This window comes from Camellia sinensis, chromosome 15, assembly GCF_055761805.1.
Source record: "Camellia sinensis isolate YWXY chromosome 15, ASM5576180v1, whole genome shotgun sequence".
Taxonomy (NCBI): domain Eukaryota; kingdom Viridiplantae; phylum Streptophyta; class Magnoliopsida; order Ericales; family Theaceae; genus Camellia; species Camellia sinensis.
Genome location: NC_138975.1, coordinates 71,233,436 through 71,305,524, shown reverse-complemented (window position 1 = coordinate 71,305,524; position 72,089 = coordinate 71,233,436). Strand labels below are relative to the sequence as shown.

Sequence of the window (72,089 nt, the reverse complement as noted above, 5' to 3'; positions counted from 1 at the left end):
CTATAAGAAAGCGAGGCATTTTGAAGGAGGGCTTCGAAGCGACATTTTAGAAAGGGTGAATGTCTTGAAGCTGGAAACCTATATTGGGGTGCTAGACCGGGCCATAATATCAGAAGCTAACATAGCTAGACAGGCTAAATCAATAACATACTGGAAAGATAATAAGAGACAAGGCTTCTTTTCGAAGAAGAAATTTTTGAAGAAGCAGAATACGGGCTCCTCGAGTACTTCAAATTCTTCCCGAGATACATCCCTAATGTGTAATATTTGTAGTAAAAGGCATCGTGGGATTTGTTACCGTGTGTCAGGGGCCTGTTTTAAATGTGGTAAACAAGGACATATGGCCAGAGATTGTAATCAGAACAGTAGGAAGCTAGCTGCTAGCTCAACTGCATCGATCCCAAAACCGGGAAATACTATGAGATCTACTACCACCGGAGATACCATGAGGCAAGGAAGAGTTTTTGCGCTTGTTCTGGGCGATACACAGAATGCTAACGCAGTTGTCTTAGGTACTATCTCTATATGTGATCAGGATGCTTTTGTGTTAATTGACTCCAGATCAACACACTCTTTCGTAACATGTGCATTTGTATCTAGACTGAGTAGACCTCTAGAATTATTGCCATATCTGCTATGTGTATCTGCTCCATCTGAGGAATCTGTATTGTGTGAATCTATATACCGATTTTGTGACATGCGTATTGAGGATGCTATCCTATATGTAGATTTGTTGCCCTTGAACTTTAGACATTTCGATGTAATTTTGGGCATGGATTGATTAACCAAATATTGTGCCACTATTGATTGTGTGACAAAACGGGTTATATTTAAACCACTAGAACATAAAGAAATTGTGTTTGTGGGTAATGGGGTAGTGCCTCCACCTTACTTAATATCTGCAATGAAGACATGCAAATTAATCAGGAAAGGGTGCCAGGGTCATTTGTGTTATGTGCTATCTAAATAATCTGTGAATATTGAATTGAACAGTATCCCTATTGTTAGAGAATTCCCAGATGTGTTTCCAAATGAATTACCATGGGAATTGGTGGACAGGGAGATAGAGTTTACTATTGAAATTATGCCAGGCACCCAGCCCATCTCTAAAACTCTCTATAGAATGGCTACTACTGAAATGAAAGAATTGAAAGAATAGTTACAGGATCTGCTTGACAAAGGGTTTATTCGACCTAGCACTTCACCATGGGGTGCCCCGGTGTTATTTGTGAAAAAGAAAGATGGAACTTTATGCTTGTGTATTGACTACCGAGAACTGAACAAGGTAACAATAAAGAATAAATATCCCTTACCCCGTATTGATGACCTGTTTGACTAGTTGCAGGGATCACAAGTGTTTTCCAAAATTGATTTGAGATCCGAGTATCATCAGTTAAAAGTGAAAGCAAAAGATGTTGAGAAAATCGCGTTTCGAACAAGGTATGGCCATTATGAATTTCTTGTTATGCCATTTGGGGTAACTAATGCTCCGGCAGTGTTTATGGACTTAATGAACCAAATTTTTAAAACCTACCTTGATGAGTTTGTTGTGGTTTTTATTGATGACGTTTTGATATACTCCAAGAATAGACTTGAACATGAACATCATTTGAGGACTGTCCTGCAAGCACTTAGAGAAAAGAAATTATTTGCCAAACTAAAGAAATATGAATTTTGGTTGGATGAAGTTATCTTTTTAGGGCATGTTATCAACAAGGAGGGAATTTCAGTGGACCCACAGAAAATAGAGGCAATTGTGAATTGGTCTACACCGACTAACGTGATAGAAGTCCACAGTTTCATGGGCTTCACCGGGTACTACAGGAGATTTATGAAGGATTTCTCAAAAATAGTTATACCTCTTACCCAACTGACACGCAAAGGGCAACAGTTTGAATGGGATAACGAAAGGGAAACTGCCTTTCATGAACTGAAAACAAGATTGACCACTGCACCAGTTTTGACACTACCATCAGGTACGGAAAATTTTGTGATTTTCAGTGATGCATCTTATAAAGGTTTGGGTTATGTGTTAATGCAGAATGGGGAAGTAATTGCTTATGCCTCCCGACAATTGAGGCCACATGAGAAAAACTACCCAACATATGACTTAGAATTGGCCGCAGTTGTGTTTGCTCTAAAAATTTGGCGGTATTACTTGTATGGGCAAAATGTGAAGTCTACACAGATCACAAAAGTCTGAAATACTTCTTTACGCAGAAGGAGTTGAACATGTGACAAAGGAGATGGCTTTAATTGATAAAGGATTATGATCTCGAAATCCAGTATCACCCTGGGAAAGCCAATACAGTTGCTGATGCCTTGAGCAGAAAATCAATGGGGAGTGTAGTTTGTTTGCTTATTGAACGGAAAGAGATCTTACAAGATTTTGAGAAGTCTGAAATTGAAGTGGTATGGTGTGAACAAAGCGGATTGATAGCCGTTATTTTAGTTGAACTGGCAATCATTGTTGAGGCAAGTTCGAAAGCAGAATTCAATATTGAAAGCGAAGTGTTGAGGTTTCGAAACCGAATGTGTGTCCTAGATATTCCGGAGCTTAAGAAAAAAGTTCTGGATGAAGCTCACAAGTCAGTATTTGCTATGCATCCAGGCAATAACAAAATGTATCGGGATTTGAAACAAAGCTATTGGTGGCCCAAAATAAAGAAAGAAATTGCGGAATATGTGTCCAAATGCCTTTAGTGTCAGCAAGTAAAAGCTGAACATCAGAAACCAAGTGGTCTACTTCAACTCCTCCCTATTCCTGAATAAAAGTTGTCATGTATCGAACCCGCCCTCGTGGGTTAAGGACATAACCGGCCAGTAATCCTGAGATTACCTACGGCCTCAAACCAAAACAAACATAACTCATCAGAGTAAAGGGGCCAAACGGAAGAAAAATTTAAAACTTTGTCCATAGAGATGTGCTTACATGGCGCATCAAAATAAACCATACATAAGTACATTAATAACTCACAACAGAAAGCAGTACCATAAGGTTCTGTATAGACAGGATCATCCAAAACTAAGTCAACCCATGAAAACTATATACAGACATGTTCAAAGACTTCGCCAACATGACAACATAAGACAAAACGACAAAAAGGCGAAGACAAGTCTCGTGCATGAGACGTACGGGCTGACTCCCCAAAACTTGGGTTGTTCCACACAGGCTTCACTGAGGCTGGGACTGGACCTCTCTTGGCTCACCTACAAATACATGAATAAGCGTGAGCGATAGCCCAGTGAATAATATCAAATGCAGAAGTTATACAAATGTTATGTAGAACAATAAGCTTCAAACGGCCTTGGGCCCAATTCATATTTTATTTACCATATATACACATTTTAAGTTATGTGACTACGATTCCTACAAACTGGCCTTTGGCCCAATCAAACTTTCATTCGTTCATGTTGAAACGGCCTTCGGCCCATTCATTTATGTCAAAACGGCCTTCGACCCATTCACTCATGTCAAAACAGCCTTCGGCCCATTTATTTATGTCAAAACGGCCTTCGGCCCATTCATTCATGTCAAAATAGCCTTCGGCCCATTCATTCATGTCAAAACGGCTTTCGGCCCATTCATTCGTGTCAAAACGGCCTTCGGCCCGTTCATTCAAATCAAAACGGCCTTCAGCCCATTCATTCATTCATATCAAACATTTGTCCGTAATTCAAACTAGCAAACTTGTAAGGCTTATAAGGAAATAAGTAATTGGACAAATGACAAGCTCTAAATATTGATATTACTCACAGTGATCGGTTGGTTGGATTACCCTTGAGCTCGACCCTACATATTCCACAAACACAAAAGGGTCACAAACAATTCGATCCGTTCTAAATTCACATTTTCCTCTTTAGGCTTCATTCTTATCTTTTTAACTCATTTATAATGCTCAATGTATGCCTAAGAGTGCTTAGAAGTGAAAGAGAACAGAAAACGAAACACAAAATGTCTTTTCAAAATTTCAAAAAACAGGGTCCTCGCTCGAGCGTGGACTTCCCCGCTCGAGCGGACCCTCGAGGCCTGAAAAAGTACTGGTTAGGTCGAATTTACGCTCAATCGTGCACTTCGGCGCTCGAGCAGAAGGCCTTTCTACATGACTCCCCGCTCGAGCGTGAACTTTCCCGCTCGAGCGGACATCATGTTTGCAAAAAGTGTTGAATGCATCATTTTTACGCTCGAGCGTGAACTCGAACACTCGAGTGGAAGTTCATCCTACTAAGCTCCCTGCTCGAGCGGACACCATGCCTGCAAGAAAATACTAGGAGCTTTAAATCCCCGCTCGAGCGGCGGTTCCCCCGCTCGAGTGGACATAAAAAATTCTGGGTTTTCCAGAATGGTTCTTGAGCTTGAATTCAACACTCTAACCAACATTTCTTACATGCCATGGCTCAAATTTCACATATACATGTTCTAACATGATACCAACACCAAATTACAACATTTTGAAGCTCAATATCATAAATCAAACACATGCATGTCCCAATTGACACCAAACTCATTACCAACATACCAAATTCATGCATTCCAAGCTCCTTTTCTTATAAATTGTACATGCATGTGATATATTACCCTCATTTTAGCTTACATGGTGCAATTGGTGATTACAAACATGAGCTTCAACTAAAATTCCTACATGGATCATGTATTTTAAACTCAAACATGCAAATCCAAGCAATTACATACATGCATGCTCATATGGGTCTTCAATACAACAAAATCAACTCAGTTTCCTCATAATCAAACCAATCCATGATCTTGACCATCATTCAACTTGAATTCACAAGATGATAACTAAAAATATATGAATTACTCACCAAGGAGCTTTAATCTTCACAACTATGGTTAACTCTTGAATTTAACTTCAAGACTTCCAAGCTTCAAGACCAACACATAGATTTTCTCCCCTCTATCTCCCTAATAGTCGGCCTTCTCTCTTTCTAGAGAGTTGATTAGCCCAAATGAAGATAAAAGAAGGAAATTGAGTGTATGGTGCCTTTTTACATAAATTCCCACTAGCCACAATTTAATAATAAGAAATAGTTGGGCACTAATTCGCCATTTTAATCAACTTAATTTGGTCCAAATCAATTTTTCAATTAAACTTCACCGCAGACCCTAAAAATTATGCCAATCACAATGGCGTAATCAATTTCGGGTTCTGTGGCCGATAAGGCCTTCAATTTAATTTTCAAAGCAAATAATCAAACAGATATTCCTACGGTGAACATATAGAAATTCAAAACCACATATTTTCACATAATGGTGTACAAAATCATATTAAACACATAATCATACTCATCTTAAGGACCAATTAACATATTACGGAACAGGGGTGAAGGCCGTTTTGACACGAATGAATGGGCCGAAGGCCGTTTTGACACGAATGAATGGGCCGAAGGCCGTTTTGGCATGAATGAATGGGCCGAAGGCCATTTTGACACAAATGAATGGGCCGAAGGCCGTTTTGACATGAATGATCTTCCCATGCAAGCACAGCTCTATGGACAAAAGTTTGAAATTGCTTCCGTTGGCCCCTTAACTCTGTTAAAACATGTCTGATTTGGTTAAAGGCCGTAGGTAATCTCGTGATTACTGGCCGATTATGTCCCTAACCCATGGGGGCGGGTTCGGGTCATGACACTTTAGGCCAAAAATATGACAAATATTTAGTTTCCAAGATAACAAATCATAAGCATTTAAAAAAAAAAAATTCGAAATCATCCATCGATAATCGCATATAGAACATAAAGTATGTTTTTTCTATAACCATGTATAAAAAGTGCCAAAATGCTATTGGAGTGAATCTAACTCATATTAAAATGTCCAATACACCCTTCTTGTGTCAAAATACAATATCAGTTGAACCAAGGCACTGAGTGAAGAAATTCCTAGAACCCAAAACTCTACTCTTCGAGGAAAAAGCTCGAACCTGGCCAAGCGATCTAATTTGTCTATTTCCCTAACTGTAGCACTGAGGGCCACTATTACATTAGACATTATTAGAAACTCCCAAATAACACTACTTGGTAAGACATTATTACAAACCTTTTGTTTTGTTTTGTTTATACATTAGATGATTACATATCATAGTTTCCAATTTCTTTGTTTGTAGATGTTGGTATTCGAATTGTATATTTGTGTGTTATTTTGTATTTGTCAATATGTATACCTTGCACACAATGTGTTTGACAATATATCCATAAGAGAAAACTTGTCTTGTTCGTGTGCTTCTCACTTTTATTGGCATTAAAATTGGCTTTATTTTATTTTATTTTTTTCATATCAAAACATCCTAGACAAATTAAGTTGCTTGTTCTTGTCATACCACATGTAGGGCAGGGACCAAACCAAAAAAAAAAAGGAATCCAAAATTTCTAAAGTTACAACAAAACCTTTAAAATAAACTCGTGAAAGTCAATTGTATACCAACAATTTTCTATATTATAAATTTCCATTCAAGCAACATTAACTGATCTTATTTGTCAAATATCAAAATGCACAATTGAGCCAACATAACACAATTTTAATTTGCAACACAATTCCAATAGTACAACCATGACAACACAAAATAAAATCCAATCAAACAATAACAACACAAAACCAGGAAAAGAATCAAAAAACATAGAAACTCAAAAGTTTTACAAGATAAAGTTTCCGAGAGCAATAAGATGCAAATAAAGCTGTTAAGTATGATTTTTCAAATATGATTATATGGGTTATCTTGATTTCATCACTTGGTTTCTATGTTTCTTTTACTCTACTCCAAGTATCTATCTCAATATGATGGATTATGGAGTTCAATCAATGATTTTAGAGATAAATGAGTGAAACCAGAGAAAAAGAGAGAAAGAAGAGACAGAATGAGTGTGTGAAAAGTGAGGAGAGAGTGTGTGTAAGTCTATCTATAGTATGAGGGCAAAAATTAGGTTTTGGGCCCACAAATCTGTTTAAAAGGGAAATTTTCATGGGCTTAATTTAAACAGACCGCTAGAGTGACAAAACCTGCGTAGAGTGGTGAATTAGGGCTTACAGTACATATGGCTATAACTAAATTCCTCATAAAGAGAACTAATGTCAACATCACCATTTTACTTGTGGGTTGATGAAAGCATATTTCAAATTAGCAAACTGACAAATAATATAAAAATTGAAATCTGATAGTGAACTAATAAACACTTCAAAATAAGGAAACGAAAACATTGTAGCCTCTGATTGGAGGGATTCGAAACCAATTTTTACTAACATGCTTCATATCTATCTATTTGAGGGCATACTTTCTCCCTCTAGGTAACTCACACCAACAAGCCTTTCTTTACTGGCAGCACCCAGCCCCCCTTAAACTGCTTCTATCATCTTCCTAGCTTTTCCACCTACTTTCTCTGCCAAGAACAATCTCACTTCTACTATCCCTTTATCTCTCTCTTTCTCTCTTCACAACTACTTACACCATGGGATGTAATCAGTTTGGTACAGTTGGTATTTATGTAAAAAATTACACCGAACCGATAATGTCAGTTTTATTATTGTGAACACCGATACAGACCACTTCTCCCATCAAATCGCACCTAACCAAACCGATTGAAACGGTTCGGTTTGGTGCGGTTTAATCGATCTAGGATTTTTCAAACTTGAGCCACTTTTAAATATAATCATTAATCTATATAAAAACATTAAATTAGTTATTTGTCTACCATTTCAAACATATCCAATCCATCCATTTAATACACTTTTTAATTCCTAAATTAACAAAAATAAAAAGAAAAGAAATTAAAAATACTAAGGTTTCAAGAATAATGAGTTAGAGTTAAGATTATATATAATAAGAGTTTACAAACTTAGGTTATAAAGATGATAAGTGTAAACACCTCATTTTTGACCGACCTTAAGACTCAGACGTCATCGTCTGTGCACTCGGTGATTGTGCATGTTTGTGCTCGTTTTGAGTTTCCGAAGCCTTCGACTGAGCGCCTTGTCTTGGGACCTCTTAACTTCCTCCTCTTGACCTGGTTTTTGGACCATGCCTTGCTGCCTTTTGCCTAGAGGGAAACAGAGGCCTGTAGACCACTTTTTGTAGCCGTGGGCTACCTTTCCCTCTCTTAGGCCACTTGTAGTGGCCCGTAGACTAGTTTTCGGAGCTTCCGGCTGAGTGCCTCGCCTTGCGGATTCTTGTCTTGCTTCCTTTTTGGTTTGTTTTTGAACCAAACCTAGTTATCCTTTGCCTGGAGAGTGGAACAAGGGTGTAGACCAGTTTCTCCCCCTGTAGATCACTTTTTGTCCCTGTAGACCACTTTTTATGGTCGGCCAGCTAGGATTGGTGGTCTGTGGACCACCTAAGGTGGTCGGCAACTTGCCACCACCTTCTACTCTCTGTGTAGACCCTTTTTCTCCCCTGCCAGCCAGTTTTCTTCCCTGTAGACCACTTTTGGTGGTCGGTCGACCAGCCTAAGTGGTCTACAGCCTGCCACCACCTTCTACTCTCTGTGTAGACCCTTTTTCTCCCCTACCAGCCAGTTTTCTTCCCTGTAGACCACTTTTGGTGGTCGGTCGACTAGGGGGAGTGGTTAGTTGACCACTTTAAGTGGTCTACGGCCTTTTTTTTACTTTTGCAGATATTTTTGGTGCCAGCTGTACTAGCTGGTGGCCACTGAATACATCTTCCATACACGTGTATGACGGGATGGAGGCCATTTCAAGCTTGTCGACCAAGCTTTGCATTGCATTGCTCTATATAAGGGGAGGTTCCTCCCCCTTTACAAAGGTTGAGCATTTTTCAGAGTTAAAGAGATCCCTCTCTCACTAAAATTCTCCCTCTCTCTCTATATTTGTGCTATATTGCCGCAAAAGTGTAGTTTCTTGATACTTTTGCACACAAACACCCAGTAAAACACCACCATCATTGAGCTGAGGTTCTTAGGAGTGTTATTTGAGTTTTGAAAGCTGGTTTTAGGCTGAAGAATTGGCTGTTCTTGTTGTTCTTCAAGGGTGAGTCCTATTCACCCTTTTAAAGCTTTGTTTTGATTGCATACTTAGCCACCTTTGCATGCTTCTTTTGGCTTAACTTTCAACTGCAAAAACCTTTGTTTTAAAGTGTTTTAAATGGTGGTTTAAGGCCTAGTTTGAGTTAGGGGTGGTTTACCCCCTTTGGTGGCTTGTTTTACCTTGCTTTGTGCCATCTTTTGAGGCCATTGAGACCATCTCTTTTTGGCCTTCTCACCACTGAAACTCAGAGGAATTTCAGCGGTAGAAAAGTGGTTTTGAGGTCCTAAATGGGTAGGGGTGGCCCCCTTCCTCTTCTCTTGTCTGTATGTGTTGATAGCCCTCCAAAAGAGCATGCGTTTCTACTTCTTAGAGGCTTTGTTTAGGCGCATTTTTATGACTTTTAAGACCTGCCATAACTCTTTTTTTGGTTGTCTTGGGCACCTCTTGCATGCTTATTGTACTTGTAGTATAATCCTACTTGTAGCCTTGCAAAGTAGCATGTATTGGCTCCATTTCAGCATGTTTTTAGCCATTATTTGACATTTCATGACTTTTTTTTTGGGTTGGTTTGGTTGCCTCTTGCATGCTTCTTGCACTTATAGCGCAATTTTGTTCACTAGCCTAGCTTGCTTGGTGTTTTGGCCTTTTATTCTAGCATGTGTTGGCTATGTTCAATCATGTTTCTAGCATTGTTTTGACCTTCCTTGGGACTGTTTTGAATCATCTTGACCCTTTGGGGCTTCCTTGATATGGCCATGGTACAAGTGCCTTTGCTAGCCCTAAACTTTGAGCCTCCTAGCATGCCTCATTTGTGATATGTGCATGTTTTGGCTCATTTGGCATGTTATTTCAGAGCATATAGTGTTGCCACACTTCCATGTTTTTCACTCTTGAGAGTTGCACCTTAATGCCTTATTCATGGGCCAATGCATGAGCATGCATTTTCTTGCTTTCAATGTTAGCATTTCAGAGCATCTCACCCACTGTTTTGGCATGCATGGGGTCTATTTGGTGTTGGTTTAGTCCATCGAGCATTGCTTTGCATGATTCTAGTGTTCTGTCGTTCGCTAGCTTTTAATGCTCAAGTATTCTAGCATGTTGTGCATGAGTGTTTACATGTTAGAGTCTTGTGCATACCATCTTAACATGTCAAGTTTAGCATGTTGTTGCATCACATGTTGTTTGCATGTTGTTGCATTGCATGTTGTTTGCATGTTGTTGCCTTGCATTTTGTTACATTGCATCTCGTTTGCATGTTGTTGCATTGCATTGTGTTTGCATGATTGTTGCATTTCATTGTGTTGGGAGTGTTGTTGTATTGCATTGTGTTTCGATCGGATGTTGATCCAAACACGAGAAATGAGGGGCGTTTCATACTTGAAGTGATGAAACGCGCCTCATTTCTCAGTCGCCGACCCTCTTGATCAAGCATGATAGAGGCAAAGGCTCTTATGTGTTATTTGTGCATTCATTGACATTGAATTATGCAAACTTGGCTTCTCGGCCATCGTGCATTGCGATGCTCGGTTGGTGGCCCAAGAGTCGAGTACCATACTCTCTTGAGCTTGAGAAATTATAGGGAGGGTGGTTGTGCACACATACCTTGCAAATACACTGCCATGCCCCTTTTTGTTCTCTGTTGCAGCAAAACTGGAGTCTGGCAGAATTTCTGGTTGGCAGACCAGTAAAGGTGGTCGACCGACCACTTTTCTGGTCTACAACAAACTTTTCTGGTCTACAGGTGGTCTACACCACCCTTTTCTGGTCGACAACCCACCAGGAGGTCCCTATGTTGGAGTAGAAACATTCTGGAGGTTTGTGCACCTTTCAGAAACCAAATGCAAACAGAGGCAATTGGGAGCATGGTAATGGATTTCTGAGCGAAGCCAACCGAGCATGCATCATTCATTATTTTGAGGCAAAGTTGTGGCAGCCTAATTTAGATGTTTTTCATACTTAGTTGGTTTTGTAACTTAATTGATTTGATTAATTAAGTCAAAGTTTTGTAATAATTAATTAGCTTAGCATAGTTAATTAGTTGTTTTGTAATTGTTAGCTTAATTAGCGTAGCTAGTTAGCTCTTTTTTATTCGGACCCTCCGTCGAGAGGGCAAATTTTGTAATAAGTGTGCGTGTGTGTGATGCATGTCTTCCAACCCCATTTCTTTCTCTTTTTTACTTATCAGTTTTCGATGGTTAGTTTAGGGCATATTTCGATTATCATACCTTATGCTTCCATGCGTGCATCCATTCATCTGTCTTGCATGCACCAGGCTCGGCACATCATACAAACTGCATTGTATTTCAATACCAATTTGAATACATGTTATCTAGTTGCATTCACATGACATCTTAGAATAGTCGAGCCTATTTTAGTTGCATTTTTGCATGTGTTGCATTAAGCATCTTAACATAGTTAGGATCATGCATGATTACTAACTAGCTTCTGTTTTGGCTCGGAGTACTCGGTGAGTGTTTATGCTTTAGCATCCTTGCATGTGTGTAAGTGACTGCCATGATAGCATGCTTTCCATGAGGCTAACTGCTTAAGTGTTTAAATGCATGAATGCCTGTGGATGAAGGTTTGATTGCCTGAATTGGAACAACTCGATGATTGTGAGTTTTAAGCTCACTTGAAGTGGCAAAATCATGTTTTTCTAAGCCCACTTGACGGTGGCAAATCTGCGTCTTAGCCTACTTGCGAGTAACATCTTCAAACTATTTTCGAAAAACAAACATGAGTTGTTTTGTTCCAATCCGCGTGATTGTGTCTATACTTGTTTGCTGTGCGCATCACGTAGTAAAGGTTAGCTAATAAATCGGAATAAGAACACATGTGTTTTCCAAAACAACATATCATGTTAGTAGAGGCCGATCCTTTGATCGAGTGAGCGGGGGTGCTCATTTCATGACCTTCCCCCCTCGTACCCGAGTTCCCGAGTCGAAGCAACTTTGGTGATGACGGACATGTGGCCTTAGGCACGAGTCAGGGTTTCCTAAATTTTCAAAAACAAAATATTTAGGTGGCGATTCTGAAATCTAGCAAAGCAGTCCATGTTTGGCACTTTTTGATTCAAAATCAATTTTCTAAAACGATTTGCCGGATTTGGACTCTTTGGTGATTTATTAGTCTCACATTGCACTTTGTGAGATTAGATTCAGAACCGTCACAAGAGTCCGAACTGTAGTAGCTATGAACCCAATTCGCGCCCTCGCGCGTGGAGCAGAGTTTGGGCGGTCTACAATAAGGTTAATTAATTAAGGTTAATAATTTATTATAATTATTAATATCATTATATTATTAGATTATATATATATTATAAATACAATACATATTGAAGCAATCCGTTTCAGTTTAGATTGGTACACAAGGTGCTTAAACCGATACCAAACCAAAAACTGAACAAAATCAAATTTAAAAATAGCACAGACCGATTCTTATTAAAAAACATGCCAAATATAGCCGGTTTGGTCCGGTTCAATTAGTTTTTTCGATTTTTCTTACATCCCTAGTCACACCTATAAATGATTTGAAACTAACCCACCACACTTTAGGGCATTTCAATCAACTCTCTCTCTTTTGTCTCTAAAATATCATAAATGTAGATATAGTTACAGAGTATCACAACTCTCAATCCACATTCTACTATTAGAGAGTAAATCTTCAACACAAGCTGTCAATTGATGGCAAATATAAATCATTTCCTTCCCAATTGCTTTGGTTTTGTAAAGAAATGATAAAAAAATAAAAATAAACTTGAAAAATGACTGAGTTTTACAAACTTGTAAAGTTGCAAAAGTATACAAGAAGGCTGATTTAGTTAGTTCAAAGACAGCTTGGGAGGCAAAATTGATTTGGGACTCTTTTGTATAATGATTCTGACATGTTTTATATACATTTCTTACAAGTTGTACTTTTCTCCATCAGTGTAACCCACATCCACCAGCCCTTCTCCACCCACCAGTTACACCCAGTCCCTTAAATTATTTCTATCTTCTCCACCATCTCAATCCACCAAGCACAATTGCATCTCTCTCTCCTTCTCAAATTTTTCCACCACAAATCACACTTATTAATAATCTAAAACTAACCAAAATTCAAAAAAGAAATTTTGCACCCAAAATAAGTTGAAAAGCATGTCTAAAAATGAACACCATGACCTAGGAGAAATCAATTATCACTATTCAACTTCTATTCACATCAAGTACAAAAAATTATCTGCTTGGAAACAATCAAATATATATACTGAAGTTACGACTTTACCTATTATTTTGATTGGCTAAATGCCCATTGATTACTATATATTCTTACATATTTTTGGGTAAATTACATTGACCTCTCATGCTATAAAGAAAGTATTAATTAGTTGTATTTCATGAAACATGTATAGAAAGATTGAGTACTATGGTCATATCTACTATAAAGGTGCCATCTTTAGCGAAATGAAGTTGGAATTTTTTTCAACATTTGTCAATACATCATCCCTAGACATGCAAATAATAGGTTGGACCAACGGCAAGACTATTGCCGATTTTATTGGTAAGACTAATGTATTTGTTTCATTCTTGTATTATTTTTTTTTTTTTTTCCTTCTTTTAATTTTTAATATGAAAATCTTTGTACAAGTAATTTATAATTTCCTGCCACCTTTCTTGGCTTGCCAATTGTTTCACAGCCTTATAGTGATATTGTCAATGCCAGAATATCAAAAACCGATGTCAACTATGCCTATGTAGGTTGTGGTATGCTACCGCAAACTAGCCCTGTTTGCCCGCTAATATATATGTATATATAAATGTTTTTATTTTTTATTTTCTCACTTGATTTATTTTTATTTGTTCATGTTTATCCAAAATATTACTTCCAAGTTCCATTTTCAAATATATATAATTATATTTTTAATTTCTTTAAAAAGGTTGGACTTTCAGAGATCAGATTAACAAATTCACTTCAACCACGCAAGATACCTTGACCAAAATATTCAGCCAACAAGATCTTGTAGAATATTTGAAAAACTCAATCTTCATATTTTCTTTGGGAATAAATGACTATTCCCGCATTTATCTTCCCTCTAACAATGGTAGTCCTAGTAAATTTATGCTCGACGCCTTTGCAGAAAATCCTTCTCAATGAACTATCTATAGGTCTAACGATAAAATGCATCATGTTCACATCACCACCTTGAGTGATTATAAGTTGTTTTATTGCTTTATGAATTCTTGTATGCAAATCATGATCTATAAATTATATTAACAATTCAACTATATTATTTATTTTATGAACCCTATTTGTTTAAAAATTAAAACTTGTAGATATAACTGTTTATTAAATATATTTTTCAGCAATTATTTTATAAGTACCACCACGGAAGTCCCATGCTTTGGGGGACTTAAATAACCATTGGCTCTCTGATTAGTCACTTTGTAACCCTTTGCCTATTATGGATCCATTGACCTTCTGTTCTATACCGTGGTTATAATTATTTTACTTATATGATTTTTGCATTATGTTTCTATTAGTTAAAATGATTTATTTATTCGAACCAAACTATTTATTGTTTAGCCTAAATAATTAACCATGGTGATTTGTATACCCTTATGCTCTTAGTATAATATTTCTTACTCTGCCATGTGCTTATAACTATTAAACCCTTTCAGGTAAAGAAACTTAAGAAGGAATTGTTTTACCCCATTAATTAGGACCCAGACTTGAGATAATTGTGTTTTTTTTTTTTTTGGGTTATTTGTAATTATTGTCTGACTCATGTTAAATAAATTAATGTTCCAAAGTATGCTTTAAATATTTATGTGTACCTTTTATTTTATCCTGCTACATTATTTAATTTGTTTAATCTAGAATTAATCCTTGGTAACTTTAGAAATCAACTAGTTGTGACATCCAGCCCTAAGCACCAAGGTTAGGTCATGACACTCAGATTGTCTGCCGGTTTGAGGATGATAGGCGACACTAAAAGTCAATTGGGTATCCATAACACTCTGCAAATTCTGCCACAACCGTGCGGTAAAATGAGGGTCCCTATCCGAGACAATACTTGCTGAAACCTCGTGAAGCCGAACGATCTCTCCAATATAAAGCGCAGCTAAGAAATCAACCGAATCCCCCCACATATGTAGGAAGGAAATGAGCTGACTTAGTCAATCCACAACCATCCAAACCCCCTATGTGTTCTAGGATGGCTAGAAACAAAGTCCATAGTGATGTGTTCCCACTTCCACTCTGCTATAGGTAAGGGTTGTTGGCAAGTTAGACACTTAGACACAAACAACGCTACATCTCATTTCATACTCCACTAAAATTGACGGCTAAGATTATGGTACATTTTTTACCTCTCGGATGCAACGCAAGGCGTAAATGATGGAATTCCCGAAGAACTTCATCTGTACAGAATTCTGGTACAAAAAGACATTCTAAAAATGGAACACTTGAATCAAAATGTACCCCCAAGCCCTTCTCTTCCTTGCCTTGGGAGGTCTTCCCTTGGATTACCTCCACTTCTGAATCACCCTATTGAGCTTCTATAACTCGTGTGACGAGTGTAAGTTGTGCAAGAACTATAAACAAATTGGCGTGCTTAGGAGACTCGCCAAATGCAAGTCAAATTCACCTAGATCACCCAACATTTCCCACTCTATAATAGCAAGAATAGTAATGGTACTCACGGATTTTCTACTCAAGGCATCTACCACCACATTGGTCTTTCCCGAAAGATAATGCAATATAAAGTCGTAATCTTCCATAAATTCCATCCACCTCCTCTAATGTAGGTTCAATCTTTTTGAGAGAATAGATACTTAAGGCATTTATGGTCTGAGAATACATCAAACTTCTTTGTACAGATAGTGCCTCCACGGTTTTAAGGCAAAGATAACTGTTGTTAACTCTAGGTCGTGAGTTGGGTAGTTTCTATCATGAGTCTTCAACTGACACAAACCATACACCACAACCTTACCCTCTTGCATTAAGACACACCCCAAACCTTCCCTAGAAGCATCGCAGTAAATGGTGTAGTCCAACCCTCTCTCCAGAATAATCAAAATAGGTGGAGTAGTCTACCTAGACTTCAACTCTAGGAAAGATTTCTCACATGACTCACTCCAAACGAACTTGACACATTTTCTGGTTAGTGTAGTCAGTGGAGAAGTTAGGGTAGAAAAGTCTTTCACAAACTGCTTATAATAACTAGCTAGACCTAAAAGGCTACGAATCTCAAAGGCATTCTTTGGTCGCTCCCAATTTTGCATAGCCTCTATTTTTGAAGAATCCACTATGACCGCATTCCCAAAAACTACATGACCGAAGAGCTTCACCTTGAAAAGCCAAAATTCACATTTCTCATACTTAGCATATAACCAATGTTCCCTAAGAAATTATAAAACAATACAAAGGTGTCCCTCATGCTCTTCCTCAGAAGTTGAATAAATAAGGATGTCATCCACGAAAACAACTACAAATTTATCGAGATATACTTGGAAGACTCGATTCATTAAGTCCATAAAAGTGGCAGGGGCATTGGTTAAGCCAAAAGGCATTACAAGAAATTCATAGTGGCCATATCGAGTACGAAAAGCCGTTTTCGAAATAGCCTCCTGCTTCACTCGCAACTGATGATAACCTAACCTTTGGTCTATCTTTAAAAAACACTTGGAACCTTTAAATTGGTCAAAAAGATCATCTATTCTAGGCAACGCATATTTGTTCTTAATAGTGATCCTATTCAACTTGTGATAATCAATGCATAACCACAATGAACCATCATTCTTCTTGGCAAAGAGAGCCGGTACTCGCCATGGAGAAGTATTGGGGCGTATAAAGCCCTTGTCGAATAACTCTTGTAGCTACTCCTTCAAAACGAACAATTCTGTCAGCATGAATCTATAGGGTGACATGGAGATGGGTGTCGTGCCAGGCACTAAGTCTATAGAAAACTCAACCTCATGATGAAATGGTAAATCGGTAAGGTCCTTAGAAAAGACATTAGAATATTCGCAAACCACTCTAGGGAATACACCTCGAATCCTATTATTCTCATCATTGAATAAGGTTGCAAGAAGAGAGCTAAGTTCACCTCGACCATGTGGATCATACAATGGCTGTAACAATTTATCGGTTCTATTCCCTAGAAAAGAGAAACAATCACCACCCGGTGTGCACACAGTGACTCTCCTATGATAACAGTTTATAACGGCACGGTAGGAGGACAACCAATTCATGCCAAGGATGACATCAAAACCCAACATATCTAATAACACAAAACTAAAAAGGAGTCGGTGATCAGCGACTTCAATCACACACCCGTAATATCCCTGATTCAAGACAACTTTACCCCCAGCAGGTGACTCTACCATGAGCTGAGATTCTAGTTGTTCACTTTCTAACCCCAAAATGGATGCGAATGCAGATGCTATGAATTAGTGTGATGCTCTACTGTTTATCAACACATTGGCCCAAGTATTGAAAATAAGGTATGTACCTCTCACTGCCAACAGCCTAGATGATTGCTCGGCAATGGCATGAACTCGCCCTTCTGGTCCCTGCTTGCTCCGATCTCCCCTCTGGATGTAGGCCGGTTGGACTGATTGTGTGGAAGTGGCCCTTTGTACCGCCCTAGATGCCTATCCAAACTGAACTGGCTGATGAGTTTGCCTTTGACTCTACTTGATTGAAAACCTCACACTAGTCGAAACCCTAAAGCACTAGTCGTCTTAGCTATCTGTGGACCACACCCCTTTGTATGACCAAACTAGCCACACTAATAGCAGATGCATGATTGACCTCTACCTAGTGTTTGGCTCTAAGAACAAGTCGAAGTTTGGCGTTGTTGACTACCCCTTTGGGGACGTGCAATGGACTTATGGCCTTGCTCACCACACTGATAACAAGTAACTCCACTTTGCCCCGTACTATCCGTACTCTTCCCTAGCCTAGGAATCGATGACACGACCTGTAGAGGTGGTGACTGAAAAGACGACAAACCCCTTGACTTTTTGGATGATTTAGTATCCCCCCAAGACTTTGAAAACCCTTGCCTCTCATGCCATCACCTCATTTCTTCAGCCTTCAACATTACTTCCACATATGCTATAGACTCTACCAACCTATCATAATCATGAATCATATTTCACATTACTTTCATCAAGATCCCTGGCCTCAATCTTTTCTCAAACTTTAGGCATTGGCGCTCCTTCATTGTAACTAGGTCAGGTGCAAAACGAGATGGACTAGTAAAGGTAGCATCAAACTCTGCTACAGCAGATTCAAATTGTTCAAGCTCCTCAAATTCCCTCTTTAGATGATCATTCACAGTAGGAGAAAGGTATTTCTCATAGAAGGCATGTTCAAATGCCTCCCAAGTATGCTCAATTCAACTCTTGGTATACTTCCACCATTGGCTTGCGTTCCCCTTCAACTGGTAGGTGGCAAGCGTTACTCGAAGTTCACCCTCACGAATATCCAAAATCTTGAAAGACTTGGTGATTTGATGTAGCCATTCGTCGGCCTTCAATGGTTCAGTGCCGCCGTAAAATTTGGTAGGGTTAGAGTGGAAAAACTCCTTTAAAAATGAAGTCCTAGACTCTCTTTTAATAATCCTAGCCACTTTCTTGGCTCTAAGAATATCCATGGACTCTCTAAGAGCCCCGACCATCTCTCGAGCTAACACCCCCATAGCGTCTTGGGATGATGGAGTGACCATATTAGTTTGACCCACTTATTCTTCCAGATGAGGGATTTCCAATTGGGATGGAATGTCCCGACTGCCTCAGCGACGTCTACCACGACCTCTGCCACGACCTTTGCCACATCCAGACATCCTATGTAAGATTAGATGTAAAATAGAATTAATTCATAGTTCACATACTAACACAGCACCTCAGACATTACTTCCAATTAAGTCTTGATTTCACTCTAGACACATGGGCACACAAATAATTAGAGCACATTCAAGTCATCCTCCTAAGATATCAACTCGTTCCATGACACTCAAAGATTTCCAAGTGGAAGAGGTATTGATCAAGTGCCTTTCCAAAGGGACTTTGATGGTTGTAATGGACACCAGTTATATCCTAGAAACTTGACCCCATACCCAAATAGCACATAAGCACGTAAATAGCCAAACATGTAAGGCAAATAACATCCCATCCTAACATGATAAACCCATTATGGCATGAGCCACATCCCACGAGCTTCAGGTATTCAAACTCGGTTCGCTCTGATACCAATTTGTAATGCCCCCAAATCTGAAACTATAAATTATCCAACACAGCCGAGATGTACATATAATATTCAACTCAAATTCACAATAAATCCCAAATTTTCTCTTTCTCAATGAACTATAATTCCAAGGTTACAAAATACATATTCAAGCTTTCACGGTTCAAGAAGATAGAGAAAAGTTAAACAAATGCCCCACTACGGCTTACAATATTAAATACATGGCCTTTAATGAACAAAAGAGGCCTTTGATCTCAAAACTATATAAAAGTTCGACAATTACATTACAAATTCAAAATATCATTGACTTTTAAACAAAAGAGTTGGTCAACTTCTTTTTCAATGGGGTAGTTGTCGTTCAACAAGTCCTGAAATTTGTTAGATAGGAATGAGCAATTTCCTAGTAGAGAATATATTTAACCACGTATATAAACATTTGATTTAAATTATGCATAACAATGTTCCTTTACTTATGGACATTAATTTCCTAACCTCATAACCTAATACACATTATTCCATTTAACTCCACATTTCTTGGTCCTCACACGGATGGCCAGTAGGCACCTCAAATATTCCACATTTATCATCCTCACACAATCAGGCATGTGGACACCTCAACATTTCCATATTTGTCGCCCTCACACGACCGGGCAAGTGGGCACCTCAATGCCCCACGTAGGTAAAACCATATCACACAACACGAAACAATCTAAAAACTCAAATTTCATCTCAACATAAGGGATCTAAACACATATCCAATTTACCCATTAATTCCTCTCTTATTACTCACCAAAATCCATGAACAACAATTAGGGTTTCTCAAGAAATTTAGGGTTTTTCTTTCCATTCCTTAGTTTTCCAAAATTATTGATATATACATTATTTTTTCCTAAGAAATAACCAAATCTCCCACAAATCTTAGGACAAAACTTGTTATCACCATTAGAGTATATATATATATATATATATCACCCATTCCAAATCACATCTTCGTATCATGAGATTAACACATATTCAAACCAAAGCATAGATATACATGGGTATAAATATTCCTACCTCAAAGGTTGTGAGAGATGAGATGAAGACCCAAGGAGTGAGCTTGCTAAATAACACGATCCAATCGGTTCAATGTGTAACTTATGGTGAGATTAACAACTTTGATAAAAGGACAATGATGGATTCTTGCTAAAAATGAGTGAAATATATTGCTTTGATGCTAGGGCTTCCAGAAATAGGTGTTTGCAAGATCGAAAATCCGATATACTCGTAATCATCTCTTATGCCACAAATGACAATTATCCAAAATTTAATTTAATTTATGCGCAAAATATTAGTTTTCGAGAGTAAATTTACAAAGATTTCTCTCAAATGAACAACATTCCACTAACTATGGCGGGTCTAAAGCTTAATATATATTAATTCCACATAACAGCATCACAATGTGAATTCATATAAAAAAAAAGCTAGATTAATTTAATAATGAAAAAAATTCACTAATATAAATAAATCATGCTATTTAAAATAACAACATACTACAAGTTCTAAATATTTAACATGCTGTATACAGTATTTAAATAATGACATAATAGATTTCTATAATTTTTGGAATTTTCTAAAAAATTACAAGTAATTAATAATCACGCAAAAAATTAGAAATAAATATTATAGCATCTGAAACAGTACAAAAATCATACCGACAAATTGATGTACATCACAGTAGTCTACTACAAAAATTTCAAGTTCAGAATCCCAATCACGCTCCCCCAAGAGCAATTTAACATAAAAATATTGAATTATTCATTAATGAAAAATATTTTATTTTTCAAAAAAATATGAACCTTTAACATATTTAGTCTAACGGTATAAGCTATGCTTCAATTAGAATTATAACGAATAATATAGAAGCAACAAATATAGTTTTCAAATTAAAAACAACCAAACAAAGCCTTAACTGTCCTAACGCCTGCATCTACAAATGATGTCATTGTAGACAACCTATTTTGTGCTAGCCTTGAGACTTCTGTGCTCTTTTTTGAGTTCCCGATGATGAAGACGAGATGTGTTAATCTTACAAGTTCTACAGCAAGAAGCCTAAGGGTCAAACTTTAAACATTCAAATGTTTGTTTTGGACAAAGTGTTTTTCGACCAAAATGGAAACCTTATTTCAAAATGAGTTTAGTGGTGCAATTCCGAACATTACCATAGTGTTCTGAGGCTCTTATTTTCAAAATCAAAGCATTGTATTCTTTCAAATAAATTGAACAAAAGAATATAGTAAGAATGAATGGAAGCAATTAAATCCTTTGAATTACCTATTTCTTCTTTCAATTCAAGCTAAACTTCTCTTGTTGGTCTGACGATGTGCTTTCTAACTAGTCGGACACCATATGTTGGCTGGTCAAAAACACACACCAAGAAGAACAATCGGCTAAATGTTCCAGGTACAAAGCATCAGAAATTTCAGCTTGTTCAACACATTTTCCACAAATATCTTAGATATTTACACCCTAAGCTCTATAAATAGAGCTCGGCAACTCATTTTAAAGGGTTGAAAGTTTGGCCCAAAGCTCATAAGAGCCTCTTGACCCTTCTCTCTTGACTGCATCTCCTACATACCACCATTTAGCTTTGGACATCCAAGCCCCATTAAAGCCTGATCCTAAGCACCTTGCTAAGATTCTTGGACATTAAACAATACAGCTAAAGTGGCTTGGGGGAATTAAAATGGAGTTTGTGAATCAAAAGGACTTATCCTTTTAAAGGTGATTTTCTTACACTTTTAATCATTTTTCTCTCTTTCTTTCTTCATTTCAAGCTTTGTTTTCACTATGTAACTATTGTAGGGATGGAACAAGTCAGCATGGATGTGGAGGGAGTAGATTTAGCCACTCATCCATTGAGTTGATAGCTTTTTATTTATTTTTTTTCTTTTCTTGGCTTTAACTCTTAGTTCTTATGCACCTTGGACCCTTGTAGATGTGTTTGGGAGTAGTTATTAGCCATCCATTCACAAGTTCAATAAGTAGAGTAGTTTTTCTAGTTGTTGCACTTCTCTCCTTCACTTATCCTATCTCTCAATACATCAATTCATGTGTTTCAACTCCTTACTCAATGTCAATGAGTGCTAGGGGTTTGTCTCATAGGATTGCTTGGGTGATCCATGGAATTTGATGTTGGAAAAGTTGTCTCATGCCCTTTTCCTTGAGCATTTTGGAAGTAAAACAAGATATTTTGGGTCAAAGGAAGTTCGAAATCCTTTCTCAATCATTTGTTAACATAGAAAAGGGTGTAACAATCCTTGTTAACTGACTAGATAAGAAGTTTTCAATAAATTTGATGAATCCCTTATTTTTTTGGGCTTGAATTGGTTCTTGATTTTGATTCATTTAATTGTTAATTTGTTGCAAAATATCTATTGTATATATTTATTCATATTATTGTTAAGGGTTATAGCTCATCCACCTCTCCCCCAAATGATCCCTGTTAGTAGAGGAGGTAGAAATGATGAGTAACCCCCCTCCAGAAAGTGTCTTTTTCCTGCTGTCCTGGAATTCTGCACTGACCTAAATCCTAGCCGAAAGAAGAATTCCCGACCAATTCCCCATTTGGTCGGCCCATTTTGTGTCTGGCCAAACATCTCTTTCCAAAGACAGAGCAAACGGTTTCTAGAAAGTGCTATCCTAGATGGTTCTAGAACTACTGGATGATTTATTTAATATGATTTGTTAGATTCAATAGTAATTTGGCTGAATCGATTCATTATTGTAATAATTTATTCACCCCCCTGTTTCTCTTATTATTTGTTCGATGTTGTAATAATCTCTCTCCCTTTCTCTTTCTCTATCCTCCTTTCTCATTCAAATTGTTGTAATAATCTTTTAACCCCACATCTTCCTAACTTTTTTATTTACATGCTTTTAGTAATGCAACATGTTTCATTGATCATACCTGTATATTGTATCCATTTTTCATGTATTCGAATCTGGTTCATCCACATTTGTGGAATTTATTAGTTTCAAAAGCTGAATACGTGTGTTGTTCCATGTCTTGAGATGATATTCATGTCATATCTTAGTATCTGGTCTTCTAGGTTCATTTCGTGTATGTATTCCATTAGTCGGTTGTATATAAGTTCATCCATATAAGTGTATATATCTAAACATTTCTTGGGACCCACCTCAGAGTACTAGATGAGGAATTTTGGCTTTAGCATGCTGCATGTGCATGTTCCTTCTCATATTTGTTGCTACATCATGAGGCTAAGTGCTTAAATGAGATATCTGTTTAATACTAGTGGATGAAGGTTGTGTTGTTCATATTGGAATGTAGTTGATTCTTAGGCTCTTGAGTTTGTACAAAAATACTTTTCAAAAATGCATGAAATCAAAGCATAACCAAAATTAATGGCATAATCTATACTTGCATGCCTTAGATAGTAATGGTAGTATTATTAATAACCGGAGTACAAATATATATTGATTATTAAAACCACATCATGACATAGGAGAGGCCAATCTTCCGATCGGGTGGAGGGGTGCTAAATTAATGACCTTTCTCTCTTATACTTAAGTCCCTGAGCCGAAACACTTTCGTTACGATGGACAGTAACCTTTAGCACGAGTCACAGATTTCCTAATTTTCCTAAAAGATTAGATGGCGACTCTGACTGATGATGTAGTCCATTCCTGGCAAACATTTTGCAATCAAATGGATTTTCTCTAAAAATTAATAGATTTGGATTCTGTAGATGCGCCTGTGGGCCTCACGCTACAGTTCGAACTCCAATTGTCACGGTTTTGAATCTAGTCTTTCAAAATGCAATACAAGACTGATAAATCACCAAAGAGTCCAAATCTGGCAAATCGTTTTGGAAAGCAGATTTTTGTAAAGAAGTGCCAAGCATGGACTGCTTTGCCAGATACAACGTCGCCACCTAAATATTTTGTTTTGGGAGAATTTAGGAAACCCTAACTCGTTGCCTAAGGCCACGTGTCCGCCATCACCAAAGTTGCCTCGGCTCGGGAACTTGGGTACGATTGGGGAAGGTCATCTATGAGCACCCCCGTTCGCCCGATCCGAAGATCGGTCTCTACTAACCATGATATCTCATTTTGAAAACATTATGTGTCCCTATTCCAGGTTATTAGCTAGTCTTTAACTACATGATGCGCACAGCAAAACAAGTATAGACTAGATCGCCTAATTTGGAACAATGCATCGCATATCCGTTTGTTTGGAAAATGGTTTGAGGTTTGCTACTCGCAAGTAGACTAAAACACAGATTTCAATGAATTTGATCCAATTCAAGCAACCCAACCTTCACCTACAGGCATTCAGGCAGTTATAGCACATAAGCAATTAGCCTCATGGCAAGCATGCCGTCATGTTAACACTCACATACATGCAAGATGCTAAACCATAAACACTTACAGTGTACTCCGAGCCAAAACAAGGAACATGTTAGTAATCAAATGCATGATCCAAGTCCATGTCAAAATGGCTAATGCAACGCATACAAAATGCAGCTAGAATAGGCTCGGCTAATCTACAATGGCATATGAAATGCAACAATTCAACACGTATTCAAGTTGGAATTGAAATACTTATGCAATTAGTATGATGCGCTGAGCCCGGTGCATGCAATATAGATGAATGATGCAAACATGCATAGCGTAAGGTTGCTGATTGAAGCATGCCCTAGAACTAACCATTGAAAGCAGGTAAGTAAAAGGGAGAAAAAAGTGGGGGTTGGATGACATGCATCACACACACGCACGCTTATTACAAAAGTTCGCCCTCTCGTGGAGGGACCGAAAGAATAGTACAAACCAAATAAATAATTAACTACTCCAGCTAATTAATTATTACAGACCACTTAACTAGTTAAGCAAATTAACTAAGCTAATAAAGCGGTAAAACAGCCTCGGGAAGAGGAATGAATGCGTGCACGCTCGGCTCCGCTCGAAAATCCACCACCATACTCTTGCTGCCTCTGCTTGCACTCTTTTTCTTCTCTGGAGATTGCACACAAGTCCCAAGGATGCTTCTGAAATACTCCCTGAGGGTTGTGGGATGCCACCGACCAAGAGGAATGGTCATCGGCCATGGAAAAATGGTCATCGACCATTAATGTAGCTCTCGGCCAGAGATTTGTGGTCGGCCAGCACTCAATGTGGTCGGTCAGCCATCTATGCCTGCAGAAACCTGTTTTTGCAGCAGCAAAGGGCAAACAAGACATGGCAATGCATTTCAAAGCAAATGTCTGCACAACCAACCTCCCTATCATGTCATGAACTCAAGGGAGTTTGGCTCTCGACCTTCGGGCCAACAATCCTGCATTTCAATGCATGATGGTCCAAGGTGTTAAGTTGTGCATTTGATGTCAAATGAAATGCATACAAACACACAAGGGACCCAACCTCTATCATGCTCGATCAAGAGGCAAGGCATGCATGCTCAATGCAATGCAACCTAGGCATGGAAGCTAAGTATGCACCATGAAAATGTGAACAAGCATGCAAACATGCAAGCACGTGACAACATACAAACATGTAACAACATGTTATGTGACTAAAAGAGAGAATGCATGCCAAATGCATTACAACCTAAGCATGCAACAACATGTCATGGATTAAGTACACAACGGGGCACAATTGAACTAGCATGCTACAACATGTAATTCACTAAACATGCAACAAGTATGTGACAACATACTAGGCAAGCATGCAACAACATGCAGGGATGGTCTTAAACTAATATGGGCAGCTCTCAAATAAACCCAAAATCAGTGGCCAAAATGCTATGGAAATAAGGTCCAAAACACATACAAACATGCATATGTGAAGGCCTAAAGACTAAGGCATAAGAGGGAAACTTTTAAGCACACTTAAAAGGGACAAACATGGACATATGGCAAGCATTTATAAACTCTGAAATCATGTTAAGAATGGTGCCAAACCAACCAAACCATGCAAATAAGGCATGCAACAAGGTCCAAAACTCAAGGCTAGCCAAGGGGCTCAAGCCATGACCATGTCAACCAAGCCTCAAAGGGCCAAAGGGACTCAAAATAGTCCCGAGGCAGACCAAAATAAGGCCAAAGACACACTTAGATGGCATCTAAATGGTCTAAGCATGGAAGCATACACAAAGGTCCAAACATGGAGCATAAAACACAAACTATCCAAAGCACGGAATAGGTGATAAATGCAAGTATTTGAGCATGCTATATGGACTGAAATATCATTATAAGTGATGCCAAACCACTGAAACGATGCAAATAGAGCATGCCAGGGAATCCAATACTCAAAGCCTACAAGCTAGATTGCATGGTACCTATGTAAAGCAAGTCATGGATGACCCAAACAACCAAAATCAGACCTCAAGCACACCAAAACATGCATAAAAGCTTCACAAAGCTAGGCCAAAATCATGTTAAAAACACATGTTGCAACATGATGCATGTTAAGGCCAAAACATGGGATTACAAGACAAGTGTATGGAGCATACAAGGCATGTCTAAACCAACTTAAAACAGTGCTATATCATGGCAAGACAAAGCCTAATATGCATTGAAATGGAGCTAAAACAAGCTCGGTAAACATGCTACAACACAAGCCATTCATGCAAGCATTAAAGACAACATGGAGAGGGGATGACCCTCTCCCATTTAGGGCCTCAAAACCACCTCTCCACCACTGAAAATACTCTAGATTTTAGTGGTAGAGAGGTCATGCAAAGCTAAGAACAATGGCCAAAATGGATGGCCTAAAACAAGGCCTAACAAGGCCTTGGAGGGGGGAAACAACCCCAAACCTCAAAGAGACCTTAAACAAAGATCAAAAGCAAGTAAAAATAGAACTTTTCTTAGTTTATAGTCAAGCTCAAAACAATAAGCAAATAGGTCTAAAACCTTAAGCAAAAATGGGGAAACTAAAGCAAGAACACTCACCCTTGTAGACCTTCTTCAAGAACAATGGTCCAACAGGTTTTTTGAGTTCAAAGCAACCCAAGAACACCAAAATCAACCTCCAAGGATCTCAACTCCAAGAGGATGGTGTAATGCTAGGTGTTTTTGTGCAAAAGTATGAACAAAACAACCTTATACACACACAAATATGTAAAGAGAGGGGGATATAGAGATAGATAGATATAAACTTCTAACCCTAATTTTCAGACCTCTGGAACTTTTTTGGAACCTTTGAGGAGGGAGGAGAAGCCCTCCCTTTATAGGAATTCCAATCTTGCAAAACTTACAAAACAAGCTAAGCAAGAGGGAAATCCTTCCATACACGTGTATGGAGGGGGTGCATTGTGGATGCCAGCTATCACAGCTGGCATAAAATATCTGCCAAAAGCAGATGAACAGTGGTCGGCCAGCCAAAAATGACAAATTGACCAAAACAATGGTCGACCAACCATAAAGAGTGCCGACCGACCATCACCAATGGCCGGTAGCAACAAAACAGGGCCGGTGGCCTTAAGCCATGGCCAGTGAGGTGTAGGGATGGCCAACAAGCCATTCCCTGCCCTCAGAAGCAAAATAACAAGTGTTTGGTGCAAAACCAAACACAAAACAAGCAAGTCGAGAGATCCTAAGGCAAGGCGCGTAGCCGAGACCTCCGAGAACTCAAAACGAACACGAACATGGATGATCACCGAGTGTTCAAATAGTGACGTCTAAGTCTTGAGGACGGTCAAAAATGGGGTGTCTACAGATTCCTACTCTCTGTTTCACATTACACTAGTGACATCAGATCAGAAATCGGGAGTCTGAACTGTTGGGCGCACTTGGTAACCCCGAAGGCATCCTACAGTTTCTGGCAACTCTGCTGGCGACACTAAGAGAGCTTGACTCAAAGCTCATGATATGGATTTTTATTTTCATGTATATTCATTGCATTTCATACATGGTGTGCTAAGTCAATGTATTTTCCATCTAACACCTTGGATGGCTTGTCGAACGTGGGCTTTGTTATGGTAGGAATACAAGCCTCAAATTTGGATCACCAATGTACTATTTGATCCTCCCTTCACTTATAGATGTTGGAAAGGGTAGGTATATTAGGTGTCTTAATGAGGTACCCTCTTTGACCAGATTGACCTAGTTTATATATTCAGCTTTAGAAACTTCCATAATTGTGACAAAAATGCTTTCCTGTTTCTAAGATGCGGTGGTACCACTTGTTTGAATAGTGAAGCCCTAGTTCATCTCCAAAACTATAACAGGGTATCCTAAACCCCCATAGAGGTGTTTTGATTGCCTTACTTGCTATATGTTATGTGTGAGTTCAATGTAAGGGCGCGTTGTTCATATCAGTAGTTCAGATACATCAATGGTTGGATTGAGAATAGTTCAATGGGATATACAGTGGTCAGTGGTACAGATATAATGATTGAGCTAAAATGTTACCGGATTGATGTCTGATATATGTGTTTTGAGCCGAATTGCTACCAGATTTGTGTTTGATGTGTGTTTTGTTTTCTTTGTTTGTCTTTTTTTTGCTAGGTAGTTGGTTCATCATAGCTTCGAAAAGTTTTGACACCCCTAAAACCCTATGGACTCGTGTTGGTAGGCTCTACAAAACTACAGATTAGGTTTAAGGTCAGCCAATGTTAGTGTCACTTTCATCAATATCCAAAAAAAAAGTCAGACAAATACAATTGATTCAGAGTCTGCGTCAGTCACCTCTTAGATCTCCTTCACAGGTTTTAAATCAGTCACCCCTTAGATTTCCTCTGTTTAGTACCGCGATAAACGATTCTCTAATCTCTACAATGGCTTAGAATCTGCCAAACATAGTGGAAACGATTACTAATCTTCAGCGGTCCATGGATGTTATTAATTGTATAGTAGCCATTCAAGGCGATGCCATCCCTGGGATGCAACAATCAGTCAAGGCAATTGCTGCCCATCCACTGCCAGTCAATCATCTAGATCTAGACCTACCTCTGCCAATTAAGAATTTCCCAAGTTTTGGCTAACCAGAAGAACTAGCCTAATCTTCTGATGCTAGAGCCCTGATACATCCATTGAAAGACTATTTTCCTTCGATATCGCCGAGTTTGATCCAACTATGTTAAAGATAGTTAAGTTAGAGAAATTGTTCAAGAAATCCCAGGGGATCAATTTCATTCTTGATATTGAGGACGGGTATACAGAAGTAGCTATTAAATTACCAAAAAGATTCAAGATGCCACATACTAACCGATTTGATGGACTAAAGGACCCTATGGTACATATTCACCTGTTCTCAGATATTTTAAAACCCATGGGTCTGACCCGTCCTCAGAAATTGTCTTTGTTTGAAAGGACTTTATCAAGAATTGCTGCTACTTGGTATGTTAAATTGGAGGATAAAGTGAAGCAAAGTTTGGAGGAATTGGCTGAGATATTCATCGCTCAGTACTCCTATAACACACAAATCGAAGTAACCACTCGGGATTTGGAAGCAACTAGAACCAAATGGAAACTTTGTTGAATTCATAACAATGTAGAGGGCCAAGGCTGCCATGATGACTAATAGACCCTCAAAAACGGATCAAATCTAGATAGTGGTATGAAACCTTCACAACAACATGTTACAAAAGATGATAGTTCTCCCGCTCTTTACCTTGAAAGATTTACATGAGATAGGAGTCCAAATTGAAGATGCTATGAAACAGGGGATTATTGTAGATGAGAAAGAACCCATAAGAAAGACTTTTGTTCCCAGTTCCAATGTTACTAGCAGTAGTAACACAGTTGCGAAGCCATAAGAAATTAGTATTGCCACCACATCAGCTAAAACAGCCAACCCCATTACTGATGCCATCCCACAGCCCTACAATCGAAACTGATTCCTGAACCATGACTTCTATCCACTTTATACGTTGGTGAAAAAGGCCAACTCAAACTTCCTGATCCTCGATGTCTTCCTGACCCACTTCCACCCAAGCATGATACATCCAAGTACTGTGCTTTCCACCAGTAACAAGGCCATGAAACTAACTGATGCATTTGTCTCCGTCACGAAATTTAGGATCTCATAGACCATAAAATCAAGCTCCACCTCAAAAGCCAAATGTCACCACCAACCCATTGCCTACCATGATCAAGTTCTGCCACCTCCATGTCTTAACCTTATCCATACACTATATCCGCCTTTAACCCCCAGCATATACATTACTCCTTTCCACTTACCCAAACTTGAGGTTCACGTTCTTGAGGACATTGATCTGTACATGGTAGATGCACCCCAATCTTAGTTGGAACCCAAATACTCTATTATGGCAGTATCTAAAATATGGGAGACAGTGATAGAGAAAGAAGAGGAGAAGGGCATAAAAGAAGGGACAAAACCTGAGTGATAAAGGTACCTGTGATTGAAATGGAGATATTACCGGATGAAGGATATAATCCCAATAGATGTATTGTGTCAACTGACCGCCCAAAGCCAAAGGTTATCTTACCTGATACATTCTCCATTGATGTCATCAGGGAAGATGTACATGAGCAGGGTTGGACGATTTGGCTGATTTGGGAGAAGACTTGGATAATCTCCATTTCTCCGAAGAGCAAAGCCTGAAGGATGTACAAATAGAGTGGTGGAGCCTGAATAATATGGCTAGTGTTCATGGATGGACAAGCAGTGATAGGGATTTAGAAATAAAGGAGGATTGACTAGGAAATAAGAAGGAAAGCGCAAGCCAATAGAAAAACAAAGAGAAAGGGAAAGATAGACGAAAGTAGTAAAATCGGGAAAAGCAGTAGGTCAGAAAAATCCAAAACGGAAGAAATTGAGAAGGAAATGACAAAAGGGATTGAGAAAGATGAAATTGAAGTGGAAACACTAGAACAAAAAATGTCACGACCCAAACCCGACCCTGTAGGTTTAGTGCCATGACCGGCCTGTAATCTTAGATTTCCTACAGTCTCTATTAACAAAATCAATCTTAGTATAATTTACGGGGCTTAGCAGAAGCAATTTATGACATAAAGATGATCCATTGAGCTGTGCTTATATGAAAACATCCTCATAGCATAATTATACGTCCATTCTTTGCATATGAGCATTCATTCATCACAATAGACTTTTAACATTTAATACACATTCCAAATATCCAAAGCTTTAAAATTTAAAAAACGCCCAGTAGCAAAAACAAAAGTAGATCATAAACAAAAGTGGTTTTGACTTGCTTGGCTCTGCTTAAGCCGCAGATTGCTTCATTCTGGAAGCTCAACAAAAGGCTGACAAAAGGGTTGACTCACGGCTTTCTCTCTAACCTTGATGTGCAATTCGCTCACCTACATACATATATAAATAGTGAGCTAGGGCTCAATGAGTAATAACATAATAAAGAGCTTATATGAATGAAGTTCGGTAACATATCAAATATCAATTCCAATTCTATTTGAATCTCGATATCAATAGCCATTTCAATAAATTTACATGGTACATCCATTAGAGTAACAATGCATCAATGACAATGGGACCACAAGAGTCAATCAATGGGACCACGATGCGTCATTCGATATTCCATATTCAATGTGACCACGTGGGTCTAACATCAGAGATCTCTTTGTTTCAATTACTCAATGAGCCATGGTATTACATCCCCAGGCAAGGGCTTATTAACAATGGGCCATGATATTGTTTCTTCTATGCATAGGCCTCACTAAAAGATGTCACGATTACAATTTCAAAATAGAACTACATTCATTATAAGAAAATAATGTTTCAATAAACCATTCAATCAATCATATATCAATTTTGAGAACAATAACAATTTCGAAAATAAAGATAATTTGAACATATCTTTATAAGTTACTACTCACAATGGGTTAAATCGTCACTAGGCCTTGGGCGTCCACCTATACAAAATGCATAACAAAAACACATTGAGGTTCCATTTCGATTTAACGTGTAATCTCAATTCAATTCTCATCTTGAATGTCTCTACATCAATTCCTTATTATTGATGTCTTAATCAATGTCTAAGAATGCTTTAGTAAGCATGAGGATGTAATGATGCACTTATGAAAGCTTTTTGAAAGTTGCTGAAAACAGGGTGTTCGCTTGAGCGCACACTTGTCGCTCGAGCGATCCATCAAAATGTAAAGGGTTCGCTCGAGCGCACACTCATTCGCTCGATCCGTGTGTAAAGACTGCAAATGTACTAGATGCTCGATTTTCACACTCAACGGTCGCTCGATAGTCGCTCGAGCCAAGTACTGAGTAAAAATGGGTTTGCTCGTGTGCACAATCGGTCACTCAAGTCATCATGCAATTGTTTGAAAAACTACTGGGAGCTTGACATGTACACTCGAGCAACACTTCCATCGTTCGAGCAAATTGCTCGAATTTTGGAATTTCCAAAATTGTGTTTAAAGCTCAAAACTCATCTTTTAGGTGTGAGACTTGCGTGGCTTGTTCCAAAAACATAGAAAAGCATTGTAAAACATGAAAACAAAATTAATTTTTAACCAATTGTCCAAAATCATGGTCCATTTCTTAAATTTGAACTCAAACTTTAAGTTATAAACCATGCATGTCTTAACTTGAGTTCTCTTCCTTCCAAAACATAACAAGATGGCATGAAATCTATAAAACCGTGACAAACCCACAAGTTCTTGTCTTCTAGACCTCATGCATGTATGAAATTCAAGAAATCTTAACTCAAAAATGAAGAATCATGCATGCATGTATATAATTGAACTCAACTCTTCCATGGTAATTCTAGCCTCCATTGTAAACTTACACGCATATGAACATAAGAACTGGATGAAATCAACTTCTATATGTTTTATCTACAAAGATTAAGGGAGGATTTCATACCTAGAGTGTGAATTCAAGAGTCGATTAGCTCAATTCTCCAAGTCTTTCACCAATGCCCTTCAATTTCTCTTTTCTCTCTCTAGAGGTGTTGAGTTCTTCCTCTCCCTTCTCAAAATCTCAGCCAAGTTATGTTTATGAGTTCATTTGAGCTTATGTAGCTCATATATATATGGGTAATTAGCTTAAGTTAATTAAGCTTACTTAGGACTAATTAATCACACTTAATTCTAATTAATTCCCATCAATTATTCTAATTATTTTGATTTGAATCAAATTTTGATTAAAGTTGCCATAAAATTCTAAATATTCTAATTAGCCTATAGGGCTAGTCAATTTCAATTTTTAAAGCCGTTAAGGCTCTGAATTTCTAATTCTAGGTCAGTTTTCAACAGATATTTTATGCATTAACAGATATACACACTTAAACATATAATTACGTAATTGAACTCACACAAATAAATATATAAAAATAATGTACGCGTTGGGAATCGTCACATCTCTCTCCTTTAGAAAGTTTGGTCCTCCAAACTTAAGCTACCTCTATCGGAAAACAATTCTAGGTAGCGTTGTTTCATTTCCTCTTCTTTCTCTCACGTGGTTTCTTTTTCGTAATGCTCTTTCCACTCGACTTTTACCATAGGAATAGTTTTGTTCCTTAATCGCTTAACTTGCCTATCAATAATCTGAATTGGCTTCTCTTTATATATCATATCTTCATCTAAAGCAATCTGATGATAATCAATCACATGAAATGGATCTCTAAGATGAACTCGAAGCATAGACATATGAAATATGTTGTGCATCAGTTCCATTTTTGGTGGTAAGGCAATTTGGCAAGCCACGGGACCCATTCTCTCAAGGATCTGAAACGGTCCAATGTAGCGAGGAGTCAATTTTCCCTTTTTACTAAATCTCTATTGCCCTTTCATCGATGTCACTTTATTAAATACATGATCCCCTACTTCATACTTTGAGTCTCTCCTCCGTTGATCAGCATAATTTTTCTGTCAGCTCTGAGTAGTCTTGAGTCGTTGCTGAATAATCTTTATCTTCTCAGTTGTCTGCAGCACAAGTTTGGTTCCATATATAGCTCTGTCACCAACCTCTATCCAACAAATTACAGATCTACACTTCCTACTATATAGTGCCTCATATGGCGCCATACCAATACTAGCGTGGAAACTGTTATTATAAACAAATTCAACCAATGGCAAATATGTTTCCCAGCTGCCTTGGAATCCCAACACACACATACGAAGCATGTCCTCAAGAGTCTGAATAGTTCTCTCTGTTTGTCCGTCAGTTTATGGATAAAAAGTTGTGCTAAACCTTAACTCTGTTCCCATTGCATTCTGTAGATTATGCCAAAATCTAAAAACAAATTTAGGATCCCTATCTAATATAATAGACACTGGAACCCTATGCAATCGAATAATCTCATCAATGTAGATAGTAGCAAGTCCATAAGCATTAAATGAGGTTTTCACAGCAAGAAAATGAGCAGACTTTGTCAATCTATCAACTATAACCCAAATAGCATTCATACCTTTAGATGTTCAAGGTAAACCGACAATGAAGTCCATGGTTATGTGCTCTCATTTCTAATCTGGAATAGGAAAGGACTGGAGCAAGCCTGGCAGTTTCTAACACTCTGCTTTCACTTGTTGACATTGTAGGCATTTAGAGTTGAATTCAGCATTCTCTCTTTTCATGTTGGGCCACCAATAAACTAACTTCAAATATTAATACATTTTGGTATTCCCCGGGTGCATAGAAAACATCAACTTGTGAGCTTCTTCTAGAATTCTTCATTGGGAATACAAAGTCTCCATTTAAATTTCAATACTGAGTCTTTAATTGTGAATCCCAGTTTAGGTTTAGCTTCAAACTCATCACAAATCTTCATTAGAAATTCATCATTCATTTTCTTTTGTTTGATCTCTTCGATAATTGTCGTTTTTGCGGACATTGCAACTATCTATCCATTTTGTTCAAAAGGTACCACTTCTATTTCAAGCTTTTCAAATTCTTTTAAAAGCTCTTTCTGATCTGTAAGTAAACAGGCTAAACCTCCCACGTTCTTTCTGCTAAGTGCATCTACTACGGTATTGGCCTTGCTCAGGTGGTAATGAATCTGTAGATCACAGTCCTTGATCAATTCAAGTCATCACCTCTGTTGCATGTTTAATTCTTTCTGTGTGAAAAAGTACTTCAAGATTCTTTCTGTGTAGATCATACTCATTGGGTTTACCATCGTGGTCACCCTTTTTAGTCCTAGTTGTATCAAATGCAACTAGTTGAGGCTCTAACTCCCTCACACTTCTTCAAGTGATCAACGCTTGCACCTATTTATGGTGCTTTCCATTCCCACCCGACCCCTCTGCCCCATATTGACCCTTAGGGTTAGCCACAGTCTGACTCGGTAATTTTCCCTCCTCCCTCCTATTCATGTTGTTAGTCGTTTGACCTAATTGAGCCTCTAGCTTGGTAATGGAGTGAGTATGGGAGTGAACTATGGTGCTAACCCCTTAAGCTCTGAGAGAACTTCCAACACCTAAGTCTCAAAGGCTGACTTTCCTTGAGGAACAGGCGGGACTTGTGGTTTCCGGTAAGGTTGTGGTGGTCAGTAGGAAGATTGGTTGGCAAAATTATTAAAATTCTGCCTTGGTGGTAGAGGATTGTAAGAAGTGCCTTGTGAAGGAGGTCTCCATGAAAAATTAGGGTGATTTCTCCATCCCGAACTGTATGTGTTAGAATATGGGTCATTACTCGGGTTGGAAAATCCTTAAGCCGCATTCATATGTTATTGGACTAATTCTGGAAATTGTGACGCCGAAGGGCACTCATTCAAGTCATGAGCAGGGCCCGCACAAATAGCACACGTCTCATGAAATTGAGGTTGATCTTGCTGTGTAGGGGCATGTCCCGAAGCTAATAATTGGTTCATTTTGTAGGACAATGCCTCTACTTATTAAGCTAACTCTAGGTTTTGCCCTACCTCATAAATGCCCCCTCTTTTCGGGGGCTCCAACTACTAGTTGCCGGACTTGTCGAGCTACGGAGGCGTGGTGAAGGGAATTATCACTTAGGTTCTCAAATAATTGCCATGCCTCAACGTCATTTTTGGACATGAATGTCCCACCACAAGAAGAATCCACCATTTGGCGGTGAGGCTCAATTAAGCCATAGTAAAAGGTTTGAACAAGTTGCTAATCAAGCACTTGGTGGTGGGTCACTGTTGGAGAAGATCATGAAGTCTTTCCCATGTTTCACGAAATTTCTCTCCATCAATTTGAGCAAAATTGGTGATGACTTGCCTGAGTTGGTTGGTCTTACCAATGGGAAAGTACTTCTCCAAAAACTTCTGTTGTAAATAGTCCCATGTTGTGATAGAATTAGCAAGTAAGGAGTTTAGCCAATATTTGGCTTTGTCCTTTAGTGAAAATGGGAACAATCGCAATATTAAGGCCTTATTGGTGAAATTTTAGATCCACACTATAGAGCAAATTTCCAAAAATTCATGCAAATGTTTGCAAGGGTCATCATGAGCTAGTCCATGAAACGATGGGAACATTTGGATAGCGCTGGACTTAATCTCATAATGAGCAGCAGTAGAGCCTGGTAACTGAATGTATGATGGTGATGTATATGCAATGGGTGTGAAGTAATCCTTAAGAGTCTGGTTGGGCCCATTTAGGCCATTCGGGTTCGCCATCTCTATTGGTTCGAAGTATGAATATGGATATTCAAGCCTAGGAACACAAGAAAAGGCTCTAAGTTTCCTAAGAATCCTTTCTAGTTCAAGGTCCAAACTCCATAATTCAGGGCGACAAGAATGACGCCCGTGCATACACCCCTCACACACACAGCGGTTTAATGAAAACGCTTTACTTGTCTTGCAGGTACTTGACGTGTAGACCGTTGTCTCCAACCCCCACTTGAGCTCTTTCTTTCTTTTTAGTACTTTGGAGCTTTGCTTATGAGTATATGCTTTTTTCTTCTTCTTTTGTTAAATCACTTTAGTGCTGCGGTTTGTTTTTAAAGCTCGATTGCGATCTGCTTGTACTTCGGTGATAGCTCTACTTGCAAAGACTCTGCACACTTAGCAACACTAAAATTTAAAATCCTAAACTAAAAATTAAAATAAGAATGTAACTTTAAATTAATTAATTTCGCCAAAAGTCCCCAGCAACGGCGCCAAAATTTGATGGGTCGTTTCACACACCAAAAATAAACACTAAACTATACCAAATTCCTTAAAATAACGGTAAGTCCAAGTATCGATCCACAGTGTCAAACGGGAAATTATACTAATTTAATTGTTAAATTCCTAAATTAATTTTGATAAAAATGATTAAAAGTAGGGTTTGAGATACTGATTTTTGGAAAAATCTTAGGGCAAAGAATTCACCACTAATCACATAAATAAGACTTAATATCGGCCATCAATTGCAATCCGGTTTGAACTACCCAATATTTCACAACTTCAAGTTTGAAACATTGAACAAGAGGATTGTCGCATTCAACGTACAGGCACGAATCATCCCAAGTAGCACGAGTCGTTTGCTCTAAACTATAGTAGCAACGTGACCCGTCTCTCGTGGCATGACTCGTCTCATATTTTGAACACAAACACTAAGAAAACTAATGTATGGAAAGCATTAAACAATCACAGAGAATAAAATACTTGAAGAGATTAAAAGAAAAATTATTATAAACTTCTAAAACATCCATACATTTATTCAAACCATTTCACAATCAAAGCCTAAGAAAATCTCTTTACATGGCTAGGTTCATCAAAACCCTAAAAATAGTAGCCTAGCCACTCATGGAAGAGTGGGAAGAGGTGGAAGAAAAAGAAGCCACCATGAGAGCCATTCTTCAAACTTAAAGTTCTTTTTCTTCCAAACCCTACCCTCTCTCTCCATTTTCTCTGAAATATTTTTGAACCTGATTATAGCCTCTTTTTTCTCCTTTTTATTCCCAGCAGAAAAGCCTTAAATTTTCACGCACCCTAGGTGGGCCGCTCGAATGGTGGTGGGCCGCACGTGCGGTGAGGTGGCAGGTTGGGACTTTTGACTACTCGCACCAAGAATCTACTTTTACGCCATTTTTTGCTTGAATTTGCGTATTGACTGTCAAATCTGTACAAGTGCACAAAACATGTCATCTCCACCAAATAAATAAAATTCAAAGACTATAAATGTAACATAAGCGGCCTCAATGTCATACCTCTCAGCCTACATCAATACCCTAACCCCAAATCCAAAATCCAAACCCTAACCTTAACCTTAACCCTAATTCCATCCTCACCACCTCTGACAGTTACCACTACCTTCGACTGTCACCTCCAACAGTCATCTTCTTATTCTTGTTCTTGTTCTTCTTCTTCCGACAACTCCTAAACCAACCACCATTGTTACATCCTTCTCTCTGCCGCCCTCTTCCTAGCCCAATTGATGAATCCATCGTGTGACCACCGTCATGGTTTCCCACTACTGGTGGACGTTCTCCCACCACTCAAATCTCCCATCTTTGTCACTAGTCTGTCATAGCGCTTACTCGCAACCCTCACAGATTGCGAGAGACAAAGAGACAGAGAGCGAGTGAGTAGGTAGGGATAGGCTGAGAAGTGGCTAAGAAGTGGAAGATGACGAGGCTGTGGAAATGGCAGTAGGGCAACGGAGATGACAGGGAGAGTCGCTATGGCAATGCAACGACAACAGCTCAAACCAGGTTCGATCTCAGTCGGTTTACCCATAAAAACAACTACATCGAAATTGTTTTCCGGTACCAACTCAGCTGGAGATCGGCAGAGAGCGCAAGTGGAGTAGAAGTGGTGGTTGTTGCGGTAAGAGGTGGTCGGAGATGGTGGTAACTACTAGAGATGATAACAGTTAGAGTTAGGGTTTGAAAAATTAAGGTTAGAAGGTTAGGAATTAGAGTAAAAGTGGAATTGTAGGTTGGCACAATTTTGGAATTACAAAAAAATTTTTAAAAAAATAGATGAGGTGGCAGTTTTAAGAAGAAAGGTAAGAATTAATAGCAATACTCTAAAAGAAAAGATAAAATAAAACATTTTCACATTTTTGCATACTCTCTCAACTGCTCTTTTGCTTAGACCTCTTTATTTACTTTTTGCTTCTTTCCCTCTTACGATGGGCAATTTTAATAATTTCTATTTACACACCATGTAAATTTTTAGTACACACCACATATAGTGTTTAGATATAAATTTTTAAATGAGAGTCAAATATTCGGATATAAATTTATGAACATAAAGCAGTTGTTCCAATATAAATAATTGAACGGAATATATATTTGAACAATGTACTTTTGTTAATAATTTTAAATCCGAACATTTGACATTTGTTCAAAAAAATTTATATCTAAACATCATTTATAGTGTGTGCGGAGATTTCTTATGTTATGCAAATAGAATTTCCCTTTGATAATTGATTCAGATTGATAAGTTTAACTGCAAACCAAGACCAATATATTATCTGTGGTTCTATTAAATTTGAAACCAAACCAATTTATGAAAATCTTAGAGTCAATCCGAACCAAACCTCTAAACTATGGTTCAATTTGGTTTAGAACCGCAAATTTTAAAAATATTATAAGTATTCATAATATAAATCACAAAATATTATTCACAACTTAAAAATTACTTATATGATTGTTTAAAAGTAATTCTATCACCATACAAAACTATACTTATAATAGTAAAAAGTTATATATATATATATATATATATTTGATACTAATAAATATTTTAATATTTATATTCAATAACAAATTATATATATAATTTAAACAGTCCAATTCGGTTCCAATTAAATTCATAACTATAAAATCACGAACCAAACCGTAAAATCTGGTTAGCCTATTTAAAAGGCCGAAACCAAACTATGAATTGAAAAAACCAAACCAAACCGTGCAATTTAATTTAGATCAAACACGTTTTATATTTTTTTTTTAATTTTTCTGCTCAGCCGTAATAATTTGTACAAAAATTGCATAGTAATAACAATAATAATAATATAAAATAATTTTAGTGAGAATAGATGAAAGCAATATCTCATTAACGGCTCTGCTGCAAAGTAATCATTTGGTTTCAAAAAAATTGAATTTTTTATTTTTTATTTTTAATAAAAAAAATTTAATATTTTAAGAAAAAATTAATTTTTTAAATACACCTAACCTAACTACACTTAAAAATATAACATCTATGAAAAAATATTTAAATATTTTAAAATTCAATACATTTTCATATTTTTTTTTTTTTGCATATATTGAATTTTTAAATATTTTTTTACAAATATTTTACTTTTTAAATATATTTAGATTATGTACATTTAGAAAGTAAAAAATTTATGGTTCAAAATAAAAAGTAAAAAATTTACTTAAAATATTAAAAAATAAAATATCACTAAAAATAAAAATAAAAATTTTAATTTTAAAAAAATCAATCAAAACCTGAATAATATTCTATCCATGAAGGTTTGTTGAAAGAATGCTTAACTATTCTCATTTTTATTATTATTCGCAACCAACTAAGAATTATCTAAAATATACAGAACTCTGTATTTCACCCTGTAAGATGAGCTACTGGAAAAGCACGTATATCAATATGCAACTACTGAAAATAAAAATAAAATAAAAAAATAAAAAAACTGTTACACAACAAAAAACACCTACAATAGAATAAAAATTGAGCGAAAAAAATAAAAAATGGTATTTCTATGTTACTATGCCCACTTGCTGGCCGCTGCCAAAATGCCTTCTTTCCCCCATTGCGCAAGGTAAACAGCAGCCAAATGCATCCTTGGTGGTGGTATGCTGAAAGCCAAAAACTAGAAACTAATTGTATTTTGACTGTCTGTTGGGGCAACGCACTGCCACAAGGAACGGTATGCAGGAATTTTTGCCGCTTCAACCCCTAGCGCAGAGAGGTTGCGCCCATATTCCTGTTCAATAAAACGAATAGCCAAAATATAAATCACAAGAGTCTTGAAAATAAATAAAAAAAAATTAAAAAAAAAAAAGCAGAAAATAAAATCACAACTGTGAAAAATCTTCCAATCAACCACCCATTGATGACTCCAAGACTTGAACACAAAAACACAAACAGGAATGTGCATCCACACACAGCCACACACTAAGATTTGTACGAGGATGAGGCTAACCTGAATATCAAGAAATAATTGCATACAGATCTTATCAGTATTGGACACATTATTTTCAGAGACATCAGAGCTTGCTCCACCTCGCCTTTGTGCACCCTGACGAATTCTCTGAAGTGAAGAGTCCGTTTTCTTTGCCTGGTCAACATGTTTGAAAGCTTTTAAATCAAGATTGTCTAAGACAAAAGATTGCTGACAAAAAAAAGTAGAAATCTCAGAAGAGTAGATATTGTGATCTTCATACTAACCAAACTAACAAGATCCGCAACTGATTCATGATAATGACCAGTTATCTCAAAAGCAGCACCATGTAAGAGTTCATCCCTAATATCCCTCATCAAATACGTGTTAGCTCGCTCTCCGTCCAAAAACGCCTGGAAACAGGGAGTGTTTCAACACATGTTTCAATATCTCAAAGTAATCAAGTTGATAAATATGGCCACACAAGTGCACACTATATAGAGGGTTAAGATATCCGCAAACGGAATAAAAATTTCTTTTCTATAGCAAAAAGTTTCCAAACAGGGGCTGAACATGCAAAAATTAATTAAAAGGAAGATCATGAGCATGCGAATAAGGGTGCACACACTGCGAGGGCTATAAAAAAAAATTACTACAGAACTTTTCATATGTTAATGAAAGGAAATCAATTGTTCAAAGAAGGGTGTCACGTCTGCAATGGGAACCCTTTTTGAAGAGTTTGTTTGTTAAAAACCAGACATGCGTAGTTTGGAAAACAACTTCAACTTAACTTCAATCAGATTTTTTCGGCAACCACAGATTACTTATCCTAAAAAAAATTGGGGCAAACTACACTGACCTCTACTGAAAATTGTCCAAATTACAGTTAACCTTAGTATGAAGAAACGAGACTCAGCTCACCAAATGGGTCTTAAACGTTCTCTATTAACGGGTGACATGAAATGGCAAAAATGTCCTTGGCCCTACGAACCCCACTGCCAACTCCTTTCTCACTCTCCCTCTTCAATCTCTCAGACATCGCTCTGTCTCTCTTTCTCTCCATTAAAATCGCAAACTCATAGATCCTCGATTTTAAAATCACAATCTCTTTCACCAATCAGCTTTCTGCTACCACTATGACCGTGACTACTATATATAGGCACCCCCATAGATCCTTAATTTTCAATGTGTTTCAAAGAAATGACACTGACCATCATTTGAAACCTAAACAAAATCCCCAAAATTCTAGCAATTTGGTGACTTGAATGATCTGCATTGGTTTGCACTTTCACAACATCAATGGATACAAGACTAGACGTTAATCGCAACAAGAGTATGAGCATCGATGGCGTAGGTGTTGATCCGGTAGTGGCAGGTTTGTATGTGATGGTGGCCATGTCGGTGGGTGGGTGAGATATGATAGAGGTGGAGAAGAAAGAGAGGGACGGGGGTAGTTGTAATACCACGAGTATTAGATTCTAGTTTAACACACAAACACGGGTTCATCGACACAGTTCAAGATCATTGATGCATTAAACTATGTCTTGTTATTGTTATTACTGTTGTAGAAATTGGGGACGTTTTACTCTAAAATGGATTTTGATTGTTGATGGTTGAATCCCGGGACACAAACTTGAGGCATCGAAACCTCCACAATTTTCTGAATCTAACAGGTGCCACTGCACATGCAGTGGGTATTCCCGCACGTGCAGATCCATGCAATGAAGGTGGAGAATTCTGGGAGAATTTCCACAGGTGCGACCTTGGGCCCCACATGTGCGGTAGGCACATTCCGCATGTGCGGCTTTGGGTCCCGCACATGCGGCAAAATGTGTTTTCAACTTTGAAAATTGACCCATTTTCATCAAATTTGACCCCAAAACTCCTTTCTCTCTCATTTCTTTTAACTCGCCTCTCTGCACCAAATCTTCTCTTCCTTTCTACACTCCCCCAAAACTTCTATCCAAGGTTAGATTTCATCTAGTTAGGGCAAGATTTTGAGCATAGTTCTTGAGGCAAATTGAAGAACAAATCAAGGGCTTCCTAGCTACCAAAGAAATCTTGATTTTGGGCAACCTAGCGCTCTAGGGCTTTCTTCTCTTCTCAAGATAGAGGTAGGTTTCTAGCTTTGGTTCAATATGTGTTTATTTGTTGATGTGTGGTAAGAATTTGTGTTAAAATGTCAAAGGTTTTTCTCATATGCATGAGGGAGGGTTTTCTTGAAAACAAAATTGTGTCCTATCTCTATAATTCTTGTAGAAATTTAATGTATAAAGAGAAATAGAGAATTGTATTATTGATTGATATATGTTGTTGTATATTACAAATGGTGAGTGGCTCATTATATAGGAGAGGGTGAGTGTAGTAGGTGAGGAGTAGGTGGTGGTAGGTGATGGTAAATTGGTGGTAGGTGATGGTAAATTTTAACAGCCCCCCGCAAACTCAAGGAGGATAGAAACTAACCAACTTGAGTTTGGAGAGAGTAACAAAACAAGAAAATACATAAAAATAAAAAAGGATAGGAGACACTGTATGGTGGTGTCATAACGGTGTAGAGGACACTGGATGGCGGTGTCAGACCGATGTAGAAGACAGTTTATGGGGTCATGTCGGACCGTTGTAGCAGACAATGTTGTGACAGTTGTGGTGACAGTTTACGGAGTCTTGCTGGACCCTTGTAGAAACTAACCGGAATCAATGTCGGGACAGTTTACAGAGTCTTGTCGGACCCATAAAGGAGCTAACCGGAATCAATGTCGGGACAGTTTACAGAGTCTTGTCGGACCCTTAAAAAGTCGCACCCTCAAAAGGTGTGCCCAATCTTTCAAAAGGCGTGCCATCAAAAGGCGTGCCATCAAAAGGCGTGCCCAATCCATAAAAAGGTGTGCCATCAAAAGGCGTGCCCATGTTTTCAAAAGGCGTGCCATCAAAAGGTGCGCCAGACACGCGGCGATGCACGTGATCGACAGAACGCGTGTCGGCCTCTTTGTCATGGTCTTTATAAACCGAAGCGGAGGCTGAGGCTTGGAAGCAGAGACAAAAACCTGCTAGAAAAACTCTGAAAAAAACTCTTCGTTTTCTGAGAGAGATTTCTGAGAGAGATACTCGGTAACACTCTGTTTTCTGAGAGAGATTTCTGAGAGAGAGACTCTGTAACACTCTGTTGTCCAGAAAATGGCTTCGTCTTCCCGTGGTCTGCTCACTCTCTTTCCAGACCTTAACGAGTCAACAAGAGAGATAACTGGTGCGGGGGCCAGTGAACCTCAACCAAGCGCCCCAGGGTTTGCTCCGTTGAACTTTCCTATGCGGTCTGTGGAGCAAAAAATGGCAGTGCAAACTGACATTGAAGCCAATCAGTATACTTTGAAGTCCTGTGTGGAGACGATGACGGCAGTCACAAACTTGTCGCACCGGCTGCAGAGTAGGACAAATGAGGTGCAACAGTTAAACTCCCAGCTGGCTCTGCTCCAACGCATGTATAAGGATGCGCGAGCAGAGATAAGTGTGCTAAAGACAGAAAACAAGGAGCTGAAGCGGAAGGCCACCGTGATGTTCCGATTTGGAGGTCCACCATATGCTGTAGTGGAGGAGCAGGGAGGAGGAAACTTGCTTGGTGGTCTAGGAAGCACGGAGGCAACACCGTCAAGGGCCGTCCAGGACGGAGGCAAGAAGAAGAGACCGGCGGAATAGGCGAAGAAGTGAGGTCGGTGGGTGGCCGGCTGCAGAAAAGAAAACAAAGCTTGTGGTGTTTTTTTTTTTTTTTTTTTTGTGTAAAATTGTGATCGGGGTTGATCCCTGAGATGAATAAAATATGGTGTTGTGTGCAAAGCTATATGGTAGGAATGGAATGGGAAAAAGATTAAAAATAATGTGAAAGAAAAATAAGGAAAGAAATAATAAAAATATATTTGAAATCAAAAATGAAAGATGGGGGAAATAAGGAAAGTGGTTTGGAGAAAATAAATAAAAATAATGGAGGTTGAAATCAAACGGAGGAGAGATGATGATTTTTTTTTTTTTTTTTTTTTATAATATAATAAAAAGATATATATATATATATATAAAATAAAGAAAATTGGGTAGTGGAGACATGATGATCAAAATAGGATAAGGGGGTTAAAATAAAATAAAATAAAATGATGATGGGTGTGCAAACTTTCGTTTGCTTTGCAAAAAAGATGGATTAAAATAAATAGAAAAAAAAAGAAAAGCAAAGAAAGTAGAGTGGGGAACAGGAGTGCATTGATTATTTGATATAATAATAATAGTAATAAAAAAAAATAAAAAGTTAGACCACTTGAGGTTCACTTTACCGAGGATAAGATTACAAATGGATGTTGTGACCTTGCTCCACTGGAAAACATCACCATCATCAAACTCCAAGGTTAGAGTTCCAACAGGGTCAAGCTGAATTGATGTCCCCCAAAATTTGGTTCTTCATTGTTCTCTGGAGGCTCCACAAACTTGAATACAGTTGCTATGATAGTCTCACCAGGAGCAAGAATAGCCCCTGGAGGACGCATGAAACAGCTTCTTCTTTGATGTCCCCTGGGAAGAAGAGATCTTTCCGCAGACGAGACCAAGCTCGAGCTTGAGCTTGAAGTGTTGCTGTGTGGATTCGATCCTTCGACCTGTGAACTCTGATGATGAGCAATGTGAGACGAAGACGAAGACGACGTCGTAGAATGCGAATTCACCGATTGCCGAACAAGGCGAGGCTGATTATTAGGGATTGGAAGTGAATCTGATTATTACAGATTACTGTATGCCTGGAATGACAGGCTATGATTTGCTCAAGAAAATTAAGGAATCTTCATCTCTGAGAAATATAACAGTAGTGATTATGTCATCTGAGAATTTTCCTCATATGATGAAAACCAAACATTTGAATCAGCAACAACAAGAAGATCAAGATCAAGAAGAATAATTGGTGACAGCGGAGTGAAGGTATGTATAGAGGTCCGGCGGGCGGCCAAGGCGATTCTGCCGCCCGCCGGTGAAGCAGAATTATTAGCTTCTTAACTTGGCTCTGATACCATGTAGAAATTTAATGTATAAAGAGAAATAGAGAATTGTATTATTGATTGATATATGTTGTTGTATATTACAAATGGTGAGTGGCTCATTATATAGGAGAGGGTGAGTGTAGTAGGTGAGGAGTAGGTGAGGAGTAGGTGGTGGTAGGTGATGGTAAATTTTAACAATTCTTCAATAAATATTTGAGTGGTAAAGTAATAATGAAGTTGACAAGGGGGAAAGAAAAGCCCCAAATTTTCTAGGAAAAAAAACCCTATGTCTTTCTCATATTGGTTTCAAAAGGTGAAAAACTTAGAACTCTTAATTGTTTGTAAGTATGGGGTTAGATTTGATCTTATTATTCTCTAAATATTGAAATGATTGTAAAAATGTTGGTATTGAAGATTTTCTTTAGTTAAGAAAATCATATAACTTTGATTTGGATGCCTTGTCGTTAAATTGTGAGACTGCTATTGAATGTTAAAAAAAAAAAATTAAGTTGAATGTTTGTGCAACAAGTTATTCTTGGGATTTATGGAGAAATTCATCTTGTTATTTATCTATTGATGATATTGAATTGGGGAATTATCTTTGGTTTGAATAATGAATCCGGGTAGTATGAATTTGAGAATTAAGGTGGCGAGAGTGTCCATGTGAAAGACTAAAAACCCGCGCAAGAATAGGTACTACGTGCCTCTGGCTAGCAACCGGTTAAATGGGGGAGTTTTGGTGGTTACTAGTTGAGTACCACTGGCAGAGACTAGCCTAGGATTCATTATGTATATGTTGATGGTTTAATTCAATGAAGATAATTGATTGTGTTGAATTTCGAGAATGTTGTGTATGTTCAATTATGTTGTGTGTGCTAAACTCTCATTGAAACTATTATATGTATGACTTGCATCATGATCATGTTCAATATTTATGCATATTGCTCTAGTATAAAAATCTCTACTAGACTTTGGTTCACCCTTTGTAGACAAACTTTTCAGATTCAGATGGCATGCCACTATCTCGTTCATGACTTGAAGAGTCGTTGAGCTAGTGTAACCCTTGTTTTTGTGATTTTTGTGCAATTGGCTCAGGCCCTTTTGATGTAATTAATTTAGTATATACTTTCGAACACTTAATTGATGGAGGGAATACCCTCTTATTTTGTGTAAAGCCTTAGGGCAGTTGACTTCTTTTGATGGTGTAGTTGATGTAGGATACATGTTCCATATTCATGTTATGTAGGAACATGAATATGGTGGCATGTGTACCTTTTCGTATCCTTTTATTGTGGGTGTGATAATGTATGAATTTGGAGCGCGAAACTCTTAGACTTCCATCGTGTAATTATCGACTTATCCTTCTTTCTTCCATTTCAATTTATGTTCTTATTTCTTGTATGCTTAAATGTCCAATCTTTGTCTATAATTTCAGGGTGTGACAGTGGGTTTGGCACTGGTGGTGCCATGGAGATAGCTATCGAGGTGGTGGAGCTGTTGAATGGTTGGCTATGAAGCACGGGTACTCCAAAAATAGTGCCGTACACGCACCGGGTACTTACCGGGTGCGGGTACGCGTACCGGTACGGCTGCACGCGTACCGGGTACGGCAAAAAGTAGCTCGGTACGTCTGCCTCTGTCGGGTACGCCATGGGTACGGCTCGGGTACGGCATGGGTACGCCTTTGGTGCGTTTTGGGTACGGCGGGGCAAAAATCGAATTTTCTGGAGAATTGAGGGGCACCGGAGCAATATTAAGAAAAATTAAAAAAAATATATATATATTTACGAAATTACGAATGAATTTCTTTTGCCCTAATGTCATCACTCTTGCCCTAATCTGTCATTAGTCGAGCAAAGAGGCGAGGCGACACAGCACGAAGAGGCGACGGCGACCCACCATTCCCTTCCGGCGACGGCGACGCAAGAGTTCCGGTGAGTCTTCTTCTTCTTCGTCTTCATCTTCTTCTTCGCCTTCTTCTCAGCCTTCTTCTTCTCTGTTTAATCTTCCTTCCACCCTCATCTTCTGTCATCTTCTTCGTTTCTTCTTCTTCATCTCTTTTTTTTTTTTTTTTTTTATACAGAGATCACTGATCAGCAAGCATCTATTTTCAATTCGTCCCCTGCACTGCATATCAGCCACCTAGCAACCAAGCAACTGGTCAGAATCTCTTCATCTCTATTTTTTTTGATTTTTTTTCTTGTTTCTTGTTTCTTCTTCAGAGGTATAATCTGAATCTGATGTAGAACGAAAAAAAAAATTAGAGAGGTATTGAACCCAATCATATTTAGAAAAAAAAAAAAAAAAAAAAAAAAGATAAAAAATGTTAATAAATAATTAATCTGCTGCAAGTGTTAATAATTATAATCTGATATTAAAAAAAAATTAGATCACAAATAATTATAATCTGATGTTAAAAATTATAATCTGATGTTAAAAAAAAATTAGATCACAAATAATTATAATCTGATGTTAATAATTATAATCTGATGTTAAAAAAAATTAGATCACAAATAATTATAATCTGATGTTAAAAAAAAATTAGATCACAAATAATTATAATATGATGTTAAAAAAAAATTAGATCACAAACATTGTTAATAATTAATCACAAATATTATTTTTAATCATCAAAAATATTATTTTTTATGCTTATAGGAAAATGAGTTCATCAAGCAGTTTAGGTTCATCTGCTGCAAGTGCTTCTGCTCCTTCCATTGATCAATCTGGAGATGAAAATGCTCCTCTTTGGGGCTATGTTACAAAATTAGTTAGAAGGGGAGAAGGAGGAAGTGGTAATACAAAATTTAAGTGTAATTTTTGTAACATTGAGTACCAAGGGTCATATTCTAGAGTTAGAGCCCATTTGTTACTACTTACTGGCCATGGAATTAGAGTGTGTGCAATTGTGAAGAACAAGAGTGATCTTCTTTCTGAAATTCGAAAGGCAGATCAAGAAGCTGAGAACCGGAAAAAAATGGCAAAGCCAAAAAATGTTCCTTTACCACCACCATCTTCTCAAATTAGTGCTAGCCACGGCAGTGTAGAAGATGTTGGAACATTTAGAATGGAAGGTTATGCACCAAGAAAGAGAAAGGCAATTGGGAGTAGTCCTTTAGATAAGGCATTCAATCAAAGTGTTAGAGAGCACTTACATTCTTTAATTGCTCGTATGTTCTATTCAGTCGGTTTGCCTTTCCATTTGGCTAGGAATCCATACTTTGTGGATGCTTTTCAATATGCTGCTGAGAATCAAATTGTTGGGTATGTCCCTCCTGGATATAATTTGTTGAGGACTACCTTACTCCAAAAAGAAAGGGCAAATATTGAAAGGTTATTAGAACCAACTAAAAAATCATGGGATGAGAAGGGGTTGAGTATAGTATCTGATGGATGGACTGATGCACAGAGGAGGCCTCTCATTAATTTTATGGCAGCATGTAATGGTGGAGCTATGTTTATAAAAGCTGTTAATTGTGAGGGTGAGACCAAGGACAAGTATCATATTGCCAAATTAATTAGTGAAGTGATTGATGAAGTGGGTCCTACTAATGTAATTCAGGTAATTACTGATAATGCTCCAATTTGTAGTGCAGCTGGATCAATTATTCAAGGTAATTATCCGAAGATCTTTTGGACACCTTGTGTAGTGCACACTCTTAATCTTGCTCTTAAGAACATTTGTGCTGCGAAGGAAATTGGAGTTGCTGCATATGCTTATGATGAGTGCCATTGGATCACTACTGTGATTGATGATGTAATGTTTGTGAAAAATTTCATCATGAATCATTCTATGAGATTAGCTATTTTTAATGAGTTTGTACTTTTGAAGCTACTTTCTGTTGCAGATACACGCTTTGCATCTGCAATTGTTATGTTAAAAAGGTTTAAACTTATATATCATGGTCTCCAAACAATGGTGATAAGTGACAAATGGGCTTCTTACAAGGAAGATGATGTTGGGAAAGCAAGTGTTGTAAAGGAAAAGTTGTTGAATGATGTTTGGTGGGATAAGATTGAATATATACTCTCATTCACATTGCCAATTTATGAGATGCTCAGATTTTGTGACACAGATAAGCCATGTCTACATTTGGTTTATGAGATGTGGGATTCAATGATTGAACGGGTGAAGGCATCCATCTATAGACGTGAAGGGAAGTCAGAAAATGAAGAGTCATCCTTTTACTCTATAGTGCATCAAATATTAGTGGAAAGGTGGACAAAAAGTAGCACACCTCTTCATTGCCTTGCTCATTCTTTGAATCCAAGGTATAATTCACATTAGAGTCATAGTTTATACTTTAATTTTTTTCATTGCATAATTTACTTATTATTTTTTTCTAATTATGAAATCTAGGTATTATAGTGGGATGTGGCTTCATGAAAATCCCATTCGTGTTCCTCCTCACAAAGATGTTGAAATTTCTGAGATGAGAATCAAGTGTTTTAAGAGATACTTTCCTGATTCAGATGAGAGAAGAGTTGTTAATACAGAGTATGCGAAGTTTTCAGGTTGTTTAGAAAGTTTTGGTGACTCTGACTCAATATGTGATAGAGGCGTAATGGAACCAGTGGTTTGGTGGTTGGCACATGGCTCTTCTGCACCTACGCTCCAATCTTTGGCAGTGAAATTACTTAGCCAACCATGTTCCTCATCATGTTGTGAAAGGAATTGGAGCACCTACTCTTTCATTCACTCTATGAGGAAGAATAAAATGACACCACAACGGTGCGAGGATTTGGTTTTTGTGCACTCCAATATTCGCCTCTTATCAAGAAGGAGTCAACTATACACAGAAGGAGAGACCAAGTTATGGGACGTTGGGGGAGATGCATTTGATTCATTGGAGGGTTCTGGTTTCCTTGAAATTGCAAATCTTTCACTTGATGAGCCAGAGATGGAAGCTATTTTATTCAATGATGAAGTTGATGGAAGTGAACTTTGAAGTGTCAAGTTTAGATATATAGGGCTTTCTTTTGTTTTTTTTCATTTGCTTGTGTTATGAACTGAATTGGCCTTGTTTTTCTTTTGGTGTTGGTTGTTTTTCCATTGCTTGGATTATGGACTGAATTGGTGTTGGTTGTGTTGTATTGAATTGAAATATATTAATATTTGTCTTTTAGTTTTATAATTCTCTTTTTAGTTTTGATATTTAATTTCAATTTCTAGGTTGGATCTTCTCACCATAATTATAAAAAATAAAAAAATAATAAAAAATATCGGCGTACCGCAGCCGTACCCGTATCCTACTTTTTTGGAATTTTGCCGTATCGGCGTACCCGCACTCGTACCCGTACCGTACTCGTACCCGCACCCGTGCTTCATAGATGGTTGGGTGTGGTGCTGTGGCAGTGATGGAGGCAAAAGTAGTGGTGTTGTGTGGTAATGGTGAGAGAAAAATGAGAGAATATAATGATATCCTATTTTTAAGGTGACGGTTTAGACAACTTAAAAATGGGTATCGAATTGTACCCACATGGATAATCAAGGGTAAATTGGGTATTTTATTGTTAAAAATAATGATTTCATCATTTTCCATCCATATGCTTAACAGCAAGGGGTAAAGTGTTGAGTGAATTTAAAAGAGGAGGCCAGTGTCATTTTCTCATATTAATGGGGTCAACTGTAATATAAGTAATTGACATTGTCCACAAATCTCACAAATCTGTAATTGTCAGAGAGAGTATCAATTTTGAAAAAGAAAAGTTTGATTTAAATTTGACAGCAAGATCCATTATGAATAAAATGAAGGAATTAATACAGTAATTATTTCTCTTGAAAGTTGTCTAAACCATCAACTAGTTCGCCCATAATTTGTACCCTCCATCACAGCTGTGTATCATGTGTTTCTTAGCACGATGAATCAAAATAAACAAATATGTGAGACATTATATATTTATGCCTTGGAACTATTATCCAAGTCAAGCAGCGCACTCCAAACTCTAGGCACTTGTCCACTTAAGATAGTAATAAACAGCTTTTACTTCACAAAACCAAAAGGTGCTGGCCATTATCCAGTATCAGTATCATAAAATCCTACCCTCTAGACCATGACTCCAATAGCTATTAGCCCCGTTTGGTAACACTTACACTTCAACTTATTCAGCTTATTTTCTAAAAAACATAAACTACTGGTGTTTGGTTGCAATTTTAAAAAATAACTTATTTGGCCAAAAAAGTGAGCTTTTTTAAGCTACAACTCCTTGTTTTTTTAAACTAATGGCCCTGATTATAACTTTTGAAGGCATTCTGGATATTTTTACACAACCAAAAAGCTATGTGATAGCTTACTTATCCATACAGGTTCAACTTTTTAACAGATTATAAAAAGTTGTACTAAACAGATTTATTACTTATTTTAATTCTTTTAAGCTAATGATCTAAAAAGCTAGCTTATGGGTGATACCAAATGGGACCATTGTATAAGGGCATGACACCACAGTAATTGTATCCAAATTAAAGTGCCATGCTTCTATAACCAAGTAAATCACTTCATAATAAAACATTACAGAAGTCTGATATCAAGGTTGCACCATTTAAATTACAACAGTGCAGCTGAAGGGAAGCAAAATGATGCTTTCCGATGGAAGGATCCATGCATTTGTAGAAAAATAAATGGTAACATCATTTGCCATTGAACCAGAGGCATCCACACAAATAAATCTTACATTCAAAACTGAGAAAAAAGTGATATAAAATATACAACGCAGACTACTTACCTTTAAAGGATGTAGTACACCTGACACGTATGGTGAATGCCTAACAGGAAGAGGCTTATTAGTCATCCTGTAAGTCGCAGTTATTCCCTTCAACTGTTTCAAGGCCTAAAATATTTTTGAACAAAATATATTAAAGACAAATTAGGGTGCAGAAACATGGATGATCAATGACAACTTTGGAAGAACCCAAGTAGAATTGCCAGGTCTTCACAGCATTCCCACATTTAACAAAAAGAATCAGATCTTCATAGCATGCCTCCATATATTTTTCATTGCATAATAATTAAAACAAAACCTTCTACAAAGTATGTAGCTTACCTCAACAGACTTCTTAACTACTGCTTCTATTATTGAATTCATCACAATAGGTATAAGATCCTTTAGAGATTTTGCACCCTGTAAAATGCTTTGCTCTACAAGCTCAAGTACTTCAGTGGAGCATGAACTTAGAAGCCCAATTACATGTCGCAAGAAATCACTGCAAATCTCTGCTACTAGACAATTTAAATCATGAATTATCTGCAACACATGAAATCCATTAACATGCAGCTAAGCATAATTATCTACCGAATATGGCATCAATTAGGCTGCCAACATTTCTCGTCACAAAGATGCGTAAGACCTTTAAATAAGGCAGCAAATAAAATGGGGCTTGTCAAAGTATGCAAAAATAAGAGCTCTTATAGAACACCATAATCCAGGAGACAGTAAAAAATAAAATAAAATAATTGCATAAAATCTGGACATAAAAGTCAATGGAAATGAAAGTCGAGACAAGGATTTATGCCAATTATAACCCAATTAATCATAATTGTGTGGCTCAACCTAAGGCAAGCTTTTATTTGTGTGAATAAAATTAACAATAGTATTGTTGCCGAGAGGAGTAGATGGATCCATACTAACACTAGCACAAAACTGGGAAATATAAAGGTAACACCAAAATGCCATTAATTTGCATCCGCGACCTTGCAGCTCACAATATGGCAGTCAGGTTTAATTAGCAACAAGCAATGCCTATGAGGCAGCCGCATGTACAGGAATATTGAAGCACAGGACGTGATATAATATAAGGTGATTACAGTTGATTACCAAAAGGCAAACAGGGGTTTGACCATAACAAGAACACCTAAGGCAACGAGTAAAGACTAGTTGAAACACAGAATGCAATATAAGGTGACTACTACTTGTTCGCAAACAGAAATCAAGGGTTTGATCACCAAGAAACTATCACTACAAGGATACAACTGAGTATATTTAAAGTGTAATTGGACTAAAAAGCTAAAGATCAACTAACAAACTCAGAAGAGGCTATCATCTCAGAGAGAGAGAGAGCTCTTTTTGTACGTCCATCGTTGGCGGAGTTTACGTGATTGGATGGTGGATCATAAGATCCTACCGAAAAAAGAAAAGAAAAATTCATAATAATTACATCATGAATTAAATTTTTTTAGTAGACACAGAATGAGCCTAAATTACACACACACACACACACACACAGCAGAAAATATTATGGAAAAAAATAAACCAAATAAATATAAACATTATATAATACAGACCTTGATGTAAAAGTTTTACATTTCATGAAAAAAAAAAATTAGAGGTGGAGAAGAAGAGCTTTGTAATAGAACATTTTTTATGCTTTTTTTTGGGGTACATTTACATTGGAGGTCAATGGCAAAAAAGAAAAGGTGAAAAATAAATAAACAGAGCTTGATTTAGAAATAGATTGACAATAGAGAGAAATAAAAGAAAAATAGACCTTTATACACAGTAAAAAAAAATCTGAGGTAATTGCATTTGGAAGTAGCAATAAATTAAACAAAGAACAACAAAGAAAAAACGAATTTGTAAAAAAAAAGAAAAAATATTTTGATTCGTGAAAAGGAAAAAGGTAAAGAGCCGGAAAAGGCGTCAAACAAGAGGTTTGTCGTTAATGTACAATTGTGAAGAAAAAGAAGAAAAGCAAATATAAACATGAAAATGATACTCTAAGAAATCGAAGGGGGGGAAAAAAAAAAAAAAAAAAAAAAAAAAGAAAAGAAAAGAAAAGAGAGAATTAAAAAAAAAAAATTAAATAGATCTAAGGCCATTTGATTAAATGGATAAAACAAAAAAAAGGCAGAGGAAAAGCAATGAAATGAAAGGTTATGCAAGATTATGGAATGAGAGAGAGAGAGAGAGGAGTAGGTTAGAGAGGGAGATGGAGATGATTGGATTGTATCCATGTTCCTTTGGCTCTTTAGTTTCCCGGATCGCAGTGACGTATGAATGCCAATTGCCCTAATTTGTTTTTGAGTCTATTTGATTTAACTTCACTTAATTTTTATTTTGTTTGGACCTAGTTTAAAATGAGTATTTAGGCCACAAACAAAAATAACAAAAAGCCAACAAAGTAAACAAGACAAGGCCTAAAAAATGGATAAGGTAAGAACAGGGCCCAAATTGGAATTGCAAGATCCATAATATCCAGCCACCAAAATTGTGTGATCCTACTGTGAGGCGAAGTCCCACATTGCCTAAGTACTAAAGTAATGTTAAGCATATAAGCGTGAGGGCACCCTCACCTCAATAGCTAGCTTTTGGGATTAAGTTCCACCCAATACCATGTAACACCTACCTCCAAGGGATTTTCTACACAATCAAAAATTATTTTTCTAAAACCGATCGTAACAGTTCGGGATTGTAACAACCATATAAAGAACATATAATCATATGCATCACGGCCCCTCGTATATTTCCATTTGTAGGCCACATCATCACATCATCAGGCTGAAGCAATAAGATAATTTGCTAGGTTCAGCTTTGACATATGCTTATCACAATCATATCCTGAAAACAAATGAACAGTCACTTCTGCCACATGCTTTCTCTGGAACTGGAAGATACATCCTTTGACTGTCTACCAAGGTTACAAGATAGTCTAGTATTTTCCAAGACCTTATGATGTTACTTTATTTGTTAGAATAGATTAGGTGCAAGTCATGAAGTATATCTCTAATTTTGTGCCAGCATAGAAGTAACTTTTTCTACTATAGCTGAAGAATTTTCATTTGCATGATTCACAGTTTGAATACCAAAAAGATATTGATCTCATGAATATTTTTGCATCAAATGGTCTTCAGTCCTAAAATGATTTGCCAATAACAAATAATATCAACCAACAAAACAATATTGTCATTAGCAAAATGTCTACAGAGAAAAATCAGGAAAGAAGAAGACCACGAATAAGCTCATTCCAACGGAAGAAAGTATATTATGGTAAAATCTAGAAACAATACATACATAAACAAAATCATCTGGAACAGCAGAAATAGCCCATTCAGAACCAGGATTGGAACCTTCATTACCAGCTTTGCGAGCAGCCAATCCAGATGACAACCAATTGGAGTACCTATAAGCATAATGTAGTCACATATTTCAACATGTCAGCAAATTAGACCAACACATGGAAAATGCAACTGCAAAGTTCCAAATACAAACTCACCGAGAAAGAAGCTGTAAAGACAAGCGAAAGAACTTGTCAGAGAAAGAAAGAACAACAACATCTTCTCTCCAGCACGACTTCAAGCATTCCAAAAGAGTAACACTTGGTTTTAATGTTAAATCTTGAGAATTTCTTCTCTCTGAGTGTGAGGTTTGAATTGGGACAAGGCTAGCACCTGCAAGTGCAGAATCTAAAGCCCCAGCTATTTCCTGGAACCTTAGGTAAATTTAAATTATATCAGTCAGTCAGTCATGTCTTTCCTCTTTCCTCCTTTCTTCTTTCCTTTGGGGGGAGTAGAGGAGTACAATTGCAGCGCTAAATTGTAATTTACACAGTTTTGATATTAACAAGAACCATCAAAGAACAGCGTTGAGTACCTCAATGAGAAATAGACTCCAACATTCCACTGCTTCATGAACTCAACGTAGACAGCCTCAGCTCGAAATTTGGCAACAGCAGATCTGGATGGGCAATAGCCTTACATGACAAATGGATGTTATAAACAGGAATTAACAACATATAAGCACAAAACAAGGTGATCATTAGCAGTCGAAAATGTAAATACAGACAGTACAGAAGTAAGTCTTGCAACTATCTTCTAAATCCAGACTCAAAAAAAAATAGAAAAAAAAAAAAAATGAAGAAGAAGAAGAAGAAGAAGAAGAAAATAAAAGAAAAGAAAAAAAACTCTACCTTCTAAATGAGCCAAGAAATCTAGGCTTGATTTGTAATTTTTCAGAAATTCTGTAGGTCTTCCAGGTGAAAAGGCCCATGGTCTTCCCCTTTGGATTGCTGAGAGAACCTCTATAAGGATTGAATTGGAAAGGAAGCTAAAAACATGTAAACCTGAATTTTCTGCATACATCAAACAGTACAACAATTTCATAAATATGGGGGGAAAAAACTAGCAAATTAACATTAAGGCAAATGTAAGAGCATCCCATTTGTCATTTCAGAATATGCTGCAGAAATCCAATTTTCTTTATATGGATTGGATCTATCATCCAAATGAAGGGAAGATTAAGAAAGAAAATGATGAATGAAGAAGAAAAAGAATGAATGGACAGAGAAAGGGTTTTGCTCATTGGTGTAATTATCAAATCCATCAGATAAATAGGGAACAAAAGGAAAATTTGGAAGAACATAAAGCCATCCATGCTTTATTTACAAAAGATCTAGGGCAGTCAAGATGCAACACAAAATGGCCAGATGACAAAGCAAGAAGCTATTAAAATAGAAACCAGTTTATTAAAAGCATAGGCAGCTCACTGAAGCACCAACTGTTAATTTGGTTTAAGAGAAACCTTAGGACTCGAAAAGTGTCGGGTTGTAATGTATGTTTTGGAGTTTAATCCTTTCTAGTCGCATGTAAACAAAAAAATAATAATAATAAGTGAAATCAATGCTTGTAATTGTAATAAACAAACATTTTAAAAAAAAAATGTACAAGTCTTGCACGTTAAGCTTAAGCCTAAAGCGCACACTTCATGTGCCTTTATGGGGCTTGTTTTACATTGGTTGGCTTGAGATGTTCCAAAGCGCACTGACTGCGCCTTGGTCCTAGGCACGCCTTTAATAACACAAATAAAAACTAGGGTAAATTACAAATACATCCCCTGAAGTTTACTTAAAATATGAATTGTCCCCTATGGTCTTAGAAATTACAAATACCCCATTATCAAAAATTTTTATTTAACAGGATTGACAAAAAAAAAAATGAAATTCTTAACTATTCTCTTATACAATAATAAAATTACATAAATTGTTAATTTAAATATAATTTTGACATTATTAAAAACTATTAATTGACTTAACAATTTATTAATAAAATGAGTCATTTGTTATGCAATTAGAAACTTGAAGGGACGGGATGTAATTTCCATGACCACAGGAGGCAATTCGTATTTTAAGAAAACCTCAACAAGTGTATGTGTAATTTACCCTAGAAAATATGATTCTCTGATAAAGGATCCGTTATAAATGTAAGCCTTGGAGCAAAACAAATATCGGTGATTAAACCAACAAAGATTCATATATCAAGAGACACTACTCAAAAGAAAAGCATGATAACGTCATTAGTTTGTGTTTGCATGAAAGAAAAGTATCACCTTTAATAGAAGGTTCAAATAGAATGCAATAGTTGAAGTGCATGTTATGTTGTTTGCATTATTGCATACCTGTGGAGGAAATTTCAAGTAAAAATTTGCAATCTTTCTCTATATATTGCTTGATTTGCTTATAATCCTCTTCAAGTTCATCTCCTGATGCCCCCCCACCAACCACCCCCGATGAACTGTGTGGAATAATTTTCTGAATCAATGGTGCCACAACAGTTGAGCGAAAAATTTCTTCAGCACTCCTGGTGTTATCAATAGCTGCATATGCCCGTAAACAATTGAATATGACATTTGCATCCCTGTGTTCCAGTCTATCTACAAAACAGTGCCCCAAGCTAGCATCCAATAATAGGCTAGCATTTTGTATCCTCTTCTCCATGTTCTCAATAAAAGGCAAGTTCTGTACTGCCATAATATAGAAAAGGAAAATGTGTAAATTATTAATACAACCATTCACAGGTCATTGATTCTTCACATCAGGCAATGTCAACTCAATGCATGCACAAAACCAGCTCAAGCACAAATGAATAAAATAAATAATTATCTATGCCCAAAAGGAATTGATGAACCACAATTCAAGCCATACTACATTCCCAAATTGGACATGCAATGTTTCACTCCAATTAGCCAGTCTGATTGGAAAAGTATTATCTCAACCATTAAGCATTAGTGGCATACAACAAATCAAATTTGTTTCCATTGCCCCCTACAAAAAGAGACACAAGTTTCCAAAAACAAAATAGTTGCTTTCGAGGAGTGTAGATTACCACCAAAGCAAAGTTGTACAAATTGCCAGCATGGTGAAATAGACAGACAAGCTGAAAACAAACCAGGCCTTAGGGATGTAAGAAAAACCGAAAAAACTGACCAAACCGATTGAACCAGACCAAACCGGCTATATTGTGTCTGTTTTTTAACAAGAATCAGTCTGTGCAGTTTTTAAATTTGATTTTTTTCGGTTTTCGATTTGGTATCGGTTTAAGCACATTGTGCACCGATCCAAACCGAAACCAGCCGCTTCAACATATATTTTATTTATAATATATATATATAATCTAATAATATAATGATATTAATAAGTATAATAAATTATTAACCTTAATTAATTAACCTTAGCATCTTTATAACCTAAGTTTGTAAACTCTTCTTATATATAATCTTAACTCTAACTCATTATTCTTAAAACCTTAGTATTTTTAAACTTTTTTTTGTTTTTATTTTTGTTAATTTAGGAATTGAAAAGTATGCATTAAATGGATGGATTGGATATGTTTGAAATGGCAAACAAATAACTAATTTAATGTTTTTATATAGATTAGTGGTTATATTTAAAAGTGACTTAAGTTTGAAAAATCCTAAACCGATTAAACCACACCAAACCGAACCGTTTCAATCAGTTCGGTTTGGTACGGTTTAATGGGAGAAGCGGCATGTATCAGTGTTCAAAATAATAAATCAAACATTATGGGTTCTGTGTAATTTTTTACCTAAAACCAACCATACCGAACCGATTGCATCCCTACCAGCCCTTCTATCACCAAAACAATGGTTTTTGGTTGACAATACCAAGATCACCATAAATAGAAAACCTGTTTCATGGCTGGAAAGAAAATTAAGATGGGAATTGTAATACAATATCATTGAAAATACACAGATGACCTAAGAAGCACGGACACTTCTAAAAAGGTGGAGTATCCATGTCGTGTCCGTGTCGGACACCGACACTCATCAGACATTCTCCCGACACGTGTCCAACACTCATCCAAATGTGTCTTGATTTTTTATAAAGAATTTAAAACTTGGACACTCTTCGGACACTTGAAGGACATGCGTGTTCATCGACTAGACACACGAAACTAATTATAAGTTTGAACAAAATAACTTAGAATAAGATGATAAAGGAAAAATAACGTTAATTTATAGAAATTAGTGTTATAATGTATTTATTTATTGTCTTAGAATGACATGTTCATATATATGACATATAATAAATATATAAAATTATATATTTTGTCCGTGTCCCCCACGTGTCGTGTCCTACATTTTTCAAAAATTGCCGTGTCTGCGCGTCCGTGTCGTATCCGTGTCGTGTCACGTGTTCGTGTCCATGCTTCTTTGCAGATGACAAACAAAGTCGAGTCTAGAGGAAACAAAAACAAATGAACTCCTTGATCTTGAAACTTCTTAGCTCTTGTATACGAAATTCAACAATTTTCACATTTTTTTTTTGACCCCCAAATAGCTCTCGGAAATTTTATTTTGCAAGGAAAAACCCTGCTTCTGGGTTTCAGGCAAGTAATAACTGGATTAACATGTGACTGACAATCAATCCAAGAGCACCTACCAAGAAAGATGAAATAAAATAACGATGATGATGATAATCCAAAACCAAACCAAATGCAAACCTTTAAATTTTTACTTTCTGAAACATTTACATACAATCTTTAATGTTGTTAAGTTCACTGATTGTTTTCTATTGTCCCAAATATAAGTCTGCAATTGACTTTTATTGTCTTAGTTTGGCATCAATGTTAAGTTTTAGTTCAGTTTGTAACTAAGGGTTTAAACTTTGGATGGAACAGAGTACTAATTACCAATTGACTTTCAACCATTAGACAATAATTTATAGGATCTTTAGGTAAGAGACTGTGGAGCATAACTTACACGCAGGAGTACATGTTAAAAAGTAGATGTGCAACACTTTCAGTTTATATACCTCACAGGGTCAGCCTTGACTTTCTAGGGGCCTAAGGCGAACTTAGAAGATGGGCCCTTGGCTCTCATACATATTTTAAAATATATATATATATATTGATAAAATAGTATCAATCTTCAATTTATTTTTATTTTTTACCTGTATCTTCTATAAATTTGTTGCATATGTTACACATAATTATTGACATAAATTTTGAACATTTTCAATTGTTAACACTATAATTTATTCACACTTTTTCCTGACGTAGTAAATTAAATTATAAAATTTGATTAACTTCAACTTTAAAAAATTTATTTCTGAAGCAATTGTAATTCATATAGTCAAACAATATTCTATAAATAATTCATACATTTGGCAAACAACCATCCATTATTTTTAAATAATTCACCAATCCAATTGTTTGTCTAAACCTTCATTTCTAAACTACTAATACTATAATGTAGTGTTTGGTTCACTAAAATGAAATTGGATTGAATGAAATAGCCGTTCCTTAGTCTCTTTATAAAACTATTACTATTTCCTCACGATGGTGAACGATGATTTCGTTTATAATCTTTTTAGTAAACCAAACGTGAAAATAGACATTATGATAGAATGATTACTCTATTCAACTTTATTTTAATAACCCAAACATAACTTAAGACCAAAATAATTAAACAAAACTTAAGATTGGAATTATTTCGGGGTCTTATTTTTTAGACAGAATTTGGGGGCCCAAGGCAGCGGCTTTGCCCGCCTTACCTCAGAGCCGGCCCTGCTCACAGTGATGCAAATTCTAGGATCTTCTCTGAAAGTTGGTTAATATGGTTCTCATACTTTTTAAGAAAACATTGTTTCAGCCATTTGCATCCTTTCCTATTTCAATTCCCACAAGGGATGTCAGAAGTGCATACAATGGATTGCGTGTGAACTACATCACATATAATTTCTCTCCTTGCTTGCTAGATCCACATTCTTTTCTGCAGAATGACTACTTCCATCCCTGATAAAGCTAATGTCTCAACTTCTTAGACCATCATGGACAAAAAAATGACTCATTGATGTAGCACACTGTAGGGGAAAAAAGAGATGAACAAAGGAGAAGAGAGATGAAGAGAACAATGGCCACAACACAAACAAGCATAGCCTATTCAATATCTCATTAAATCAAAAATTCTGCTCACATCAACCTGGTAAGGCTCCTGAACAACACCAGATAGTGGACTTTGAAATATTCTTGATTCAGTATAAGTTTCAGTTCCAAGATGAAACAGTCATAAAGAGTAAAGACTTACAGATGGATGACTCATGAGTCACAGAAACAGAAGGTATTAAATACATATAGAGAACTATATCGTCAACGAAGATAGTTTAATAACATTATTGCCACATAAAAGATTGAACAAATGTAATAAATGGGATAAGATTGCTGCTGCAACTATTATAACACAAATGTGAGAAAGCTAATGGGGTAGGCATGAGTGCAAGAGCAAGATAGACCTGTGCGTGAGTGATGTAGAACTTAAACCGATTCATTTCGCTGGCAATTCTATCCAAAAGCATGCTTTGAGTCTCCCTAATATTTGTTTCATTTTCAGTGTGTTGTACGGAGAATCCATTGCTTAAGTGATCCAGATCCTTCTCTGCAAAATTTACGTCGCCATTAGACCAATCAGCAGGCACACTAGGCAGCTCCTTTATCAGTTTCTCAACCTGCATTTTAAAATAGATATATAAAGTCACCACAATACAATGTAAATAAACTAATGGATTCCTAGAATAACTAAAATTTGAAGCATAAAGCTTGCAAATGCAATTTTTTTTTTTTTTTTTTTTTTTTTGGGGGGGGGGGGGGGGGGGGTTGTATGTACAGGGTCCAGGGGATGTATTCCCCTTTGTGTAATGAATTTAATTTTACCACGAAAAAAAATTTAGCGAGAGAGAAGGATCTTCTTATTGATATGAAACCGTAGGTTGAAAAAATAAAAATAAATTAAAAAATTAAAACCTTGAATTTTGAATATTAGAAATTGTTGGAATAGTGTGTATCCTGATAAATACTAATCATTGACCACTCGATCGATACAAATTTTGAAGCAAGGGTATTTCGGTATTTCTGCACTCGTTTCTCGTTTCCTTAATTTTTGTGTATTTTTATAGTTGAGGGGGAGACAACTATGATATCTTTGTATCTTGTAATTTTCTGATCATAGTAAAACTATAGTAGCTGTGGACATAACCCTAGTTTTAGGATGAACCACGTGTGGGTAAGAGAGGTTAGAGGTTGTCAGTTATGGACTTGTGGGAAGATGGAGAGCATTTCTGATGGAGAATACAAGAAGTTCAAGGAAGGTTAAATTCAAAGAAGTGGTAATATTTAGACATTGGCATGATTTCGAAGAAAAGCTGATAGAATTCATATATAATTATATTTCTAGTATTATTATAGTCCTATTTTATAGTTTCTAGGATTTTTAGGTCAACGATATTTTGGTAATTTTAATATTTGTTGACATGGGTTTGTGGGTCGTCCATGGGTTGTCTTGTGGGTCAAGTTATTTAATTAGTTTTTATTTATGCTTCTTATTTGGTTTTAGATAGGTTCTGGAAGTCAAAATATTAGTAGTTTCCTATTTTGGAGTTTTAGTTGGAAAAGGAAGTCTCTAAGTTTATATAAAGTCATGTAACACTTCTAATCCAATAGAGTTGATATTTTATAGAATTTTTAGAGCTTTGAAGCCTCTTTTGGGTTTGTGTGATCCAACCCTAACTTTAAGTGTGATGCCTATAGGATTCTAGGAATGATTCCTAGATCCATATTCTTCTTTTCCTTCTTCTTCTTCTCCTTCTTCTTCTTACTTTCTTACTTTCTTTCTTTCTTTCCGAAATTTCAGTGTTTTCACAGCCCCAAAACTGCCCCGAACAGCGCTGTCCTACATCAATTTCAATGGCTCGAGATCACCGGAGATGAAGAGTAGAAGACCCAGGCAAGTTCAAAGTTAGAGAGGGTGGCAATAAGAGACCTTGAACACTTAGGGTTTATGTGTTGTGATAGATGTGGTGTTGTGTGATGATGTGAGCTGCTGCATATGCGATATGTTAGATAAACTCCATAGTATTGGAGCCCAAGCAACATGTTGGATAGGTGGTGAGCTCTCCTCAACTCGACAAAGAGCTGATACCATCCCTCCTGCCATCTGTAGCTAGCAGGTATGATATTTTTGGGCAACATATCATGCAGGCAGAGGCATGGGTGTAAGGTCAACATCGCCTCCCTCCAAACCTGGTCAAGGTAGAGTTGTCTTGAGAGGAAGACAACCAAGGAAAAACTTGATGATTCCATAGTCTTAGCGTCCAATCCACAATCCTCCAATAATCCCAAGCGGGGGTGCCTAGGCCCTACTACTAGCCTAGGCAATCAAGTGCTGAAGTAGAATGAGTGCACATTAAGGTGGTCCAAGAGCCTAGCCTTAGGCCGCCAAGTAAGCATATGTAGGGCAAGGACCCAAACGAGCACATAGGTGAGCCAAACTGCCATGTGAACATAAGTGAGCCAAACTGCCATGTGAACATGGGTGAGCCAAGGGCCCAAAAGAGAGCGTAGGTAAGTTCGAGGGCCTAACTCATTTATCTTGAAGCGCTCCATACTTGGCGGTGTACATGCCCCCGCTTAGGCTAGACATGTAATCCCAATTGATCATGGTGCCTTGGAAGCTATAAAGCACCGACACGTCCCCAGGCCCTACGTACGAGTGTCGGACACGGACACGAACCCGCGATGGACGTGCAGTAGACACGTGTCCAACACTCCCTCTAATGTGTCCCCTTTTTTTTTTTGAAATTTCCCAGTCGGACACACCATGGACACTTCGGGACACTTTTCGGACACGCGTGAGTGGATCAAAGAAGCCCTAACTGTTGGAGAGGAGACAAAGAAAGAGAGAAAAAGATCGAGGGAGGAGAGGAGACAGAGAAAGAGAGAGAGATCGAGGGACAACAAGGAGCCTTACCTGTTCAGATCAATCGAAGAAGCTGAGGTATGATTCTTCATCTTCTCTCTTCTTCTTCTCCTTCTTCTCTTCGTCTCTGTCTCCATCTTCTCTGTTCTTCTTTTTCTCTTCATTTTCTTCCTCCTCTCCTCCCTTTCGTCTCTGCCTTTTCCGACTCTCTCTCTCTCAGCCTTTTTTATTTCACTCTCTCTCCTCTATTGTTTCTCTTTTTCTTGATTCCCGTTTCTCTCTCCCTCTCTTTTTTTTTTTTTTTTCTTTTTCTTTTTTTTTTTATCCTTATTTTTTGTTAAACCTAAAATTCATAGAATAAATTATTTTTATTTTAAAAACTTATTTTTTATTAAAAAATTTAAAAAATGTGTTTATTAATTTTATTATTATTGTAATTGTATAAGAATTAATAATTTTCTTTTTATTTTAGACATATAATAAATAAATAAAATTATATATATTAAACGTGTCCCCAGCGTGTCGTATCACTCATTTTTTGAAAAATTGCGTGTCCGTGTCGTGTCTATGTCCGTGCATCACAGCTTGGAAGTTTGCAACATGGGGGTGTAATGGCGATGATGTGATGCCCGAAGGACTCGTCATGTGTCGGGCATGATAAAAGTACCCATACCACGTAAATCATTGTAACCTATGTGTGTGCTTGATTTTCCGTCACTTGTTCAAGTTCTTATTTGTATTTTGTGTCTCAACGATCCAAGTTAGGTGTATCATTCAATTCCTAACAGAAATTACCTTCGCAATTAGTACCCCTGAAAATAACACCTTCAACTCAAACAAATGTTAGTGTTGCTGACTTAACATTTAGGTTTCGGCATCACAAAGCTTGCACTGTCTTTTCGCACTTAGGCACACGACGTGCCATTGGTAAAAATGATTCTACTACGGTGCCACAAATTCGCAAGCTGAACAAACTTGAATTCTGTTTTCCGATTTTTGAGGACATAACATAACTATCAAATCCTAAGAACCCCCCTCCCCCAATTCTAATTTGGTAATTTTCCTACTTTGGCTCTGCAAACAAAACAGGACTTGAATTCTATTATTCATTTCAGAATCTAATATACAAAACTTCAACCTAAATGCAAGTTTAAGTCAATTGTGTATTAGGCTCACATATTTTCAACAGAGACAAGAAAATCCATTTTCTTCAAATATATATATATATATATATATAGTTTTATCACTACATTTTCTCAAGAACCAAACGGAAAGTAATGTGAAATGAATACATACATACATACATACATACATACATACCTTAGACACAACATGAAACGTATCAAGCAACAACTCCAAGACCTCCCTGGCGGCGGAGGCCTCAGCTCGCTGCCGCAAACCAGTCTGCAGAGCAAGGAGCGAGGCCTCGACGGCGGAGCAGAAGACGAGGATCTTCTCGCGAATCTCGGAGAGGGGGGCGCGCATTCGGACGACGGCGCCGTCAACGTCGACGAGCTTGGTACTGAGGTTGACGAAATCGCCGTAGTCGCGGTTGATGAGGTCGACGAGCTCGTGTTTGAGAGAGGAGAGATGTGAATGGAGCTCGGATCGGAGGGTTTCGAAGGGGACGAAGGTCCTGAGATCGGCGATGTAGGACTCGGAGTCGAAGTTGGGTTGGAGGAAGGAGGATTGCTTGAACCATACCGGGTGGGAGTCGACTGGGTCTCCGAAGAGGTCGGCGGTGGAGCGAGGCGGCCCCGGAGATTGTAGATCCGCCATTGTTATTGTTCGTTTGGATGTAATAATTTTATAAATGTAAAATGTGGAATTTGGATTGTTTACAGATTTGGTAACGGAATGGACATTAGAGAATAGGGAAATTTTGGGTGCGTTTGGTTTGTGTTTTAGAGTAATTTTTGAGATAAAAAGTATGAAATTTTGTTTGGTTTGTTATTTTTTTATAAATGATTTTAGAAAATTGTTTTGGGAGAGAGAGTTTTAAAAAAAATGATTGATTTGATGTATATGAGAGAGAATGATTTTGAAAAGTAGGTAACCAAATAAAATTTTGAGATTTTTTTTGGAAAATTTTGTTTAATTCGATTACTCTTGAAAATTTGTTTGTGGAGAATTTTTTCCAAAAATTTTTCTGAAAAACAAACCAAACAAGGCCTCTATTTCCACACACCAAAGTTTCCTTACTCCACACACTTAATGAATTTTTTCAAAATTATAATTTTATCTTTTAACAAAATTACCGTCTCACCCACCGTCATCTCACCTACACATCTCACAATTTCTCCATACACATCTCACCCACCACCATCTCACCAACTACTTCACCGCTAGCCATCGCCTTCCATGCCCAAACCTCAACCATACAAAGCGGGGAACAACACCAGATTGTATAACTTCTTCAATCGATGGACTTCGTTCTGAAAATAAAATTTGAACAATTAATCTTCCAAAAGTTAAATAGAAGACATATAGCCCCATATATCAAAACATGATCATATACCTACTGAAAGCAATTTATGGAATTGTGTTTACAAAAGTTGCATTGAAGGGTGTATATTAGATGTCCAATCTCCATTGCCAGTGGAGAAAAGACACATGAAGTTTTATCAATGGGCACAAGCAGATAAAGAATTCTTGAGACTGTTGAGCAAGAACAAGCAAGAGGAAGGCTCATCATCATCATCATCACCATCTTCTTCTTCTCTTTTTGGCTATGCAAGGCCACTCAAAAATCTCCATGAGAGCTATGCTTAGAAATAGAGATATCTAAGAAGTTACACCTTTAGTACCAAGAAACAAACTACTACAGCTAAGACAAAGAAGTGGCTTAGTGCAAAGAAGAACTACTTGATCAAACCCAACAATGATCCAAAGGTCAAGAAAGTTTCTGAGAATGGGTCATGTTCTTTCATTGATGCTTTGCTCAAGTTCGTGTTCCTGTTTATGGCTAAAGTTGATGTTCATGAAAATTAAGATTTTTTGAGTGAGAAATGATGGAATGAGAGGATGTGCACAGAGAATGTGAGGGTATATTTAAAATGTGAAGTGTGTGGACTGAGATAAAGAAATAAAAATCAAATTACTAAATGTGTGGATTGAGAAAAGATGTACACAGAGATAATTTAGTATGTGGAAATAGAATTTCCCTAGAGAATAGTGTGTGTGCGCGCACGCGCGAGAGAGAGAGAGAGAGAGAGAGAGAGAGAGAGAGAGAAATAAGATTTGGAGTTTTTAGGACCGTTTAAAAATCCGTTTAAATCGGTAATTCGGACCAAATCAGACTGAACCGTACGATTTGGTTCAGTTTTATTAAGAACCGGTTTTGTTTCTTTTCAAAAAATATTGAGAACCATAAAACGGTTCGATTAATGAATTTTATGAAAAAATCACGGTTCGAACCAACCCGAACCGAATTAAATTTTAAAATATATATAGATATATATATATATATATGTGTATGATATTTAATAAACATCAATTCATAAATTCACCACACTCACGCCATTCTTGAGAGAGAACTCGAAGGGTCTGACCATTTCTTGGCCTTCAAATTCGTCTCCTCGATTCCATCTTCGTCTCTTCATTTCTCTCACACTCTCCTCTTATTTGAATATTACATACTAGTCATGCCATCAACCATCTCTATCTCTCTCAATCTCATCACAACACTACCTTCCACCATTGTTACTGTTAGGACCTCCAAATCTGGCCAACTATCTCCTTTAGTATATGATCTTGCCACCAACAGCTTTCCAATACCATCGGCTATTCACTCTTGCATAATCGTAATACAAGATCAGTGAGTAATTTTTTTGCTTTTGTGTTAGGTTTTTTTTTTTTAAATACATAAATATATTTTGCTTTCCCGTTCTAATTTAGATTTTTAATTTAATTGTTTTGAAAGAGGAGATCAACAGTGTATTTAATCCATGCAATAATAGTAGTATTACACTTTGTAATAAGAACGAGATACTTGGGTTTTAGACCTCTAAAAAAAATAGTAGTAACTGGTGTAAATTTTGATTATAGTATGATGCTGCTAAAAGTAGTTCCATTTATCCCTTGTTGTAATATAACACACAAATTTACAAAAGAAATTGAAAAGGAAATGAAGCAATCTAAGAAGAAAATCAGCAGAGCAATGCCTTTAGCTGGAAGGTTTGATTTATGAAGAAAAAATGAAGATACAAGTTTCAGAAAATAATCCACACCCTTTTTCTGATATCTATTTATACAATATCTTCTTTTCTAACTACTATTCCTGCCCATATTGGTAACTAACATCCAAAACAGAGTAATTAATATTCAAAACATAACTTGACTGCTAGCTAATCTAACCAACTTAGCTTGCTAACTTGACTGCTAGTAATTAATATTCAAAACATAACTTGCTAATTGGCAGCTTCTCTTCCATTAGCAGCACTCTTATCATAATACTAACAAGACAAAACAAAGTATGGATGAGATGATTCATATGATACAAATATATATATATATATATATATATATATATCAATGATTGCATCAATGGGAAACAAGAAAGCCAATAAAGACATTTTCAAAAAATTTGTGACAAACATGATTACTTGTCATGATTTAGGTATTTTTTTATGCACTTTATGTTTATGATTTTATCAGGGGATTTTTTATTTCAGAGATTTTTCAAGCTAAGGAATTTTTTATTTTTTAGAGATTTTTGAAGTTTAGGGATTTTGCTGAGTTAGGGATTTTTTGGGGATTATTATACATTCTGTCATTTGATATATTTGTGTATTTGTGTTTCTTGTTAGATGTCAAGTGTTGAAGAGATTGCAAATCCTGGTAACAGTAGCACCCCTGTGGAGCATAAACTTGATGCTTCTATGTCTTCCTCTTAGACAAAGGTACGTCATCCTAAAGAAAATAGTAGGAAAGGTTCAGAGGTTTGGCTTCATTTCACAAAAATTTATAAGGAAAGGTGCAAGAAACCTGAAGGGGCTAATGTTATTACTGTTATAACACATATGCATGGCTGAGTGAGAATGAGACTAGTACTTTGAGAAAACATGTTGCTAATTGCTCGAAGTGTCCTTATAATCATGAGATAAAGAAAAAAAAAACTTTGTCATTTCAGTCAATTAAAGAAGAAGGTTCTGAAAATAGTCTTAGACTGTGGAAATTTGAACAAGATGCATGCAGAGATGCACTTGCTCAAATGATAGTCAAAGATGAGTTACCTTTTAGGTTTGTTGAGCGTAAAGGTTTTCGTCACTTTTGTAGTGTGATGCAACCTAATTTCAAAAAACTTTCACGCATTACAATGGCAAGGGATTGTGTGATATTGTTTAGTAATGAGAAAAAGAAATTGAGGAATTTGTTCATGAAATCAAATCAAAGAATTTGTCTCACTACTGATTCAAGGACTTCCCTACAAAATGTTTCCTACATGTGCTTCACAGCACATTTCATCGATAAGGATTGGAAATTACACAAAAGAATTTTAAGCTTTTGTGTAATATCTAGCCACAAAGGTGAGGCAATTGGGAGGGCAGCAGAGGCATGCTTAATTGATTGGGGTATAGAGAAATTGTGCACACTAATTGTTGATAATGCAAGTACTAATGATGTTGCACTTGCATATTTGAAGAGAAAGTTCTCTAAAAAGAGTGATGCCTTTATTTTAAAAGGTGAGTTTTTTCACATGAGGTGTTGTGCCCATATTATTAATTTAATTGTGAAAGATGGCTTAAATGAAATCAAAGGGTCGGTAACTCAAATTCGTGATGCTGTGAAGTATGTTAGAAGTTCTCCTCAAAGAGAGCAGCATTTCAAGTCATGTATAGAGAATGAGAGGATTAATCATAAGAGTTCTTTGTGTTTAGATGTTCAAACACGGTGGAACTCTACTTTTCTCATGTTAAATACTGCACTCAAGTTTCAAAAAGCTTTTGAAAGATTAGAAGATAAGGATCTACATTTTTGCTTAGAACTTAATGATATACCTTTTACCACCCAAGATTGGAATGATTCTAGGCATTTTACTTCATTTTTGGAAAAATTCTATCATGCCACTGTTCATTTGCCTGGTTCTTTGTACGTTACTTCTACTATGTATTTTACTGAAGTTTGTGCAATTGAAGGTTTCTTATCTGAATGTGCAAAGAGTTTGGATCCTTCTTTAAGTGTAATGGCTATGAAAATGAAGAGCAAGTTTGATAAGTATTGGGGAAAAATTGAAAAAGTGAATATGTTGTTGTTGATTTCTGTTGTGTTGGATCCCCGTTGTAAGTTGAGATATGTTAGTTTTTGTTACTCTGAACTTGATGAAGTTGCCACTGTGACTGAGCTTACAAAAAAGGTAAGAGAGGCATTGAATCAAATTTATGATGAGTATCAAAAGCTCGAATTTGGAATGTGTTCTTCTTCTAACCAAACTTGTGTTGAAGTTGATCAACCAATTAGTAGCACAAGTAAACAGTTAATGTCTCTCAAATCAAAGTTTCAAAAACATTTGGCACAAGAAGAATGTGATGGTGGAAAGTCAGAAGTGGATAAATATTTGGAAGATGCTTGTGAAAAGGAAGGCCCAAACTCACATTTTGAAATTTTGAATTGGTGAAAGGTGAATTCCTCTAGATATAAAATTCTTTCTCAAGTTGCCTGGGATATTTTGGCCATTCCCGTATCCACTGTTGCCTTAGAGGCTGCCTTTAGTATAGGAGGTCGTGTCATTGACCAATTTCGTAGTTCTCTTACTCCCAAGCTTGTAGAATGCTTGATTTGTTTGCAGGATTGGTTGCATGCTTCGCCACTCCCATTTGAAGTAGAAGAAAATATTGCGGACATTGAAGAACTCGAACAAGGCAATATTGATTTGGTATTTTGTTATGAAATTTATTTTCATGTATTATGTACTTCATTTTA

General features: G+C 37.1%; 2 protein-coding genes across 2 annotated transcripts; one reads left to right on the top strand and one right to left on the bottom strand.

The window, feature by feature from the left end:
- Positions 1 to 40,541: 40,541 nt before the first annotated feature.
- Positions 40,542 to 67,037, bottom strand: LOC114261653 (conserved oligomeric Golgi complex subunit 2). The gene is made up of 12 exons (XM_082910142.1): positions 66,489 to 67,037; positions 62,710 to 62,922; positions 58,575 to 58,914; positions 57,091 to 57,252; positions 56,775 to 56,874; positions 56,398 to 56,613; positions 56,196 to 56,304; positions 53,232 to 53,432; positions 52,914 to 53,018; positions 41,472 to 41,597; positions 41,227 to 41,361; positions 40,542 to 41,007 (listed from the first exon to the last, which is right to left on the bottom strand). The coding sequence occupies exons 1-12, from the start codon at positions 66,945 to 66,947 to the stop codon at positions 40,894 to 40,896; spliced, it is 2,280 nt and encodes a 759-aa protein (XP_082766268.1). The 5' UTR covers positions 66,948 to 67,037; the 3' UTR covers positions 40,542 to 40,893.
- LOC114267090 (uncharacterized) lies at positions 47,686 to 51,322 on the top strand. Its single transcript, XM_082910143.1, has 4 exons — positions 47,686 to 48,124; positions 48,274 to 48,350; positions 48,849 to 50,462; positions 50,551 to 51,322. Exons 3-4 carry the CDS (start codon positions 48,853 to 48,855, stop codon positions 51,137 to 51,139), a joined length of 2,199 nt encoding a protein of 732 aa, XP_082766269.1. The 5' UTR covers positions 47,686 to 48,124; positions 48,274 to 48,350; positions 48,849 to 48,852; the 3' UTR covers positions 51,140 to 51,322.
- Positions 67,038 to 72,089: the final 5,052 nt, after the last annotated feature.

Bases quoted from the DNA above. Each gene is read 5' to 3' on its own strand.
- LOC114261653 (XM_082910142.1), bottom strand. From the start codon at position 66,947: ATGGCGGATCTACAATCTCCGGGGCCGCCTCGCTCCACCGCCGACCTC. The intron at 56,614-56,774 runs GTACTCAACGCT...AATTTACCTAAG, and splicing joins GGAGTCTATTTCTCATTGAG to GTTCCAGGAAATAGCTGGGG. The intron at 41,362-41,471 runs GTTAGTATGAAG...CATGTTGACCAG, and splicing joins TTGCGGATCTTGTTAGTTTG to GCAAAGAAAACGGACTCTTC.
- LOC114267090 (XM_082910143.1), top strand. From the start codon at position 48,853: ATGAGTTCATCAAGCAGTTTAGGTTCATCTGCTGCAAGTGCTTCTGCT. The intron at 50,463-50,550 runs GTATAATTCACA...TATGAAATCTAG, and splicing joins GCTCATTCTTTGAATCCAAG to GTATTATAGTGGGATGTGGC.